The following is a 72089-nucleotide window of genomic DNA, read 5'->3' on the forward strand; positions in this document are numbered from 1 at the left end:
TATTTTTTTTTTAAAATGATTTCATCGAAAATATTTTACAACGAAAATAATTTTATGTTAAAACAAACGAAGCATTAGATAAGTTTGTCCAACGTGGAAAGATTTAAAAACTTTTCATGAGTATTTAAAGTGACACATTGTTAAAGGTTAAAGAGCTCATCACACCCCATGTGGAGTGTTAATTTTTTTTTTTTTTGGATTGTGATATCTAAATGGGTTTGTGTCTTAGATAAGTTTGTCCCACGTGGAAAGACTAGAAACCTTTACGTGAGTATTTAAAATGACACATCCTATTGAATAAAGAGAAATGATATTTTGCATTTTTCATGCATATTCAACTGACGTGTCAAGTTCAATTTATCATTGAATTATTTTTTTATCTTATTTTTAATTAAGATTGAACTAAAGGTGAATTGGACATGTCATGCCGGTTGAGTATCTTGGGAGAATGCATAATATTTCTCCTAAAGAAAATATTGAGAGAATTCGGGCATGTGACTAATGAGTAATTCTATTAGTACATTAAGTGTCTATCAAAAAATGAGGTGGCTTTTAAAATCACCATTGAGCGTGTGATTGATCAAATGACGAGTAATTCTAATAGTACTGTCCATCAAGTGTCCATAAAAAAATGAGACATCTTTTAAAATCATCATTTGATTAATTATATGCCTAATAGTGATTTTAAATACCACCTTATTTTTTTATGGACACTTGATGAACACTTAATGTACATGTAAAATTACTCACAAACGACGATTTTGATCAAATTGTGATTTTAAAAGCCACCCCATGTTTTGATGGACACTTGATGGACACTTAATGTACTAATAGAATTACTCGTAACTAATATATGAATTCAAGACACAATGATCAAATTTGCAACTTTTTCTTTGTAACTAGTGCTTATTGAAAGGATTGTTTCAAATGCATTTTTTTTTTCTAATTAAATGGGAAAAAATGATTACAGGGGATTTTTTTCATTTTTTATCCGGATGGAAGAGAGAATGGAAAATCCAATGAGAATGCTTCCAAGTTTCAAATCAGATTAATAGTTGGTTCTATCGTTATATGAAATTTGTGAATTTTTTGTATATATATTCATGTTCAAATTGACAAGATATACTTTCGTATACTCAACGAATCTTAATTAAAACCTTTTATTTTATATAATATTTGAACTTTATTTCGACCAATATTATTATAAGTCCGCCTCAAAATCAAAATTCTGACTCTACCACGAAATCAAGCCCTAATAATATCTAATAATAGCGCCCAACATCTATTTATAAGTTATACCCTAATATTTCGGATCCTTTTGGTTTCATGCTTCTTTGTTGTTTCCTCTTGAACCAATATGGGCATGTGCATCCAATATGGAAAGGGCTTTAGAGTTGTTTGGATGAACTATTTTCTTATTAGAATAGTAACATCAGCTTTCTTAAATCTCATTCTTTTTCCTAGATCTCGAGAAAAATCATAAAAAAAAACTCTTGAATTAGATTCTCTTACTGTTTCATAAACTAAAGAAACACTAAGGGTTAGGGAACAACAAGAGAATCAAAAGTTTCATCGCTTTTACAATCACTCTTTTTAAGTTTCAAAAACTCTCAATTTAGTGTATCTAACTTTAAAGAGTTTATAATATCACCCATTCGTTATGATTTTCTATTAAATATTAACAGAAGCCTTAGAAATTTCCTAAATACTCCCTTTTTTTTTAAAACAAAAAAAAAAAAAAAGTTGGGTATGGTGACTCACAGGTCACCACTACACCCCGCAGTGGTTCACCAGACCCACAAATTGTGGAAGATTTTTTTTAAGTAATTTTGTAACTTTATAAATTTTACAGGGGTATATACTATAAAAGGTTATTTTATTCATTTATTGTTTAATTTAACTCGAAACTCTAACGAAATAAGTGACGTCATAAACTTTTTAAAGTTTTGATACATTAATTTGAATTTGAATTTGAATTTTGTAAGTGTGATCGCAAAAGATCAAGAGAGATTAAAGTAAAGTTTAAAAAATAAAATAAAAAAGAAAGTTGAACTTTTCTTTGTGGGCATCCACGTGGCTAAAAAGCCACAAAAGATGCCCGGCAAGCGGCAAATGCCATCAACAATATTGGCTTGTGCTCCACTGCAAAAAGCCATATATGCCAAGATGCTAACTAAACCATGCAAAAGATAAAGGAAAGCGAAAGATGCTATTCCAATGGTGTGTATTAATTTGGGCATGTTAATTAAAGAAATGCACAAGTTTCATCTGGACGGCACCGTCATAGTACTATAAGAAATGAAGCCCCATTCAGGCGCTTCCAATTCTTGATCCCTCTGTTTAATTCTCTCCATATGAGTTTTTCTACCTTGTGCATGAAACTGCAAATATCGTACCAGTTTGGAGGAAGAAACGACAGTGATGGATGTCCGGCAACCACCTCAAAATGAGGCATATAACATCACGAGATGTGCAACCTTTGGAATGGGTGGTGTTGGGAAAACTGTTCTCTCTACGATAGAGAAGAGAGCTAGAAGTTGTTCTGCAATGACGACCTCTCTTCTCTTGTTTCTCACTAATCATCTATGACATAGATATAAGACTATATAAGTTAACAATCTTAATGTTGTAGGCTTTTACGCAAGTCTTTCTTTGTCTTTTTCTCTATAAATGAGACAGAATGTAGAATAAGCCCTCCAGGGAGATTGATTGCATTCGAAAAGTGTGTTAGAGTAAGATAATCTATCAGATGAATTAATCTTCTATTTTATTTATTTATCTATCCACTAGATCAGTTCCTTTGCTGTGATTTTTTTTTTTTTTTGGCCGCATATACATATATATGTATATATATATATACATATGTATATATATTGTGTTAATTATATTTCTTTCTGTAGGACCAAGACACCAATTGATTTTGGATTTCATAAGAAAAACTTCATAAATCATGATCTGTTAATGAAAGAGTTATCTATGCCACATTGATCATCTCTCTGTAGGACCAGGACACCAAATGATTTTGTATATGTGGCACAATTTTGCTTGTATTATGTGGAGATCAATCAGTAAATTCATTCTTTAATTTAATCTAACCCCAACTTCAAAACCTTCGTGATCATGCAGGCTGGATATCAAAAAAGAACAAAAAACAGTAAAGAAAATTAATGACTATGAAGGTTGAGTCTCACAAGTTCACAACCCTAATTGTAGCTCGCGGAGTATTACCACAAAGAAAACCCACGTTAAACGAGTCTCATTGGATAATGATGGGACTCCAAGTAGAATTAGAGTCTTACTGGCTAACAATAAAGTGCGGTAGAGTCTCAACACTAAAGAGAATTAAATGAGTCACACCTCAAAACAACATGTGTTTATTCATCAAAATCTGTCTCCAACGGAGTACAAAATCATTTATTGAATTACAAAAACAACACCCTTGAGTCGGCCTTGGCTCTTGAATTTAAACAAATCATAAAACAAAACACTAATAATTCAATTAAGGGTTAAATACCCTGTACACCACTGTGCTTTACGACCTTTATTTTTTGCCCCCTCAGTTTCACTTTTTATCAAATTTGGTACCGGTGGTATATGAAAAGACGGCAATGGTACCTCTGTCTCATTTCTCATCCAAAACTAACGTCTAGCTACGTCATTCTACAGGTGTTGGCGTACATGAGCGACATCTGTCTCCGTGCACACTTCAGCCATCCTACGTGCTTATGAAAATCCACATAATCACATTCAATTATTTAAAAAAGAAGGAAATTTAAAAACTGAACAAATTGTCTTCCTCCTCCCCCTTTTCCCCAAATGTCTGAAAACCCTGACCCCTAACCCTAACCAGCTCCGGCCCGACGAATCTCCCCAAATCAAACTTAGGAACTGAAGCAGGTAAGGCTGACGCATATTTCTGTGGTGTCCCACAGGCCCTACACGACCTTTTCTCCCGAGCAACTGCTGAACAATCGGACGAATGGCATCATCAAGTCGCCTACGAGATTCGAGGGGGAAAGAAGTTTCCTGTTCTTCAGACATGGCGTGTTCTTCACCCATTGGTTTGTGTTATGGGTACATGACGCTAGGAGGGGTAATCCTGGTATTTGGGTATTATGGTTAGTGATCTGGCAGTATAGAATTCTAGAACCTGCTCTTGGGTGTAATAGGTGTTATGCTTTCCTTTATTTACGCATTTCTGTTGCTACGTGTATGCATGAGAGAAAAGGGAATATCTTGGTTGTTAGAAGGTAAGCTGAGGTGTCCATTCTGGAAGTCTATTTAAGGAAAGTCAGTAGCTAGGTGAGGTAAGAAAAATTCTGTTGGCTATTATCATATAGGAGACAAGCTTCTCGAATGCTCTCAATTTCCCTTGTATTTCTGCATTTCGTCAAGTAATTTCAGTGAAGTTTTCATCACCCGTTCCTTATTTTCCTTTAAAAAACTCTAAAAACCCATTTCACCCACAACAATTGGTATCAGAGCCTTCTCGGTTCTAACCCTTATTCTCCCTTATATCCAAATTTTTTTTTTCTCTCTTTTCCCTCTTATTATGGCCGACGGCACCCGCCTCCACATCCTTCCTGAATCAGTCAAAGAATGCCAAGACGCAATTGCCCGTCAAACCACTCACAACACCTCTGTTCAGACTCAACTCACGGAGGTCACTGATATGCTGCGTACCCTACTCACTAACCGCCCAAACACTCCACCTTTGTTGGATGGTTTTGATGGCCGCCGCCAACCTGACTTGAATCGTAGAGATGATCGGATGCTCGGGAGGACCGTCGTGAAGTCCGGGATGAGGATAATCAAGATCTTTTTCATGATGATCGGCGTATTCAGGGCCGCACCTTGGGACTGGATTTTCCTCGCTTTGACGGTGACAATCCGTCCGGCTGGTCGTATAAGGTCAACCAATTTTTTGACTACTACCAGACTCCGTTGTATCAACGCGTCCGCATGGCCTCCTTTCACATGGAAGGCGAGGCATTGGTCTGGTTTCAAGATGCTGATGAAGCAGGCCAATTTCCTACATGGGACGCCTTCTTACAGGCCCTGCTCACTCGTTTTGGTCCGGTATATGATGACCCTATGGAATCTCTCGTAAAGCTCCGGCAAACAACTACAGTTGCTGAGTACACTACTCAGTTTGAGGCTCTCTCCAACCGTCTTCGGGGTATTTCGGACAAAAACCGCCTTAGTTGTTTTTTGAGTGGCTTAAAAGACGAAATTCGTCTTCCTTTGCACATGCTGAACCCCGTCACTCTGGCTGCGGCTTTTGGGCTGGCTAAGCTCCAGGAGGAGTACATTTTGAGTACTCGTCGATCTTTTCGTCCTACTACTGCTTCTTATATTGTCAGTAAGTACCTCTCGTGGACTTCGCCGGGTAGTTCCCCATCTATTGCTGGTCCTTCTTCTTTACCTTTGCAACGGTCTTCTCCTGCCTTTCCTATTCAAAAACTTTCTCCAGCTCAGATGAAGGAAAGACGAGACAAGGGGCTTTGTTATAACTGCGACGAAAAGTGGAACTCTACCCATAAGTGTAAATCCCCGAAGCTGTTTCTCATGCATGGCGGTGAGTCCTTTAGTGATGAAAATTTGGAAGAACTCTCTTGTGATGATTCAGTGGAGGGCTGTGATTCTCAAGCCGCTCCTATTGTCACAGAAGTCCCTGAACCAGAAATCTCTCTTCATGCTATTGCGGGCGCAATCAACCCCAACACCATGCGTTTGATTGGCTGGATTAAGCACCAACGTGTTGTCATCCTATTGGACTCCGGCAGCACTCACAATTTTTTGGATCCATCCATCCTTCGCAAGCTCTTTCTCCCTGTTGATACCACTATGAAGCTTCAGGTCCGTGTAGCAAATGGTGCTCGAGTGGCCAGTGAAGGTCGTTGTCACTCTGTTCCTCTTAAAGTTCAAGGACTTCTTTTTAAGGCCGATTTTTATGTCCTTTCTTTGGGGGGTTGCGATATGGTTTTGGGTGTTGAATGGTTGCGTACCTTGGGTCCTGTCCTATGGGATTTTCAGCTCATGACCATGGCTTTTGATCATGCTTCACATCGTGTCACCCTGCAGGGCTTACACCCTTCGGGTTTTACATTGGAAGATGGGGACCGTTTTCTTAAGCCTTCTGCATCCAGCATTAAGGGATTTTTTCTTCAAATGGGTCCCTCCCAACTTTTTGGCTCACCAGTTTCTCTTCCAACGCAGTCTTCCTAGCCCTTGGTTGATGCGCTCCAGTCTCTGTTATCAGAATTTAAGTCTGTTTTCAATGAACCTACTGGCCTTCCGCCGCCAAGGTCACAGGATCATCAGATTATACTCCATGATTCAAAGCCAGTGAATGTAAAGCCATATCGGTATCCTTATTTCCAGAAGACAGAGATTGAAAAAATTGTCAAAGATTTATTAGCTTCTGGGGTAATTCGTCCAAGTCTTAGCCCTTTCTCCTCGCCAGTTTTACTTGTCCGCAAAGCCGATGGTAGCTGGCGCCTCTGTGTCGATTACTGGGCTTTGAATCATGCCATGATCAAAGACAAATACCCCATTCCGGTAATAGATGAACTTCTTGATGAGTTGTTTGGTGCTCGGGTTTTTTCCAAACTCGATTTACGATCTGGTTATCACCAGATTCGTGTTCGGCCAGAAGACATTCCAAAGACCGCTTTTCGTACCCATGAAGGCCATTATGAGTTTCTCGTAATGCCCTTTGGCTTAACGAACGCTCCAGCAACTTTCCAGGGTCTCATGAATGAGGTTTTTAAACCATTTCTACGTCGCTTTATGCTGGTATTTTTTGACGACATTTTGGTTTACAGCACCGATTTGTCTACACACATTATGCATTTACGTCTGGTTTTGGAGGTTCTCCACTCAAATCATCTTTATGCTAAACGTTCAAAATGTTGCTTTGGCATGACTGAGATCGAATATTTAGGCCATCTCATTTCAAGTAATGGTGTGCGCGCCGATCCTTCCAAACTCGATTCTATGATCAACTGGCCAATTCCTCGCAACATCAAATCTCTTCGGGGATTCTTGGGACTTACCGGTTACTACCGGAAGTTCATTAGGGGATATGGTTCCCTGGCTGCCCCTTTAACAGAACTCCTTAAGAAAAACGCCTTCACTTGGACAGAGGCTGCCACTGCTGCTTTCAATCGGCTTAAAACTGCTGTTACTACTCCTCCGGTTTTACGCCTGCCTGATTTTACTAAATCCTTCACCATTGAATGCGACGCTAGTGGTACGGGGTTGGGGGCGGTGTTGATGCAAGATGGCCGTCCCATTGCTTTCTTTAGCCAGGCGTTAAAAGGACAATCCTTGCTACTCTCAACCTATGAGAAGGAACTGTTATCCCTTGTCTCTGCAGTCCAGAAATGGCGTCCCTATTTATTGGGACACTCTTTCAAGGTAAAAACTGATCAGCAGTCCTTGAAATATTTGTTGGAACAGCAGGCAGCCACTATTCCTCAACAACGCTGGATTTCTAAATTAATGGGGTATGATTTCTCGATCGAGTACAAACAGGGCAAGGAAAATCGAGTTGCAGATGCCTTGTCTCGACAATTTGAGGTTTCTTCTGATCCAACCGAGCTGTCCTTATCCTTGATCTCTTTTCCCACTCCCAGCTGGGTGGCTGAGCTTAAAGCTTCTTATGAAAATGACCCTGAGACTCAGTCTCTCCTGTTGGCTCTCCAACAGAACCTTCCGGTTTCCCCTGGGTTCTCCCTCCAACAAGGCTTAATTCTGAAGAAGGGTCGTATGTGGGTGGTACGTCACTCTCCTTTTCAACAACAGCTTTTGGAGTTTATCCACTCCAATCCAATTGCTGGCCATTCGGGGTTCCACAAATGCCTTCATCGTGCCAAAACTGATTTTTTTTGGAAGGGCATGCGCTCAGACATTAAAAAATTCATCCAAGAGTGTTCGGTTTGTCAGGCCAACAAGCCTGAAACTCTTCATCCTCCGGGTTTGTTGCAACCCCTGCCAGTTCCTAGCAGGGTCTGGTCAGATATTTCGATGGATTTCATCGAAGGCTTACCTGTCTCTCATGGGTTCTCTGTAATTCTTGTGGTAATTGACAGGCTCACTAAATATGGGCATTTTTTGGCCCTTTCTCACCCCTATACTGCTGCCAAGGTTGCTCAGATTTTTCTGGCTCAGGTCTTGAAACTACATGGTATGCCCAACACCATTGTTTCAGACAGGGACCCTGTTTTCACTTCTTCTTTTTGGCGAGAACTCTTTCGTCTTCAAGGGACTTCTCTGGCATTTAGCTCCGCGTATCACCCCCAGTCGGATGGCCAGACGGAAGCGCTTAACAAGTGTGTCGAGACATATCTACGGTGCTACTTTTCCACCAAGCCTCGGAAATGGTCTTCTTGGCTTCCTTTGGCTGAATGGTGGTACAACACCAACCACCATTCATCCACTGGTCTCACTCCTTTTGAAGCTCTCTATGGATATCCACCTCCAGCCCTCCTTTCTTATGTTCCTGGAACTACTGCTAATTTGGCCGTAGATAATATCCTTCAAGATCGAAATTCCACCATTAACCTCCTTAAAGAACATCTTCACAAGGCACAACACCGCATGAAGTCTCAGGCGGATAAAAAACGTACTGAAAGAGTTTTTAAAATTGGAGATTGGGTCTATTTACGTCTCCAACCGTATCGCCACAAGACTTTGGCTACTCGGAAAAATTTAAAGCTTTCTCCTCGTTTCTTTGGCCCCTTTCAGGTGCTTCAGAAAATAGGCCCTGTCGCCTATAAGCTTGATTTACCGGCTGCTGCTCGACTTCACCCCGTGTTCCATGTCTCATGTCTCAAACCCAAATTGGGCCAGCAGGTGATTCCTATTCCCACACTTCCTCCGGTGGATGCTCAAGGCGAAATCCAGCCAGAACCGAAATTGGTGGTGGAGACTCGTACGACACAACACCGGGGCCGTCCAGTCACCGAACTGCGCGTTCATTGGAAAGGTACTACTTCCGAGGAGGATACGTGGGAGAAGGCTTGGAAGCTTCGCGCTCAATTTCCATGGGCAAGGTGTTTTGAGGGGAAAGCCTTGTTATGGGTACATGACGCTAGGAGGGGTAATCCTGGTATTTGGGTATTATAGTTAGTGATCTGGCAGTATAGAATTCTAGAACCTGCTCTTGGGTGTAATAGGTGTTATGCTTTCCTTTATTTACGCATTTCTGTTGCTACGTGTATGCATGAGAGAAAAGGGAATATCTTGGTTGTTAGAAGGTAAGCTGAGGTGTCCATTCTGGAAGTCTATTTAAGGAAAGTCAGTAGCTAGGTGAGGTAAGAAAAAGTCTGTTGGCTATTATCATATAGGAGACGAGCTTCTCGAATGCTCTCAATTTCCCTTGTATTTCTGCATTTCGTCAAGTAATTTCAGTGAAGTTTTCATCACCCGTTCCTTATTTTCCTTCAAAAAACTCTAAAAACCCGTTTCACCCACAACAGTTTGTTTTTGAGTTGGGATTTATTTTATTTATTTTATTTTTTGTTTTGTTGTTTTGACATTTGAGTCAAACATAGTTATCAACTGGATCTTCCTTGGTGGGGCGTGCTGGGATGTCGTTCATATGTTATTGCGATTTACCAGCACCATTAAAGATCTCCTGGACTGAGGAAAACCCTGGGAGAAGATTTTGGGGTTGTGCCACCTACAACTCAAAGTAAGCTCATCCTCGCAATTTCATGTATGCTTTGTTGTTGTTATGACTGAAGAACTTCCACAAGATAATTTGAGTAAGTTCTTACTTCCTATACTTAAACATGCAGACAAAATCTGCATGCAAATTTTTCAAATGGCTGGACAAACCAACTTGTGCAAGGGGTGTGGAGGTCTTAAAACAGATTATGAAGAAGGTTAATGACCTGAAGGATGAAAATGAAACATTGGTGGCAAGGATTAAAGACTTGGAGAATGAAATGGAAAGTTGCATAGAAAGGGCTAAGCAGTTAGAGAAGGCAGATGATAAACACATGGAAATCATCAAGTGTCTACAAAAGGAAAATGGCATATATAGGGCAAGAGAGAAAATTTTTATGTGAGCTTTGTTGTTGTCATGGTTTACAATGTTGTTAGTTGCTTGTGTTGCACTTCTAAAGTGACTTGGTAGTTTGACATATGTATGTGAATTATGTAAGTTTTGAAAAGTCTAAGTTTGAATTGTCCTGTATCAAACTAACATTTTGAAACGAAACAATTAATCCATTTGTAAGCAAAAAATGAACAAGACACAATCAGTCATATGCAACAATTGGGAACACAATGCAATATGTGTGGCCACTTAATTGTGTTTTGCAACATATTGTAACAAAGTAGCATTTTGAAACAAAAATTCATATTGCCACATATAGTACCTGAGTTTTTTAAATGTAACATTTATGGTACCTCAGTTTCATAAATATAACATTTATGGTACCTGAATTTTTAAAATGTAACAAAATAGGTACCTAAGCTTTGTTGCTTTAGCAAAAATGGTACTGATAAGCGTTGAATGTTTACATTTAAAGCCCCTTAATTTACATATGTTAAACCCTAATTTGTGTTGGTAAATAATGTGTTATTATGTTTTAGTGTTTCATCTCTTTTATAGGTCTTAATTGAAAACAGAAAATAAATCAACAAGTTAAGCCTAATGAAGACATTTGAAGTTCAAATGCTTCTGCCTAGAAGAGGAAAATCAATCAAGTATATTCGATCGATCGAAATTTCCTTGAGTGAAAAATCTATCGATCGATTCTTTCAGTCAAATTTAAATCGATCGATCTACATTCGATCGATCGAAATCTCCAAGGCAAAATAAATCGATCGATCGAATTCAGATATTTCAGAAAGATCCTCAGATGTCGACAGCTTTTTGTGTGGCTCAAATTCATTCTCAAGTTGTGCGGTTCTAATCAGAAGTTGTCACCATCATTTTGTGTGGCTGAGAGTGATTGTTTGAGCTAGGTTTGTTGTACCAAATCCTCTACAAATAGAGGATGGACGTGAGAGATGAAGAGTAGAGAGTTTTAGTTAATATTTTCCTTTTTTAGTTTTTGTGCATTCAAGTGATGCACCATTTTCTTCATGTTTTCCAGAGAGCTTAGTTTCAAGGTATGTTGATGTTGTAACTTATTTTAAATTCGTTTTTAGTAAAGTGAAGTTGAAGTTTAGTTGATGCAAGTATTCTTTACATTTTTTCAGCACTTCTTTCTTCTTCTTTCTCTTGTTTGTGTTATTTTATGTTGAATATAACTCTGGAATCCTTAGATTCCAGAGCCCGTAGCTTGTTCTTTAATTGTTCCTCTTAGATTTTCTTTCTTTTAAAGCTTGTTTTTGAGTATTTTTAGTTGTTAAGTTAAATTCCTTTACTTAAGTTAGTTGTTTTATATCTTGTTAGTATGGGTTATAGTTTTTATATCTCTTAGAGAAATGGGTTCTTCTTCTTCTATAAGAGAATCCCATAACTCCATGAGTAGCTAATTTAGTTGTAGGGTGTTGATAAACTCTTTCTAAGTGCCATGGGTTGATTGTGTTGTTCTTGGATTTCCATACAAGTGTAATGATTACATAGCCTAAAGAGGGTTGCGTAATGGTGCTTATGACACAAATTATGTGAATTTGATAACTTATGCTAGGGAACACATATTACTCCACACTCTTTTTAGTTTAATTATTGCTTAAATGTTTTTCCATTCTAGTGTAATTTTATGCGGAGATTATGTGTTAATTAAGATGGTTTATGCTTTTTCCATAGATGTGTATGCTTATTAATAGGTCTTATAGTCCATACTAGAGAGCATGAATCATTCAACCCTAGTTATAAGTTGAATGACTTTTGTGTAAATAGATGGATTATCATTGTCTTTAACTAAAGTAAATTCATGTTGAGGTCGTCGTGTGATTTACAATCACTACGCGCTCATATTACACTTGTGAAGGAAATCCGGGAGGAATATAGTATGCCATGTGTATGAGGATTGAGTGAAATCAATTCCCTATACTTTCCTTGTTCTTAAACTCTCCATTTTTACTTGTTTAGCTTAGTGATAAAACAAAACAAATCATTTTTTTCAAAATTAAATTAGGCAACGTCTTAAGTATTTTATAACTTAAACAACCTCCCCAATCCTTGTGGTACGATACCCTCCTTAGTACTATACTACAAAGTCACGTACTATTGCGAGTGGTTAAATATATTAAAATCCACGTAGTTGTGAAAACCGATAAATTGTAAAACCAAATTCTTATTTTTAATCATCGGTTGGAACGCTACCATGTACCTACTTACACAAAATAATTTGCTTACAAAACATGTTTTGTAACAAATTTTGTAACAAAGTAGCATTTTGAAACAAACACTTGACACGAAATGGTACCTCGGGTTTTTACATGGGGTTTTCAAATGTATCATAAATAGTACCTAGGGTTTTCAAATATAGGTACTTGGGGTTTTCAAATGTATCATAAATGGTACCTACTTACACAAAATAATTTGCTTACAAAACATGTTGCATGTTTTGCAAGATGTTTTGTAACAAATTTTGTAATAAAGTAGCATTTTGAAACAAACACTTGACACGAAATAGTACATCGGGTTTTTACATGGGGTTTTCAAATGTATCATAAATTGTACCTGGGGTTTTCAAAAATGGTATCTGGGGTTTTCAAATTTATCATAAATGGTACCTCGGTTTTTTACCTTTACCCTAAATGGTACCTAATTACACAAAATAACCTGTTCAGAAACCAACTTGATGAAACAATTGAAGCTATAAACAAAAAAAAAAAAAAAAAATGAACTTGACCAAAAAACAATAATAACATGCCCACATGTTTCACAACTTGACATTCATTTACATTCAATGTCTAGATCTCAAAATGTACATACACCACTTTGAATGACCAAAACCAATAATAACCTGCCCAACTGGTTCATAACTTCACATTCATTCACATTTAATGTGTAGATTCGCAAAATTTACATTCACTACTTTGAATGACCAAAACTAATAATAATCTGTTACAATTAAATCTGTTCAAAAAAATGACCAACTTGTGCACTACTCTACATATCCATATCTTTCACAAAGGAAAAAGTCCTTCACATTCAATGGCTAGATATCAAAATTTACATACACCACTAATGGACAAAATGTCAAAGATTACAATCAGTTTTGTAATCCTGCTACGATCCTCCTTGCAGCTGATGCACTAGGTTTCAATTTTGTTCCCGAAGCTGTAAGTAATAAGTATCAAATTAATATTTTGTCTCTAAAGGAAAATCCACACAAACTTTATGAGAAGCTCACCTATCTCAACCTCCGGTATAGGTTAGAGACCCGCCTTTCTCTATTCCTAATGGGCTGAGATGTAGTCTAAGGGTTGCCTGATGGTTGACCTGTAGTTTGAGGGTTGCCTGATGATTGACTTGTAGATGGTTGACCAAAAGTGTTTCTAGGGTCACTGTTTCCAGGGGTAGATACTGTTTCCGAGGTTCGTCCCTGTGACATAGAAAACACATAACATTCAATTATAAAGCAATTTATGCTTATTTCGTATAGTTAAAAAAAAAAAAATTATATTATAACTCACAGTGGTTGGCTTCGACTTCGGTTTCCTAACCCTCTTGGGATACTTCTTCCTATTTGGATTTTCAGGTTGGCTGCAGCTTCTAGCATTATGGCCTTTTTTACCACAATTTTCACAACATACATCGTAGCCCTTTCGAGTGACCTTAACACTTTCATCTGCCTCTGTCTCATCAATGCCTCTTCTCCTAAGCATTTTTGGCCTTCCATGTTGTGGCTTTGGAATCGGTGGCTGTATAGGGTCTACATCGCGATCAATAGGCCAGTCACTGGGTCCAGGCATTGGATGAATACTAGGTGCATATGACAATCTATATGTGTCCATTAAGTACCATTTGCTGATGTGCTCTTTAGGGTATCGCCTGTTTTTGTATATTACACAAATTGCATGAGGGCAGGGAATACCGTTTAGCTACCACCGGCCACATCCACAAGTTTTTGCTTCAAGGTCAACGACCCTCCTGGGCTCATGGTTGTGGTCAACCTCAAACTGGAGGTTATTACTCCAGTGACATATGTAATCATCAGCCTCCTCCTTATTTCGTTCCAGCTTTTTCATGATCTTAGGGCACATTATATTAGTTGCATTTGCAGCTCTAGCCCTTTTCTTATCAAACCGATTCATCAGCTGCCTCCGTATTGTCTCCAAACAAGATAGAATCAGTTGGTCCTTCGCTTCCATCACCCATGCATTGAAGCTCTCCGTAATGTTGTTCAACAATATGTCACTGCAGCTGCTCGATCTGAAAGCATTGCGTGACCACATCTTAGGGTCAACCTTCTCAAGGTAGTTGTATGCACCCTGGTGCATTCCTTTGATTACCTCAAGGTAAAACTTGAATTGTATCTCGTTGGGTGCCTTGGCTACACCCCAAAGAGCATCCTTGTACTCCTTTCCCTTAAAGCCTTTCCTCTTTAGGTTGGCATGCAAGTGCTTGACACAATATCTGTGCTCCAAGCCAGACATCAGTTCCTCTAAAGCTTGAATCAACCCCTGTTTGATAATATTCAGTATAGACATGTTAAAATATTTTTTATTACATTTTGTAGGAGCACAAGACAATTACATAAATATTACCTTTTGACGGTCGGACATGAATGACCACATACGCTCACGAGGGTACCCAATATCTTCCAATAGTTCCCGCAAGAACCAGGTCCATGTTTCCCTGGTTTCAAACTCGCATACAGCATATGCTATTGGAAATATGTCATCATTTGCATCCCTTGCAACTACTGCATGCAACTGACCTCCCCACTTCCCCTTCAAGAAACAAGCATCTACACAGATCATCGGCCTACAGCCAGTGATAAGTCTTGAATTATTCGATTCAAGACCCCTTAAATTTCATTTGTTAGACCTAGTTCGTATTGTATATATAACGTTTTGTTGTAGTTTTGTTTTATGTCTTATTTTCAGGTCTTAGTTGAATAGACCTGAAAATACATCAAGAGTACTTTAGTCATTTTCCTGCAAGTTGAAGAATTGGCCAAGGCAGTTCGATCGATCGAAATAAAGTTGGATCGATCGAAAGTTAGATCGATCGAAATAAAAGTCGATCGATCGAATTCTCCGTCTTTCAGAAAATCAGATATTTCCAGATCTTTGCATTCTTTATGCAATTCAAATCATAAGTTGGATTTTGTGGACAGAAATGGACGCCGACCAACTCTGTTTGTGCAGCTAGGATTAACTCTTGATGGTCTTTTGTAAATCCAATTCTCTATATATATGAGATTAGGGATTTAGGTTAGAACATGCATCTTTTGGGGTTTATTCGGATTTGCTCAGGTGTATCACTTCAATTTCTTGTATTTTCATTTACTTAGATGCTACTCTCTGGACCGAAATCCAGAGAGTTTGTTTCCTTGTTGTTCTTCCTTTGTTCTTCATATTCTAGTTAGTTTTCTTCTTCCTTTTCTTGTATCCGAATTGTAGAAGTTTTAATTTATTGTTTTAGTTCATTTTCTTCTTGATTTCTTTACTGTTTTCATTTATTTCCATGCCTAGATTAGTTTAAATTCATGTCTAGCTAATTTAGTTCTTAGGGTTTGATCCTAATCCTATCCAAAACCATGTAGTGTTCTTGAGGTTCTTAGGATTTTCTTTAGATATTTGATGATTGTTGAGGGCTAGAGGATATCAAAACTCATGCTAAAAGGTTTTGATATCAATATTCCAATCCAATTATTTATGAAAAATAGATTAACTTGTCTATGAGTTTTTTCTTGAAGTCTTGAGTAAAACCAACATTCTTGGAAACAAGAATGATGTCTTTTGCAATGGTTCTATATGACTTGATGTATGACTACCTATTAGAGTCACTTTATAGGGTATGATAGGGAACACTGATCATTTCATACCTTTGGTAGTATAGAATGTCTTTCCATTGTAGTTTAATCTTTACATGAAATAGATTGGTGTGAAACTAGATACCTTATCATTGTGGCCTAGTTAGGGTTTTCATATATCTTGTATGCTTATTGGGATGAGTAGTAAGCTAGGGAGCATTAGTCACCCCACACCTTTGGTAGAGTAAATGTTTTTCAATTATAGTTAATCTTTACGTGGAGTAGATTAATGTAAAACTAGGTGCTTTATAACTACGTCTTAACGAAAGTATTTTCATGTTGAGGTCGTCGTAATGGTTGACGCCCATTACGCGCTCATATCAAGCATGTTAGGAAAGTCCATATAGACTTTAAGTATTGCATTGGTGGAGGATTGGATAAGATCAACACCCTAAGTTTTCTTTTAAGTTAATTTCATTTCCGCTTTCATTCTTTACTCACTTGTTGTAGCTTCAATTCTACAACCTTTACTTTTATTTTTGTTTTTAAGTTAAGTTAAATACGTTTCTTTCCATATTCCATTACGCAAAACAACCAATAATCTCTGTGGTTCGATCTCCCTTACTATAGTACAATCGATACGTACTATTGCGAGTGGTAAACTTATAAATTTAAAATCCACGTGTAGCCGGCGAGTCCCGAGCTATACTAGCCAGCCAAGAAGCCTTGCTTGCAAGCAGCCAACAAGACATACATCCGCTAGAAGAACACTCCATCCCGCTGAATGTACGCTGAGGAACCTTGATTCTAATGCAGTAATGCATTGGCGTACTCCCTGGTGTGCTTGTATTGCTCACCATCTATACCATCCAAGATCTCTAGTGCCTTTCTTTTTGCACGGTGGCAGCTCAATGGGTTCATCCCAACATGGTAATCCCTCCTGATCATCTCCCTCAGAGTTTTCGATTTCAAGTCTCTATTGTCCCGAAAACTGTCTAAGTATCTATTAGCAGCCCAAGGTATTGATGCCCGCTTGTTGTGTTAATGGCTGCCACAATTATGATTTGTGTGGAAGGTTTTGATCTGGAAGAATGATTTGCAGTTGGACCAGCTTGCGTGTATTCTCCATGGACAATTTTTCTTGCAAACTGCGGAGACCCGAGTCTTCTCATTTTGCTGGTATTTGTAGTCAAATGAATTTTGCACCGCAAACACTTGTAAGGCTTTCTTGAACTCAGTAGGGTTGCTGAACTTCAACCCAACTGATAATTGCACTTTTTCTTTAAGGTCCCACTTCGGCATCCACTCGGGATACCTTTTCACTCTTCTCGGATGATGTTCACCTTCATCATCCTCTTCGCTGCTCATACTGTCAAATGTCTCACTATTTGGGGACATGTCATCTGGGTCTTTTATTGCATCACATCCCTCCTTTGATGTAGATGGTTTATCCCATGACTGATACCATTTGCTAGTTTCTTCCCTTGCCTGCCATAAAACATTTTCTTCACTTTCAGTGAAGATGTCTTCTTCTTCTTCATCAATGACTTCAAAGTCACTCAACTCAAGGTCCTCATCATCATCCTCATCTTGAGGCTGCTGTTGTGCTGGCTGCTGTGCTGGCTGCCGAACTGACTGCCTCCGAGGTTCCCGGGTAGACTTCCGGACAGACTTCAAGGCAGGCTGCTATGCTGGCTGCCGGACTGACTGCCTCTGCGGTTTCCGAGTAGACTTCCGAACAGACTTCAGGGTAGGCTGCTGTGCATAATAGGCTACTCCTCTGGCTGTACAGTAGGCTGCTCCGTTGGCTGTGAACTGTGTTTTGGCACATCATCCTCAGAATATTGAATCTCCACCTCTGAAGGAGTTTGAGAGAGAAGCAACATTGGGGACACCACTTCAATCGGGACCGGTTCAACCACTTCATGGTCCACAAACACATGCAACCTCTTCCTGTGACCATTTATGATCCCAGTTATCATATTTTTATAATCTTTTTTTGAATTCAGACCGTGTATATCTTCGTTGCTTTGATTGTCGTACTTGTAGTACATTGTCGGTATGTCATTGTATCGGTACCCCCAAGTATCCTTCTAGTACATTTGTAATGTCCCAACTGGCAAACTTGTATGCATCCAATTGTTGAATTTTCATAATGTTCCCTCCTATATACTCCATCCTGTGTCCGGACAGAGACTCATGATGGTAAATGATTAGATCAAACATTGTATCCATTTCTGCACAAAGTACAAAAATTATGTTATGGACAATTGAAGCAGCACTAAGTTAACAAGTAATTAGCATACTTTTAATAGAATGTGTGGATGAGCATCCACTAAATTAATAGAATTTGTATTCTTGGGCACTTAACTCTAACAAACTGGACCTATTAACCAAAATATCAGTCATTCTTCACTAGTCACTTCTCATTATTTACTTCCCTTTCAGAAATATTGATAAAATTAAACAACTAAACTAAGAGTAATGAAGCATAAACTTGAAATCATTTTCACTCACAACAACAACAGTGTCTCCTCTGTTCCAAAAGAAAAAAAAAAAGCCAGATTGGGATGGGATTTGTCCTAAATAGCCTTTGTCAACCAATAATAACATGTGATATATATACTTTCTTTATTTTAATCTTAAGTGTAAAGTAATGGCAAGATTGTGATGCTAATCTAACACAGTGCATTGGGGACCATACGACATACAAATTCAAGACCTTTTATTATCTCTTATTCTAATCTAATACAGTGCACTGAGGACCACAAAACACATACGAATTCAAAACCTTTTAAGAAACATAATGTTAAACCTACCATACCAACATTGTCAGAACTAGCATCAATGAGTGGGGACCTTTTACAGTCTGAGGGTTACTGCATTCAACTTTTTGGAAGTTGGAAGACCTAAAAATTTGAAGCCCAGAACCCAATTCTTTACACATTGTTTCCAACAACATCCAGACAACAACATGACAGAAAATGCCAAAAGCTACAACCGACAAAAACACACAAAACATAGTGCATTGGGGACCCTTCATAAAGCTCGGCACTTTATGCTTTGCCCACAAAACCAAACTCATATATATATATATATAAAGTTACCTAACAACCAACCCCAACACAAAAGTTTATATATAAAGCTTCTTGGGTTTCCGCATATCACAAGCAAAGTTCACACAAAGCATCAAGAAATATCACATTCGGGTCTCAGAAATACCTTCTGTCTTTTGCTGGTACTCTGTCGCGAGTGGGTTCTGAGCAGGTTGGCCGAGTGGGTTCCGGGAGAAGGTTGGCCGAGTGGGTTCCGAGAAAGTCAAACTGCTGCCTCCGACAACAAATCCAGCCTAAATAGAACGGGGCGAGAAGGAACGAAAGAGATTTGGGGGAGAAAGACGAATTTGAGGATTTAGGGCTACAAATTATCGGAAGTTAAGAAAAATGGTACTTTCTGCATCAAAAAGAAATATCTTTACTCTGTGTTTTTTTGAAAAGTCCCAATTTTTTTGAAAATTCCCTCTTAAGTGATGTGGCAGTGGAGAGAGGCTAACGTGGATGTTTATCTCTGGCTGAGGTGTGCACAGAGACAGGTGTCGCGCATATATGCCGACACCTGTACAATGACGTGGGTGGACGTTAGTTTTGGACGGAAAATTAGACGGAGGTACCATTTCCGTCTTTTCATATACCACCGATACCAAATTTGATAAAAAGTGAAACTGAGGGGGCAAAAAATAAAGGTCGTAAAGCATAAGGGGCAAATATGTATTTAACCCTTCAATTAATAATAAAACTACATGACTCAATCAATTCTTGTTTCATCCCGCGTCACTTAGCCAAGGAGTTATATTTTAAAAGAGTCTTTTAGTGACGTTTAAAGCTTAAAAAACGTCACTAACCGTTTTATGACGTTTAGTTAGTGACGTTTGAACGCCACTAAAAGTTTTGTGTCGTTTCTATTCAAACGACACTAAAATTTAGTTTGGACAACACTATACTATAATTTCAAAAATAAAAATTTCTAAAACCTAACTCCTTAATTAAATTAAATACGCTAAATCCCTTTTAAGTTTTGATTCTGGATTGATTTTTTTTTTTTTTTTTTGGGTGATTGACCAAATAGGTAGGATTTATTAGAGAGGAAGGTTGGGTTGGTTTGTGATGAGTGCAATTGGGTAATTTGATAGTGATTAGTGGATGGAAATCTTAGAGTGAGAAAATGGGTTTAGAGAGAGAATGAAAGAAAAGATAAACAAAAAGAATATAAAGACAATAGCGGAATAATTAAATAAGAACAAAGATTTTACGTGGTTCGGTCTATAACTTACATTCACATGATAAAATAAAGCTCAAATGACTACATTATGTTTTTATTCCTTGATGTCCTTTTCTCAATATATACATTAGACTCTTATTTATAAGAGAGTTTGGGTAAATAAGTATAATAATTAAATCAATGAGATTTGATTGATTTGATTACCATCAAATCTAATTACAAACAAATTAATCAGATTTAATTGATTATATATATATAAGATAACAATAATTACAATAAATCTCTAAAATCAAATCTCCTAACATATGGAGAATATATTATTTAACAGAGAGTGAGGTTGAGAGAAAGGTGAGGTTGCAGGAGAGGGAAGGAGGCGTGGCGAAGAAGAAGATCAGGAAAAGAAAGGGGAAGAAAATAGAAAAAAGAAAGGGGCCGGGGAGATCGAGAAGAAGGGAGAAATGTAAAGGAAAAAAAAAAAATAGGGAAATTAATAAATAATTGAGGGATTTATAGTAAAGAAAGAAATTAAGGGGTATAAATTTTTAACACCTTTGCTCAATGATCCCACTTCCTTTTCGTGCCAGAAAATTAGGGGAGGGCTGTGTGCTTTGCGGTCTATTTGCATGAAGAGAGGTGTGAAGAAAAAGAAAGGAGATGAGTCCATTTTTATAAACGAGTGAGGGAGTTGGGATATGAATCTTCCCCTTTGTAATATGTATTTTTAAAAAATTAGTGTCGTTTAAACAGTAAACAACGCCATCTAGCATCATTTTGTACAAACGACACAAAAAAAAAAAAAAAAAAAAATACTAGAGACGGGTTTTGCTTTTGAAGTGTGTATTTCTTTTGCAGATGTGCCTTGGAATAAATGAAATTTGAAAGCTTAAATGTTACGTGAATGATTTTGCAAACACGCAACGTGATAGATTTTACTTTTTAGATTCTGAGAGAATTCAAAACATTTTTCAAACACATGGTTTGAAATTAATTCTGTTTTTCTTTATTAATTGATCACCCTTTAAATATGGGACTACATAAACTACATAATTCAAACTGAATCAAACTAAAAAACTTGGAGATAAACTTCTACAATAAACAATAGAAACACCATAGTACTATAAATAATTAAAAGACCGACTTAGATAGATAACTACAACTATCCTTATATAATTAAACTACTCGTACCCTAAAATAAGCTAAAACTAAAATAACTTCTTCATGAGATATTTTGTCTTGGTAAAGTCCTCTAGCATGCAAATTCTAATACCATAACATCAAATCTCAGCTTTATATACGTTACAAGCACAAACTCACTGAACTAGATGATCTAGGCGAGGGAAAGGCAGGAAGCATTTATGCAGTGGGTGGAATGTACAATTTTTTTTTTTTTTTTTTTTTGGGGGGTGGGGGAAGTATAAAGTGCGAAGAATTCATAAAAAGAGAGTAATGCTATATAATTAATACATGACTACCATATAATTTGATGTGATAGTAAAAATCAGTCATTAGATCAGCACTTGTAAAAAAAAAAATAATAATAATTAAGGGTTGATTCTTACTGTCACGTTATCCAAGTTGTATGATAATCGTATAGCAGTCTACTAAATAGTATTAGTCTGTCCAAAAACATACATATTCTAGTCTTATGGGAAAAGTACACAACTACCATTCAATTGTCAATGTGCCCTCCAAATTACCAATTGTGTCAATATTCCCCTTAAACTATCAAACAATGTCAATGTCTCCCCAATGACAAAAATAGCATTCATAAAATTATAAAAATTATTAAAATTATATAAAAACAAAACAAAAATTTATTTTTTAAAAAAATTAAAAAAATAAAAAAGTAATAAAAAAAATAAAAACCAAGGTTTTCCATTTTTTATTTTTTTAGTTTTAGATTTTGTTTTATATAATTTTCAGTTTGGGCTAGCTCCTTGGATTTTCATTTTTCTTATTCTTTTTTTTTTTTTTAGTTTTTTTTTTCGAATTCATAATGATATATTTGTCTTATTGAAACTTTTTAATGGTTATTTTTGTCTTTTTATTGACTTTAGGGGGGACATTATTGACATTTTTTTGGTAGTATAGGGAGACATTAATACAATTAGTAGTTTGTGAGGCACATTGACAATGAAGTGGTAGTTTGAGGAGGATACGTGTATTTTTCCCTATTCTTATATGGAACATGATTTAGAACATTTTGAAGGATTCCTAACCATTTTATTAATTAGCAAGTTAGCAACCAAGCAACTTTGAAAACTTTCTTGTAAAGGATATATATATATATATATATATATATATATATATATATATATATATATATGTGTGTGTGTGTGTGTGTGTGTGTGTGTGTGTGTGTGTGTGTGTGTGTGTGTGTACTGTTATATATATATATATGTGTGTGTGTGTGTGTGTGTGTGTGTGTGTACTGTTTTATTTAATCGATCAAAAATTTTCTAACTATTTCCACTTTCACATTTAATTCTGAGGTGTGTCTATGCATGAAATCTCCTCTTTTCCCATGATAATTGCTTCCAATTGCCTCCAAGGAGGCAAATCTCCTGCATGTACGTGTCTTTTGGCATCAATATGTACATCTGCTTAATAAGTTCCATTTGAGCAAGCTCTAAATTGTTTTATTCAGGACTGTTTCACTTCTTCATACAAGTTCAAAAAACAAAACAAAGAAGAGGCAAAGTCGACAATGATGATCAGGCCTTTTCAAACAAGCAACAACAAGAATAATGAAGCATCTTAAAGCAAGATGAAACCACTCTTTCAGCCACCGAATTTGATCGATCTTCTTGGGTTTGTAATCTACACATAGGGAACAGGTATCCTCTGCGTTTCAGGGCCTGCTACCATATCTTCCCAAAGCAGATTGGAGAGCTCCATTGTCAATTCCCCCACCTTCCCTGTTAGGAAATACCAAATATATATCAGAATTCCTTAGACAACATCTCATTCATCAGTAGCTAGCATTGTTGATCAAACACAACAGAACGTACAGCTAACTTTTTTTCAATTTTCTTTTTGTTTGATTCTATTCTTAATAGTTGATCATTACCCCCATTAGCTAACCTTCATAATTTCTTACCGTTTCCAATGGGTTGTTCATCCCACATGATGATTGGCAATATAGGCAGCGTGCTTCCAACAAACATCATTTCAGCAGCACCTTTGGCTTCCTCCACTGTTAAATTTGCAGTTCTCATGCCTTTTAGACGCCCTTGATCAACCAACTTGGGGACAAGTTCCATGAGCCTTTTCACAGTGCACCCAGTGAGGATCTTATCAAAGGAAGGCAAAAGAAGCTCCTTATCATGGTTTATAAAAGCAACATTCACATTTGGACCTTCAGCAATATAACCTTCCTCATCAAGCCAAATGGAAGCAGATGCTCCCTGCTCCTCAGCTTCCATCTTTGCAAGCACATTTGGAAGGTAGTTTACATTCTTCATTGTTGCAAATTCAGGCGACTTCATGGGGACAGTGGATGTTATCACTTTAACCCCTTCTTTGCACTGAGGGAAGTCGTCATCTATGACTACAGCATAGAATGCTGATGTTGGGCATGCCGTAGGTGAGAGCAAGAAATCCCCAGGGCCCGTACTTAACCAGTATCTCAGAGTTCCTTTCTTGCACTGAGATGCTGCACTCAGCTGAACAAGAATGCTTCGAAGAGCTGAGCGAGGGAATGGAGAGGAGATCTTTGCTTTTGAAGCTGATCTGAGGAAACGGTCCAAGTGAACATCCAGCTCATAAAGGTATCTGCCGGAATCAAATAAATCATCAATTACAGCCCCAACTGTACACATATCTGAATAAAAGAGATAACTAAAGTTTATTGAGAAGCTAGGAGTGTGACGTCACACATCGCCTCCGGAGTATAGAAATGAGAATGTACTTATATGTTGTTGGAAATAATTCCATTCAAACTAGTCCAAAAAATCATGAGCCTTCGGGTTAACATCAGCCCAAGAAGAAGAGACAGCATTACTCCAGATAAAGTTTCATCCCAGGTGGTAAATGTTAAGTAGCGAAGATAGCATAACTCCCGAGATAGCCCAATCCGGGGAGGTAGATACCAAGCAGCTATTCCTGAGGATAGCTAACAAGAGGTTTAGTCAGATTGGATCCTGGAAATGCAAACCTCTCGGGACTGAGGTTCAATTTAACTAGCAAAGGCTCGGGACAAGCCTGTCCCAAGAACTCAGATATTAACCGCATTCCAAGGAATCCAAATGAGAAGCCACGATATAAAGATAGATGTTACAGTTCAAAGATCTTGCCCAATCCCTGAAAATACGAGATTGAATTGAGATAAAGCCTGGATTTTCAGGAGAGGATCTCACTAGCTTGGAGGATAATGAGGAAGGATCCCGAGATTAAGGGAGAGAGGAGCCCGAGTTTGAGTCAAACTCTAGTTGCGCTCCCAATGCTCATCAGGCAGCCTATAAATAGGCCATACCCCAGATATAAAATAGAGATTGAACTTTTTAGAATTAAGCAGACTTTTTCTAATAGAAGCTAACGTAAGTATCAGAGCAAGACCCCCGGAAGGGTCTTTTAGTGTTTGTTCTTTTGCAGAGATATTGAGGGGCCTAAGGAACGTGCACTGTTCACGCCATACCGGAAACTGTATTAATATATGTATATTCGCACCCTTTTTGACACAACGCGTTTTAAAGCTGTGATGGTCATGAACCTATAAGAATTCCGTAGTTAAGGGTTCTTATGTGAGAGACAAGAGTGTTTGGTTCACAGAAGCTAATATCGAATAATATTGTGCCATATATTGAGGATGGGTTGTTACAAGAAATGCATTAGAAGTTGATGTAAATGTAGAAGATGACTATATCATGCTTACCCGTCTACTATAACAGCTGTGTCAAATACACCATGGCCCCGATGAACCATGTGATCATCTATTGGAATTACCATCATGGCAGGATCAAGAATAATTCCACCAAATATGCTGGAATACATTGCTGGGTATGGTTGCTTTTTCACTGAACTCCACTTCTCGTGCAGCTTTTCAATCAACTAATTGATGCAATAATATCAATGGAAAAGTATATTAATTTGTGACATTCAAAACAAGATGGATTAGATTGAAACTTGGCATATAAAAAGTTAGAGATACATTTCAAATCGATCAGATATATATTGGTCATTTCTAGAGTCCTCACCTCAGATGATGATGAGAAGACATGCACTTTAAATTCACTGCCATTTCCAACCTTCAAAGCATCTTCACGGGAAAATGGTATAAAAGCAACAACAAAATAGCAGCGCATTAACTCTAAGGATCATCACAATCAAAGAAATCAGAAATGACCCACAAAAAGAAAACAAGAAGAGAGTGAAACCTGATTTCAGATCAGAAGCAGAGCTACTATTTTCCATGGCTTTCAAGAGAGAGAAAAAAAAAAAAAAAATAGAGACTACAGCAGTGGTTCAGTGAGAAACAGAGGTGGTGGAGATATATATGAGAAGGGGATGAGATAACTCATGAGACGATATGGACTATGTTTGCTTGTCATTTGGGTAATAAAGTAATGACCATGAATAGAAAACTATGTAATGGAGGGGTACCACATTTGGCGTCAGCCGGCCGGTTGCAATTTGTTTTGAAGTGCTTTGTAGGCAATGGCGGACCTACATGGGGGCTAGGGGGCCCTGCCCCCCCAACCCCCAGAATTTTTCTCAAAAAAAAAAAAAAAAAAATTTCGAAAATAAATAAAATAAAATAAAATTTTGCCCTTAATTTTGTTTACTTTTTTAGGTTTGCCCCTCCAAATTTTTTTTCTTTCAATTTGGCCCTCTCATATTTGCAAGGCTGGGTCCGCCACTGTTTGTAGGCCAATACAAACTATAAACCAATAGAATTTGGTGACTTGACTTCTGTTATATATAGTTGTTGAATTTGAAAGGCTAACTGTTCGAATAGAAAATCTATAAAAATCTTTACGGGTGAGCTGTCCGAGACTTACTCGAATATTGTTAACAATTTGAGCAGAAAAAATAAAAGCTCTTATAAAACCAAGTAGGTGAGTTGCTCGATACCTGCTTGATAAATGAATCCTATAAGAGCCTTTTTTATATTTGCAGTCCAAATTACTAGCACCCGGACATCAAAATTGAATTTGAACCCTTTTTACTTAAGGTTACCCAACCCAAGTGGGAAAAAAGAGGTGAACATAGCTTTATTTCTTTTCCTTTTTAAGGGTAAAACATTCTAGGACGTTTATAGATGAAATTATTTTTAAAAATATTATTCAATTTTTGGTTGTTTTTTTACTTATTACCTTGAAAATGTTTCTATTTAAAGCATTTTTCATTGTTTGGTTTGCATGAAAAATATAAAATCATTTAGATCTAAAGTTTCAAACAAAGTTTACTTAAATAGCCTCAAAACTTTCTCATCCTGATCACCCACCTGAGCATACTTATGTACTATAAGAGTACTATAAGTTCTCTCTTGTGAAAATTGATCAAATTAAATTGAATGATTACCAAAATCTATCTTTGTGTGAATCAAATCAAGATTTTGGAGATCGGCCTTTCAAACTGAGTTAAAGTGAATCCCAAATTTTATTGCTCACCCAAATTAAATAATGTTTTCTTTTATGATTTAAGGGTGCGTTTAGTATTGCGATTTCACATACAAAAAATGTAATTTTAATCAAAATCGCAAAAAATAAATCGTTTTTAATTGCAATTTAAAAGCGCAAAAAAAAAAAAAAAATCTGTTTTTTAAATCACTAGCAAGTGATTTTTTTTTCCTTTTAATAAAAAAAATATATATATATTTTTTAAAGGCCAAACAGTTAACTAGATTTTTAAAAATCACGTTTTCAAATAGTACTTTTTAAAATTGCTACTTTGAAATAGCAAACCTAAACCGACCCTGAACGTGGTGGGTTGATCAACAAAAATACCGGAAAAACTGTCTCGTGTTTCAAACCGAGTTAGTGTGATATTTCACCCAAAACTAGAGTAAGAGTTATCTCAAAGTTAGAGTAAGAGTTATCTCTAAGTAGTTTATTTGTATTAGGAATTTCTTTTCTGATAAAGGTATGAGTTTATTTTTAATTCTATGTATTTGTAATTCTCTTATTTATATAAGTGAGTGATTAATAAAAAGTAAGCAGAATTAATCACAAGCATTGCGTTTGAAAAGGTCTAAATTTTCCAAAATTTAAGGTTTAAACTCTCTCCAAACCTAAAATCTATCCCGTTATGTGTTTGCGAAATTATTCACGAACAATTGCCCCCAAGTATGGCCAAGAGATATTAATAAATAAATAAAAGTATGGCCAAGAGATAAGACAAGTCTGGTTAGCATTTTTAGAAGCAAATGCTTTGTTCCTACTCCTTTTTGGCACTTTCTGGTTGGCATCTGTTTCCCACATTTGGGATAGATAACCATTGTCGGAACTGGTGCTCAAACTTTTTAAGTTTTATATATTTATATTTGTAATATATTTTTAATTTTTATTAAGAGTGACACGTGTCGTAATCTTATTGGCACTGACGTGGCACCTAATAGAATCTGTCAAAATTTTTAACGAAATTTGACTCCGGAGAGCGATTTGTCATTTAGGCCAACCAGATAGACCAATGGTTCAATTTTCCCAAAAGAATACGGTAGGTTCTATATTTGTATTGAAAAATTCAGGTGTCAAAATTTGGTTTTTGGATTGTATTGTTTAGGTTTGAGTTAAGGATTATTGGTCCAGGATAGGAAGAATTCAACTTTATGAATTCAGATCAACACAAATCTAGTCATAGTAAAACAACCATTCTATTGATTCCTAGATTGGATGAAGACAATTTTAATAGCGTTGAAAAGATTATTCAAATGTCTACAACTTTGTATTTCACAAAATATTTGCAATTCTAATATTTATTAGGTTAAAACGAGCTGTCCATAAAAGTCTAAAAAACTGGTACAAAATGCATCGCAAAGTGTTTTAATCCTAAACAAACTTGGCCTAAAAACCTATGTTTTCTCCATACCCATATAAGCCTAATGACCTACAACTTTCATTAGACTTGGAGACTATTTTTCATTTTTCTTGGAGACATGGACGGAATTAGTAATTTAACTTTAGGGGGATTTTTTTTTTTTTTAAAAAAAAAAAAAGGTGGCCAAAATAAGATTAAAAAAATAAGACCTAAAACGATTTTTTTTTTGAACAAATTTAAAATTAAAAAACATTTTTGAACAAATTTTTTTTGGAGGCCCCCACCAACCCCCTAGTTCCGTCTTTGCTGGGAGAGTCTCTAAAACCTCATAGCGTTAGAAATTATTTTCCTTTGGAACCCTAAACTCTTCCTGGACCCCCGACGACTTAATTTCTCGTGAAAAAACCTTAAAAATTTAAGATGGGTTATGCTCGGTCGACCAAGGATCGACTGAGTCTTCGGTGAAGTGCTCACTAGCTTGAGCTCAATGGTCGAATGAGTATCGATCGAGCCTTTGGCCGAGTGCTATCAGGTACTCCCTAACTTTCACTCGGTCGTTCAAGGGGCTGCATATTAGTCTTCTCAGTCGAAAATCACCTCAAAACCCTATTCTTCCACCTCCTTGCCCCCAAACAAACGCCTATGCTACTCAAACACAATTCAAAACAAATCAAACACAACTCCAACTTGTTTCAATTCTCACAAAACTCTAACCCTAATTTTCACTAAACACAACCTCATCACAAGCCCTAAACAAGCCCATTCTCTAAATCAACCCATATATCATTAGTCCAAAATGCCCAACACTACCAAAGGAACAAGCCATTTCAACCCTACACAGTTCAAAAGCATCAAACACCCACATGTTCCAAAACCCTAATAAGCCAACTCTATCATTTATACAACAACCCTTCCAAACACTTTACACAACCCATACTCAACCAACAATTCCACACAAATCACAACCCAATCTCCACATTACTTAGCAAATCAACCACTACAACTCAATACAATCCCAAACATGTGATTAAGCCCAATAAACCAAATTCTTGACTCCTCTTTACCAAAATCCTAGCTCTATCACTGACTCGAGAAATTTGCCCACTTGAGCATTTGACATTTCTTCTGGAACTTCTCTACTTTTTTATTTAAATATTTTACATAAAGTAAAGAGATGGAAGCAAAGAAAGACAGACACGTAAATTACATGGTTCGGCCATAGGCCTACATCCACAAGTGAAAGCATGAAAGCCTTACAGGCTACATTTTTTCTTAATAAAGTTGACTGTATATAAGGCTCTATTTATAGAGCTATACCAAAAAAAAAAAAAAAAAAAAGAATAATTTCATATGTAAACAAATCTCTTAAATTAGGGTAAACAAATCAAGCCATTTATCACAAATGATTTCGATCCTTATCCATCTTGTAGCTCCAATACCATATGGAGACATTCAACAAAGTGTTGCTGTTCATGATTAAGCACATTAATGTGCTTTAGGTTTTGGCTTAAGTAGATCTTAATTAACTAAAATGAGCAAGATTTGGCACATGATCAGTTATTAGGATTAATAATTTAGCATAATTGATCACTATTATGAAGTGTTTTACAACTTTGAGGGAGACAGTTCGCATCTGCTAAACATGGCTATTCTTACTGAAATATTTTGTCCACTATAAACACAAGTTTGTACTGTGAACGTTTGGAAGAAGATTTTGATGACAGTGGCTGACTTCAATTGTTTAGTGTCTTTATAACAGTTTTGCGTGTCTTTGATAAAAACATTTCGTCCTGCTTAAACCTTCTTCAAGAAAAGAAGGATCAACAGCAAAAGTAATACGAAGCCAATTTTTTAGCCCCACAGCAGTTCCTGCGAAAGAAATGTTACACACTCTTGTTAGTAATTACAGAGCTGCAAGTCAGCCTTCACAAACTCAAAACTACCATTCTGAGAGAAAATGTAATGAATTCCCAAGAAACTGAATGTGAGACAATGACTTTCGTTGTATTTTTAGACCCATCTAATATTCAAATTCTTAATGATGTTTTTTCTCTAGGATAAATAATAATTTTGAAAGAGAAATGCCAATTGAATGCATTCTTCTAATGCTTGAAATGCCCTGTTTCTTGCAGGACATCTTGTACCCTGACCTGCTATAAGTTCCTCAAGTGATGATCTACAACTTACATATATCATGGAAATAAAAAGAAATTAACTAACTGGAACTGGTTTTAGAAAAGCCATTTATCTGTGTATGACGGTTAGCATGCACACGTAGTTGTGTATCAATGTATGTTAAGACTTTGAGAAATGCTATATGTACTTAAACTTTATAAAGGGAGCCTAACTAACTAATGTGGAGCTTATTCATTAGAGATGATCGAAACAATTAATAAAAAGAAATGCTACGAGTACCAATGAATAAGCTCCACATCATCATAGTAAGGCTCATTTTGTAAAAGTTTAAGTACATGTAGCATTTCTCTAAGACTTTATCATTGATGATTAATGTAATCAGCACGTTAATTGCTTAATTGATTCTAAAATGAGGGTACTCAAGTCAATTCCTTTCGGAAAATAAGTAACCAATTACTTTGAGGGTTATGACATTTCCTTTGGCAACTAACTGTATGGAAAAGATAATAGATTATTTGATGCATTGAGAACTTCATATAATGTTTGAAAGAACAATAAGGGTGTTAGTAGAAAGTACTCCATAATGTTTAACTTATGGAAGATATATAGCTATTGGTGGAATTCCTTTGGTGCCAGAAGCAAGTATGAGATAGGGCAGTCTCTTTTGATAAGGTGTATTCAAAAAAATACCATTATAATATAGAATCTAAAACCACACTCATGTCCATAGCCAATTTAATCAATTTGAGAGGTATCCTTATCTGAAAATAGAAGAAAGTTTTGAAGTTTGAACGGTTCTTTAATGGGTGTATGGAACTAGCCCTAATACTTGAAAACCACAGGCAACAAAAATTTTGTAGGTTATTGAAAGTTTTAGAGTCATTTTTAAGTCTCTGTTTAGAACAGTTAATGTTTGATATCCAAAACTTATGACCGTGTATCAATTTAAGGCAACATTAATCTTAAAGGTGTTCAACGATTTTTAAAAGTATTCCTATCCTATGCTTTTAGAATCTATGAAGTATGGTTGGTTTTATCCAATAGCGTTAGGTCCATCTTGCTATTGAAATATTTGTGGCATTTAAGCCTTTTTAGATCAGATTATAGAAGAGTAGATTATCTGCTTGTCTTTTCGATATATATTATTACAACTAGAACAGTAAAATATAAAATTGGGAATGTGGAAGAGTTGAGAGATTTATAAAAATCTCATATTCTAAAGTCCATCACCCTTTGGATCAAAGAGAATGGATTTTGAGTTTAATTGAAGGGGATAGCATAAATGATTTCCTGTTGGAGAACAGGACCAATTATAGATAGTGAAGGAATGCAAGGACATGAGATCTTGTTTGACAAACGAAAATGGAATTTTGATAGAGATAACATAAAGCATGAAGTACTAAATGCATATCAAATGTTTCAATTCTCACCTGGAAGAATGACAACAGATTCCTCCTTGGCCAGCTTGAAACAGAAATCAATGTCATCACTGACATCTTCGAGTAGTGAAAGATTCAGCTTCACCTGTAACACATCAAAATAAAATAAGCACACTACCTCTAAACACCCATTAATTTAAATGCAAAGAGAACTGCGTAGTCTGCAAATTTTCTCACCATTACAGCCATAGACCCCTCTGGTTTATGTGGACAGGTAATGCAAGGGATCTCCTTTATCTTATCATAACAAACATCTGATGCCTCCTTCAGTAAATTAATAGTTTTCTTGAAGAAAACCTCTTCGGTTTGCTCAAGGATGCTAGGAACCGCTGCCTAACACGCCAAACATATCATTACAAACAAGAAATTGGAATAAGTAGATGGATAACAGATTCGAAAAGAATTGGTTCCAAAATTTGCGTTTTCAGTTCAACTTGAAAGCTTAGACCTTTTAAAGCAGAAGAAACAATTCACAATTGTCTAATCAGTGCTTGAAAAATATTTTGAATTCGAGGAAGCAAGAAGTGGCATTTCAATACGATAACACATTGTCCAACCCAAGCTCAGCAATTATCCTTGATATATTGCAAAAATTCAGTTTTCACCCTTGTAAAAATAGTGTGGTTTCAGTGGCAGAAGCTATAGGCTGCATCATCTAGTAACTTATGACAGGCATATGAAATACAAACCTGAATGAAGGTTGCAGGGCCCCCCAGAATGTCAAAATACTTCTTAATACGCTTGATAGTCTGAGAAGAAAAGGAATAGGATTGATTAGCAACAAACAGAGTTAAAGTGAATGGTTAATATGAAAATTATGACATTTTAAATCACAGTACAGTATATAATGTCAAACTATGAGAAGTCAAAAGCCCAAGGCAGGTGACTCAATATGTTTACGAAAATTAAAGCCTTTGATTGCCTCCATAAATGAAGAATGTCTGATGGAATGCAATGAAAACTTGCAATAAGAAGAGACAAAGAAATGGAAAAAGAAGTTTGTGATGGTCTCATGACAGCATTCCACATCAAAAACTGCTTAATCCACAAATCTGCAATTAGATCCACAAGATTCACGAACCATTTAATTCTTGGCTGTAAGCAGTATAGAATTATAAAATTTCCAGAAGTTTATAGGAGGGAAAGGAACATTTCATATATCAATGATGTAGTTCAGTGAAATGGTGTGGGAGGAAGGCCATTCCGATTGAGCAGACCCATTTTCTAATGCAGTGAACTCTTCCATTAAGTCTCCAATCATTTTTAGACAATTGAGTCCATTATTGTGAAATAATGATGAAGTGCACATATGAAGCCGTACTGAGAGAGAGAGAGAGAGAGAGAGAACCTTGGGTTCCCGAAACATTCCCCCGGGATCACTTGTCACAAACCAACCAAGTCGCCATCCGGGTACTATCCATCTTTTTGATAGAGACCCTAGAGTTAGAACAGGAACTTCAGATCCAAAAACTCCCATTGGCACAAATGGATTTTTCCCAAAAGCAAGGTGCCCATATACTTCGTCAGCAATTACAAGAATTCCAAGTCTTTTTGCAGTTTCTGAAATCTGGGTGCAGTATACAATCAGTTAATAACACCAATCTTTATATGATTCCTACTATTTACAGTCATTGAAAGAACGTTTCTGGCACTTGAAGCATATCCTGGACTACTAACCTTCTTTAGATGTTGGTAACTATAAACATTCCCACAAGGATTCCCAGGGTTTATAACTACCACTGCAACAGTGTTCTGATCCGCAAGAGCCTCAATGGCATTAAGATCAGCCTCCCAGCCTTTCTCAGGGAGAAGATCAAAATACCGAACTTCAAGATTTCTAAAACCAGCACAAAGTTCATAAATTGGGAAGCATGGCCTTGGAAGTAAGATGTTCGCACCAGGGCGGGCAAGCATTGCCAGTGCAACATCAATAGCTTGTGTGCAACCAGATGTGACAAACACATCATCAGATGATAACTTGTATGGAAGATCACGAGACAAATACTCAGCAATTGCTCTGTTGAATTCAAAATAAAGCAAAATTAGTGAAGAAAAACACAACTATATGATAGGATGCAGCATGTGAAATATGAAATGGGAAGAATCCTGTAAGTACTGAATGATCACTATGAATAAATCCAATCTGATACTGTGGGGCAGGTGCATCCTCTAGAAGGTCAAAGATATACAGTTGTTTGGTTGCCTCATAGGTCTGGGTTGTTTCCTTTAATTCAACAGATACCTTATTAAAAGGGAAATTACCAGAATTGTAATCCTCTGAAATGATTTGTGTTATGATGAATTGATATTTTGGATCACAAAGAAGTAAAAAAATAAAATAAATCAATTATGCAAGACATCAAGATTCACGCGGTTTGACTTGACAAGTTTATGTCTACTGACAAAGACAATTGAACAAAAAAATAGAATACAAAACAGTAGTGAAAAAACAAAAAACCACTTAAATCCAAAATCTTAATGATAGGACCCTGTCGTGGACTTAGTTTGTAAAAAGGAAAAGGATTGTTATTGAAAAATGACTCCACTTTGGATAGGAGCTCACCAGCATACAAAGTGTTTGACGAAATCACTGAATGACCCCTCTGTTGCTACACTTATAGGAACACCACCCGACCCTTGCATCAACTTACAATTCTTATCACAACCACCGATAAATAACAATCATAACAAACAATAATGGCATCAATAATTGACCTTATCACTGAGACTGAACAACTAACAACTTATATAAACATTCTTCTGATCCTTCTATTCCTATCACTTAATATTCTCAAGCTTGCACAAAAGAGAACTCTTATAATAGAGAAGTTTCTTTTCCCTTTTCTCTTGTTGCTGTGTAGAGCAAACTCACAAAAAAAAAAAGAGAGAGAATTGCTATGGCTACCTAAATCTCTTATTACACGGCTAGCAAATTGAGGCTTATGTGCCTTCAATGAATGCTTGGGGATATGTATTCATAAATGACTAGACTTCCACAAACATCAACCTTTCCACATAAAATAACGAAGGAATAGGATATTATATATGCTATGTCAGCTAAAACAAGAAAAACCAAAAGAAGTAATTCGATGGAATCTAAGCCACATATCAACAGTTTCCCAAATCCATTCCCCAGTGTTAAAATATGATTTCACTTCCCAATATAGAAAAAACAACGACAATATTTATAAGAAATAAAGAACCGTCCAATTAAATTCCAAAAATTGAAACCAAAACCATAAGAAATGAAATTATGACAGAGAAATCCTAAATCTAGGCTCTAGCAGAGAACCAGAAATAGAACTCGATAAAATCAAGGAAGTTACTGCCATGGCAAACCCATGTAAGAAGAACAAAAACATTATCATCAACAAAAATTGCGAAAGGAATATCCCAAGAGAGTTAAAATTACCTTCTTGTTTGATAAAGACCAACAGTGGGTGCATAACCATTGAACTTCTCAGATTGGAGAGCATCCACAACGGCTTGCTCGGCAACATGGGTGGTGTGAAAGCATGAATAAGCAGATGGGTCACCCATGCCCAGAGAAATCACCCTCTTGTCATTGTTTTCATCGATGCTTTCCATTAACAGGATAAGAATGCCTTTGATGGTGATGGTTGAACCCGTGTCCACCCCATGGTTCAGAGTTCCATTTTCCATGCTTTCTTGTACTTTTCTTGGTGTTCTTTGCTTGTGACGGCTTACTGGGGTTGAAGTGAGAGAAAGAGGCTCTCTGATTGTAGAGCTGTGGACTGGTGGGTGCGTGCTGTGGGAAGTACATGCACAAAAGCACAAAGACCACACGTTGAACTTCCACGCCTTTGCATGGAAACAAAATATATCTCTACTCTCTAGGCCGTTAAATGGACGCATCCAGAGAAAGTTCAGAAAGCTTTACTCCATTTTTTTTAAAAAAATAAAAAATAAAATTAATGATCCCAAACTATTATTCTAATTTTATTTTATTTTTTTTAAAAAAAAAGTACATGGTTAATTCGAGAAAGTGGTGACGTCAAAACACAAAAAATTGTATTATATATAAAAAATAATAATCAACATTTTTTTTATTTCATCAGTACCCATCATTGAATAATATAAATGACCTTACTGACGTAAATAACTATTATAGACAAAGGTCGAATACTTTTTATAAAAGAAAATAAAAAGAATTCAGTCATGCAATCATTTCGTTGATGTAGAAATCAAATATTATTGCATTTAAAAGATCTAGAGGGAGGACCTTCTTCTCGAATATATAATGCTAAGAATTATTTTTTCATTTTTTTATTTTTTTAAAATTGACGTGACTTTTAAAATTAATATTCACTTTGAAATGAACCACTATTAAATTTTGATCAATTTATAATTTTAAGAGTTACATCAACTTTGAAAGGATAAAAAATAGACAAAAAAATAGTTCCATAGCATTACTTCCTTCCTATAAAGTACTTGCTCTAAGAGAAAGAACTTTCTTGATCGACTAATCTATGAACTACTCCATTCGCCTCCCTTTTCACATGAATACCACTATACTTCTACTTACTCTTAGAGTACTTTATTTTTTTTATTAAAAAAAAATGATATTTTTTTCTCTCAGATCCATTCCATTATTCCACTCACAATTAGCTGAAGTGCTAGATTGTTAGTCTTGTTAACCGAAATGTAAACTTTTGTGTCCACCATGTAGTGAATTGAGCCGCAACTAGACTTCATTCTGATTGCATTCTCATTCTATCCTCTTTTACTGTTTTATCACGATCCTTTCCTACCTGTATTGAAAAGGCTTCTTCTTCTTCTTTTTTTTAATCCCTTTAATCTTTTTATCTTTTTGATGTCCTTACTAAAAAAAAAAAAAAATTACTTCTATCATGATAAGGTTTAATAACTCCAAAACAGCACTGCACAACAAAACTACACATTTTCTTTTAGGCCATAAATGCTTCGACAACCGATCTCCTTAGTCCTTACCCATTTTTTTTAAGGAAAAAATTTCGGCCACTTAGAGCACTAGTAGCAGATACCCTATAAGTAGATCTATTCCTTAAAATAAGAAAATTTTGAAAAAAAAAAAATGTGCAAAAGCAGCTTTCTCATTTTAGATGAAGATGTTTGGAAAGCTACAGTGCTTCCCAATTCCCAACAGATTATTTTAATAAAAAAAAAAACGTTTCTCTCTCCTCTCTCCTCTCTTCTTCACGCATCATCATTCCTCATTCTAAAAAAAACAGCTCTCTCTCTCCTCTCTCATTTTGTTCTCATTCCTCAACCTCAAAGAAGATGCAGACAAGAGAGAGAGAGAAGAGTTTATGGAAGAAAGAAAAAAAATAGATAGACAAAATAGGAAGAAGATGGAGACGAGAGAGAGAGGGAGAGAAGACGAAAAAAAAAAAAAAAGAGAGAGAGACAGACGAGAGGGAGAAGAAGACGAAAAAAAAAAAAAAAAAGAAAGAAGAGAGGCAGATGAGAGGGAAAAAAAAAAAAAAAAAATCTGACGAAGAACTGGAAGAGAGAAAAAAAAAAAAGAAAAAAAAAAAGAAAAAAAAGTCTCAACAGAAAAAGAAAGAAGAAGAAGAGGAGGAGGAAAGTCTGCAATGAAAACAAAAATAAAAAAAGAAAAAAAGAAAAAAAAAAAAAAAAATATTATTTTAATTTATAGGAAAAGATAAAGGGAAGCTGTTGTGGAGTGTTTTTGTATAGAGAAAAAAAAAAGTAGTTTAGTTCCCTAAATTTTTCCTAAAATAAAAAAAAAAATGGTTAAAAACCTGCTGCTAATGCTCTTATCTTCTCATTTAATCGTTTCAAATTTTGAATTGCGTGAGTATTTCTCCAAAACTATAAATAAAGAAAAAAATGGCATATTCCTCTTTTATCTCGAGAAAATAAAAAAATGACTTAACAAATTTTTAAAAAGACAAAAATATTCTTATAATTTTTTATATTTTTCAAAAAAAAACAATTTTAAGATCCACGACAGGGCCGTACGTGGGCGTGAGTCACAAGGCCCACCATAAGCACACCGACAAAAACAATGGAGATGAACCAAAACAAGACAAAAACAGTCCAAAGTTGACCTTAATGTATTTCCAAAAATTACGCTTTGCTCGATTATGCCCAAGATTTAAGAACCAATAATTAATATAAAATTCAAAACTTTTCAACAAGAGTTGCTGGGATAGATATGAGGGCACGTAGCTATATCCATTCAGCACCTCTTTTTTTTTTTTTTTTTTTACCGAATAGGGTTATATAAAGTTAATTGAGATATAGCTGTAGACAAGATTGAAGCATGGGCAAATTGGCTATGGGCCTTATTATTACGAACTTTGTGGGGGTTGTTTTGGCCACTCGGAGTACCATGAAGAATTTCTTAGTTACACATGAGGCGGCCGTTAATAGCTCTCTATGTTGTGGAAATATATGCAGAGATGAGTTTTCGTGATGCAATCCTAGAGGGAGATGCTTTCCCGATTATCAAGGCGATAAAAGCAACCGTGAATAATTGGAGCAGCTTTGGACATATTGTGGATGGCATCAAATTGGAGTTGAGAAAGCTGCGATCGTAGAGAATTAAACATGTTAAGCGGGATGTGAATATAACCGTTCATACTATATATAGCCAAATAGGCTATTTTGTATGTTATAGATAGATCAGTTTGAGTTGAAAAATTTTCAAACTATATCTGTGGTGTTATATATATTTATGGAGCTTTTGTTCCTAGATGATTGAAGTTCATTCAATAAATATTATTTTCTTTCAAAAAAAAAAAAAATCAGTTTAGTCATTCCTTGACACGTGGCAAACAAAGCAAAACGCAAAAATTTGACTTTCAAAATTAAAAATAATAACAAAAAAAATATGCAAAAATGTGACTACATGATCCAATTTGGCCAAATAATTTATTAAAACAAACACAAAGAAGCCAATTTTACCTTTCACAAATTGGAAGAGTTGGAAAACCTCTTACTTTTCCTCAGACGGAGGCAATTTTTAGAGTAATATTAGAATCATTTTTACCTAACAGAGTCACGTTTAACTCTGGAGTAATATTTGAATTATTTAAAATTAATTTAAAGCAGCCTAATTTTAAGAAGAAAATATTAACTGATCAATGAGAAATTTCAAGCAATTAATTAATTTTTAAATCCTGTCTTGCAGAGGAAAAAAAAATACTACATCACTTAGAAACTTCAATCGATTAATTAATTTAATTTATGTGTCCTTGTCCTTGTCCATTCTTTCTTCTCCCCCAAAAGCTGGATTAGGTTAGAAAATTCTCCATCTTATCAACGTTGCCAAGTCATCGTCGAAGTCTTTGCTAGTTTCTTGGATAGCAAGTAGCCGCCACGATGTTTCAATTTGGGACCCACTTGCTCAGACAAGTGGGTTGGCAGTCTAATTTTATTTGGTCAAGTGAGTCTTATACATGGTCTCTCACAATAACCTTCTCAAATTCTCTCAAATTCAGACAAATAATTGTAAAGAATCATAATCTCAATGTCAAAGAAAACTTCAACACTCATTTATGAAACAGCGGTTATGCTTGGCAACCATTTTTCCTCATTTTTGCTTTAAAAAAAAAAATAATAAATTTAAACTATTTTCTTCACATTTTGCCAAACAGTTTTCTCCACTTTTCTCTCATAAAAATTTAAAACTCATTTCACCTTATAGCATATCAATCAATTTTTTCATTCTTTCTCCTCTCAAAACTCTTTACCAAATATACCCGACATGGAAGAACAATCATATGCAGTTGTCGTGGGGTTTTGTTTTTTAAAAAAAAATATTCGTATGCTAATCAAAGAATCCTCAAACCCAAGGAAAAATAAAAAAATAAAAAGAGTGATGGATGAAAGTGACATGAATCCTTTTATAAAAAGAGTGATGGATGAAAGTGACATGAAACTATGGATTCAATCTTATTAGGTTAATAAAATAATTAGGAGACTAAAATTAAAACTACAAATCAAATGAAAAAAAATGAATCCAAACATATCTGGTCGCTTATTTCCTTGACCAAAAACCAGAGCAAAGGGACGTAAAGATGCGGTATTCTATGCATGCGAAAAGCGGTCCACCGGAATAAAAAAAAAAAAAAAAGGGAGATGCACCAATGATTATTGTGATGAGACGGTCGATAAATATTATAATGTTTCCCGCAACCTTGGACAAAGAAATATGTTCCGTGACAATTTTAAAGAAAAGAGAGAATCATTCTCGCTTTATTGGAGAAGGAGGTGGGGGTGAGCTGTTAGATTGAAGATATGAAACTAGTCACCACTAGGAAGGGACACATGCGTGGCAGAGGTAAACGAGAGGAAGAAGAAGGATGTCTGTTTGCTAGTGATGGGGTTCAAAAGGGAGGAGGTTTCTTTTTTTTTTTTTCTTTTAGGGGCACTAATGGGTGATGTTGAAGCCATGAAAGGATGTGTGAATGGTAGTTTTTTGCTATCTACATCTACACATATGTGCGGATGACGGATGTAAACGGTTAGTATTTGATCGTATGTACATCCCAAACTCTCATGGTCCTCATGGAAATTCGATTCTTAAACTTGATGAGGATGTCACCAGGTAAGAGGTTTTTCGTCTAAATCAGCAGCAAGAGAGTAAATCTTTCACAAGCTAGCATATCTCCATACCCAGCCAAAGAATCCTTGAACCATTAATTTTGAGCAGCTCGATCTAGCTAGATCTTGTCACTCAACATCATGCACCACGTGGCATAATTGGCAGCCCTATATGCTTACAAGTTTCATGGCGTCTAAACACAAAAGTCCATGTTTAATTAATGAACTTGTTTTTTTTATGTACAAGTTTCGTGTCAAACTATTTAACACAAATAAAGGAGAGACGTGGTGCAATTAGTTACTTCTATTGAATTTTTTGTTTGCGAGTGCAAGTGATGCGAGCTTTCTTATGGAATGGATGAATGATAGAGAAATATAGAAATGGGAGGAAAATGATATTGATAATGAACTTTAATTAATGGTCCCCAAGTGAATCCAATTAAGGTTGGAATCAACCCACAAGACAAAAATATTTATTATTTTCTTCTTCTCATGATCAACAAAATGGTCTTTAAATAGAAATACAAATAGATAATACCTAAAGTGATAGTACTTAAAAGTTCAAACATTCAAATTCAAATAAGCTCTAATCCTAATATTAAATAATTTAATCCTAATAAGTTAGAATTTCTGATTGGCTTTTTTGTCCAATTTAAGGACTGCTGATAGGGACAAAGAGTTAGATACGTTTAATAGTTGAGTTGGAATAAAACCACATGTTTGATTGATTGTGATTCAAACATCTCTCTATTTTGATTGACTGGTATTTTAGAAGCCATGCTCTTGGAATTTTTGTTTTTCTTTTTTTTTAAAAAAAAAATGTTAAATTGGTTCTTTGGGTTGAGGTTGTAACAATTAATAATTTTGAGAAATATTGTGTACACATATTTTCAAGTTTATATTCTTTGACGTGGCACTAAAAATCACCATTAGATTTGAATTCAAATGTGATTTTTCTCACTAGATTATTATGAAATTATAAATTTATTCTCAAAAAAATTGCAAAAAAAAAAAAAAAACAAAAGAAGATAAACATGTTAGTGTTAGGTGGCTGACCATCCATCATGGCTCTCCATATAGCCCATATAGGTGGCTAGCCAACTCCAGATTGGCTAAAGAGGGTGGTAGAACCACCACCAAAAGCATGGGGCTTAGAGGAAGTTCAAGGCTAAGATTTGAGACCTAGCTAAAAACGACAAGTGGGTATGGTTGGGCACGTTTGAGACAGCTGAGGACACCACTTTGGCTTACAATTGAACCACCTACCGGATGTGCGACATCTACACCTTGCTTAACTTCTCACTTCGTGTAAACTCCAGTGAGCTCAATTTGGTGAGAGTCGCGTCAAAGCAGTTGTCTCCCAAGCCGTCCTTGTTAATGTCTTCAATCGAGAGCAAGTCGTCAAAGCGGCAGAAGAAGTTTGACAGCTCGACTGCTCAAGCCTTTAAGTAGTTGAACCTACAGGTGGCCGAACTAGCACTAGCCCGTTTTTTCCTTTTTCATTTTTTTCTCGTTTAAATTTTTAGGGTAAATTTGTAAATTCATAATGACCATGTCAAAAAAATATTACTATAATTTGTACGTATTGAGTCATTTCTTACACAAGCATACCATTAAAAGTTATTTGTCATTTTTAAAATCTCATTGCGTTATTTATCACAACTTCAAACCAAATGAACCAATTTAACAATTTTCCATACGTGGCTTTTGCAGGCAATTGTTAGTTTTGTGCTGTAGTGGGCCGTTATGCTGCGATGGCGAGGAAAAGGATCCCCCTACTACGCACCAACAGTGACCCCTTTGAGGGTTGCTGGGCCTCAGAGGCAATTCAAGAAAGGGAAAGGGCCCTTTGGGCCCCTCGCCAACCCAAGGGGATATATTACTCGGTGTTGGGCTTTTTTTGGCTTATGGCTTTTTTTTTTTTTTTTTTTTTTTTTTTTTTTTAATGAAAAAAAATAATAAATTATACGAGTTTTGCGGGCTACCCATTAGTTATTCAGGTTAGCTTAAAATTGACTTGTTGATTAATAGAGTATAATCAGGTCGACCGAGTTTGACTTGAATTATATTTTATCAAATTCTAATTTACTAGTTTCGTGTTGAGTTCGTATCAAATTTATGAATTATTTTAAAAATTGTCAGCCCTATTGGACAAGAAGGTATTTGGAGCTATATATCATAACATAATGCTACAAGGAAATCGCTGGGAGTTATTTTGTATATATATAAACAATAGAAGGGAAGAATAAGGCTCGGGGGGAGGAAGGAGTGTGATTTGGAAAGGAGAATTTTGTAGTATGGCTGAAACAATCAAAATAAAATAAAAAAATGAAAAACATGGACCCAATTTGATCGATTCGAACCAAATTGAGCGGGCCGGTTGATCGGGTTAACAAAGTATAAACTTGTACATCAAGTGCGGTTCAAAAAGTGCAAATAAAAAATATTAATTTTAAAATTTGTGATTTGAAAATTTAATTTTTAAAAAAGTATTTAATTGTTTAGTAAAATCACAGTTTACTTTTTACAAGATTACCGTTTTAAAAAGCAATTTGAAAACATAGTTTTCAAACAGATTTATTTATTTATTTTTATAAAAATAAATAAATAAATGTACTTCCAAAAAATATATCTTTTACAATTTGGTTTAAAATTGTTTGGGTGATTACCGTTTTAAAAAGCAATTTGAAAACATAGTTTTCAAACAGATTTATTTATTTATTTTTATAAAAATAAATAAATAAATGTACTTCCAAAAAATATATCTTTTACAATTTGGTTTAAAATTGTTCTCCCAAACGCACTATTGGTGAATATTGTTCAATTGCTAAATGTAAAAACAAATTAAAAATAAATCTAATTGAAAATAAATATTTAAATAAAATAGTAAAAATAAATAAATAAAAATAAAGAAAGAGAGTAGAAAATTTGAAAAAATGGATAATTTAAATAAGGGAAAAGTACACATATCCCTTAAACTACCATTCCATTGTTAATGTGCCCCCAAACTACATATGGTGTCAATGTCACCTTAAAGCCAACAAAAGAACAAAAATAACCCTAAAAAGTTTTAACAAGACAAATATATCCTTATAAATTCTGGAAAAAAAAAAAAAAAAACAATTTAAAAAAAGAAATGAAAATTCAAGGGGTTGGTGAAACTGAAAATTAAATAAAACAAAAATCTTTTAAAAAAATAACAAACAAACAAATTTTCAAAAAAATGAAAAATTTTGGTTTTTTTTTTTTTCCTTTTTTTTTTAAATGATTATATATATAATTTTAAGAATTTTTATAATTGCATGAAGGATATTTTTGCATTTGTGGGACACATCAAAATTGTTCGGTAGTTTAAGAAAAATATGTGTACTTTTTCTTTTAATGTTTTTTTTAAAAAAAATAATTTTTAACCAAAATAAATGAAAAATTTCTTAAGCGAATATGAATGCTCCAAGCATTTGTATTTGAAAATATATATATATATATATATATAAGGAGAAGAATGTAGACAAGAGCAGCCAGATGTGGGTCGAATCAGAGAAAGCCAAAAGCAGCAGTTGGCAAGGTGAGCACGTCGCTGAAAACCATCGAGACCCCACATGCCCACATCCCCGAAAGGTGCAACAAATGATTTAATCAAGACTGACCCTCTTTTAAATGGATTACTATTTATGGCTATTTGTAGAATTTGTCGCACACTATCATTACTCCCCGTAATCATATGCGTTGGGAAGCTATCATTTCAAAATTTACTTCCCTCCCTGCAGTCAACGTCATCCACAGTGACAACACAGCGCCCCCACATCCTCCGTACCCTTGGATTTTCAAAGGACTCTGAGCCCACAATAAGATGCCCCACACCACATTCTCCGTACCTTAATATAATATATAATATATAATATATATACATCTCACATTCACCCCTACGCCTAGAGTGGAAAATTCAAGATTACCCTCTCCTTTACGTTTCCCCTACTCCTTCCACCTATATATCTATGTATTAGGTAGGGATAAAAATATGACTTCCTGTCTATTTTTCTTTTTTAATTTCACCCATTTTCTTAGAGTTTGAAATTAAATTAGGCGGTCGATATGGCTTTTCTACTCCTAAAAAATTTATAAATTTAAATTAAATTTTTTTAAATGAAAAGTAAAATATGGAGTTAATAATTTCGACGTCTTGTGTTAGAATTTAACCAAATACACTAAATAAATAATTTTTAGGCTTTAAGAAAGCATTGGGTTAGGTGAAATTTCTTCCCCCTTTTTTTTTTTTTTAATTATTATTATTATTATTATTTGTAGGTTCTTCATTGTATTATTGAGTTGTTCGTTGTTTGTGCACATCTATGTGTGTAGTCATTTTTTTTAATAATATTTTGTTATATATATATATATATCAAGGAAGGCCATGTTCATGCAAGTTTACTATAAATTACTTATTAAAATGAAAATTAAAAGAAAAGGAATTTAATTACCTGGAAATCAATGTGTAAGAAGAAGAAGCTTGGCCTGCTCTGACAAACGCTCCTGATCAATCCTTAACAATATTGAACTCCTCGATCTCCAAGAGAATAGCTTTTGTGTTAAAATTGGGGTATCTCAATATATAACAGAGTTTAGGATAAGTTGGATGATTCATTCATGCATATACAGATAGAGGACTACTTTTGGACGTCTATCCAACTTGAATATCTTGAGAAAGAGGCAATCAGATGGACTCAAGGTCATGGGAGCTTGGGTGCAAGTCAAGTCCAAAAGATCTTAAGTGCAGCTTTAAAATAAGGTTGATAATTTTTTACACGACCTGCGAATGCAATGTAAAATTAATGGATTAAAGTTAAGAGCTCTGACTCATTTAATTAAGTGTGTCGAATTAAGATTGACCTATATAGTATTATATATATGTTTAGATATAATTCAAATCCGACACGCGGTCTTCAAAGCTGATAATTTTTACATGAATTGCAAACCCAATACGAAATTAGCGGGTTAGGGTTGATGGGTAAGGTATGATTTGTTTAATTAAATGGATCGTATTATGGTTAACCTATATAGTCTTATACACATGCTTTAACACAATTCGAACACAACATGCGAACATAAATTGCCACTCTTATTTGAAAGTAAATAATAGTATAAAAAAAGTGTCAATTTCTAACTTCATATTTAGGATGGGGACTGGGGACCGGTTCAAATTCAAAGTTCCAATATATTCCTTTACCTACATGCAGGGACGGAGCCAAAAATTACTATATGCTAGGGCCAAGGGCCTAAACAAAATTTGTTGTTAGACGTTAATAGGTTAATTATTATTTTTTTTTTTTTACTTTCTAATTTCTTTAATTACTAAAAAAAAAAAAAAAAAGATTATTTATAGGAATTGAGGGGGGCATGGCCTAATACCAGCCCCATTCCTGCTGCCCTGCCCTGCCCTCCCTGCATGCTTCTATAATTGTATCACAAAAATGTAACAGCAGAAGTAGAAAATCAATTATAAATCTACACATGAGTGCTCCGAGAAGCATACGATTCCACCCTCATCCTTATCAATGAACACGTGGGCAGGCATGCAATTATGGGCTCCTTTCCATAGCCTTTTTCGCATACAACTTTTATGGATAACGTGATTTTTGTTTTTCATATGGTCAACCACCAGGAGCCAGTCAATATATACATAGGAAACAATATTAATACACAAAAATTTCAAAAAATACTCAAAAATAACTTTTTTCTTTGTCTCTAATTACAATCAAAAAGTAAAAAAATTATTTTTTAAAAAATTATTACCAAACCAGGCTAATACTTTTGTAGAATTTTATAATAAAATGAAAAATGAGAAAGAAGCGTACGTGCACGTAAAAAAATTTGGCAATTCTGGACGGTTTCAAACCGTCCATGAATTTGGGTCGCTAATTCAGATTATGAACGGTTTGGGTCAAACCGTCCGCAATTCCAGACGGTTTGGTCCAAACCGTCCATAACTGATTCTGGACGGTTTGAGAAAAACCATCCAGAAAATTATGGACGGTTTTGCCCAAAACCGTCCACAATTTGTTTTTTGTTTTAAAAAAAAAATAATAATTTTTTTAAAAAAATTATAATCATTATTATTTTTTAATAAAATTATAATTAAAATTATTTTTGTCCATCCGGCTGAAGAACCACCGGAAGGTTGTCCATTTCAATATCTCCACCATCTCGCCGGCTAAAGGAACCACCGGAAGGTCGTCACAGTCGCACGTATGCGCATGTTCTCCATCTCCATCAGCTTCTTCTCCACAGCACCTCTCGCACTACCCATCAAACATTAACTCCAAACCAAAAACAAATACAAAATAAACAAACACAATCCAAACCCAAAAAAAAAAACCAAAGATTGTTATGAGCACGGTTAGATCCGTCCAGTGGTTTGGGAGATAGTGGTGACGAGGAGGGCCGGAGGGGGGAGAGAAAGAGAGAGGAAGGGCCGGATCTCTCTTTGTATTCCGGCCACAGATCTGGCCGAGCGTGGGTTTCGGCCGGATTTGTCAAACCCACTCATGTACACCGGCGTACGTTCAACAGATCAGGCCGGATCTGGCTGAAAACCGTCGAGAGAACCCGTCGCGCGTCCCGTTCCAGCCGACCATCCAGATCCCGTCGCGCGTTCCGTTCCTGCCGACCGTCCAAATGCCATCGACGTCCGTCTTCAATCGAAGGCCGGAGAGAGGAAGAAGAACGAAGAGGCTCTGAGAGAGAGATGGGTTTCCGACATGAAGAGGAAGAAAGAAACAACAGGAAAAGAAAGAACGATGGGTTTAAAAAAGAAAAAAAAAAAAAAAAAAAAAAAAAAAAAAAAAAAAAAAAAAAAAAAAAAAGGAAAAGAAAAGAAAAGAACAAAAAAAAGAAAACAGAAAAAGAAAAATGTTACAGACGGTTTCTTTTGAAATCGTCTGTAAACTGTTGACTTACAGACGGTTTGAGAAAAAAACAGTCTCTAAATTAATTTGAATATTAATTTCTAGACTGTTTTATTAAAACCGTCTGTAAATTTACAGACGGTTTTAATAAAACCGTCTGAAAAATAAAATATACAGACGGTTTTAATAAAACCGCCTCTAAATTTGCAGACGGTTTTAATAAAACCGTCTCTAAATTTGCAGACGGTTTTTAAAAAAACCGTCTGCAAATTAGTTTGAATATTAATTTCTAGACGGTTTTATAAAACCGTCTGTATATTTTAATTTTCAGACAGTTATATTAAAACCGTCTGTAAATTTGTAGACGGTTTTTAAAAAAACCGTCTAGAAAAAAACCGTCAAAAAAAGGTGATTTTTTTGTAGTGGTGGGAGCAAAGAGAAAAAGAGACATTGAATTTTTGAAATGAATCGGTCTTATACACCTACCTCCACCACTAAAAATAGCTATACTTGATCTTAATAACTTGATTAATGACCATATTTATCATGAAATTAGGATAAACAAAGTGATATAAGAAGGATTACCCACAAATATAATAAATACCTATGAAAAAATATATCAAGGTTAATATGAACGGTATCAAGGGCTTTGGTATAATTTAATTGTCTAATAGTATGTAAAATTTCTGATTCTGAAGGGATTGCACAAAGCTAAATATTATCCTCATCATCAGAAATGACATGGCCAAACAAATTATCTAAGTCAACATGTAAGGAGGGATTTGAAGATGTCATAAATTTTTTGAAGTAATTCATGCCTTTCTCTCATCCTTCTACTTTAGAAAATCACAAACATTAGATCTGTGGAGCCCATATAAGGGACCCACATAGACCCTACAGATTCAATGATGATTCTCAAATGTGGGAGGATGGGAGAAGGACAGGACGATGAAAGACATTATTTCTCTTCACTAGCATATCTCCAATTCCTTTTCTACTGTTCAGCCAGTTACCATCATCATTTTTAGTCCGTTGACATATCGCATGTTAAAGTGAGACCAGTTTTGTAACTATTCACTTACATTGTCCTCTCATCCACACGCTTGGACATCCTGGATTCCCGCTATTGCGATACACACCCTAACATGATAAATAATAACTCAAAAGTCTAACCTAAGTATGTAATACCTTAAACTATTATTGAAACCCTAAATTAGTGATTCTGGGCACCTTCGAGCGTTCGGCCTTTAGCATCAATTGTTCAATCCATGGGTATCAAATGTTCGTTCAGGGATTCTGGAACGTTCGAATGGTATCAGAATGCATGAGAGACTTAAATATTCTACCCTAAACGTAATAACTTTTAACTATGATTTTTAAACAGCCTAATAAAAACATGTTAACACATATCAACATGATGAATCATGAGTTTTAAGAGTAATTTTTGCAACTTCTTTGAAAACCAATTTCTTTAAAATGGACAATTTTTCCAAACTTATCATGGCCTGCTAAGAAATTGTAACAACATGATAAATCACGAGGACATGATAATAGTAACATGAAAACGAGCTTAGGACTAAGGCTTACCTCAATAAAGTAAAAAAACCTCAAAATTTCCTCCTCTCTCTAGAATCTATTTCTCTCTCTCGCTCTAGAAATGGGATGGGTAGGATGCATGGGGAAGGAATGGTGCATGAAGAACATAGGGGGGCTGTATTTATATGGGAAGGGAGCGGATAAGAATGCGTGAGTAGGATTTTATCTTTCAGACACATTCAAACCTTCGTGTCGTACATCGATTGTTTGCGAAAACGACATGATGATCGTTCGTTAAGATCATCGAACATTCTCAAAGAGGATAAGGATAAGGGTTGTGTTAGCTAGTGCAACCATCAAACGTTGGTGCTAGGGTTCCTTCGAACATTCAGAAGAAAGCTATTTGAACATTCCTGCTAGGGTTACCTTCGAACGTTTCAAGGAGGATGGCAAACGTTCAAAGTGAATTAAAAAATAATAATTAAATTTTGGAATAGAATAAATATGTAGAATTTGACTTAGAGTAATAGGGTTAATTCTCATTCATTTTTAAGTTTTGAAAATATTGGTATTAAATTTATACGGGGCACCACATAAGGTTAGAGGGGTTTTTTGGATTTTGATTTCAATGCGAAAAATAAGGTCAAGGTTTTGTTGGTTGATAAAAGCTCAAAGGGTTCGAACTGTCGAGCCTCGAGCTAGGCCATGGCAGTTCTAAGAGAGAATCCTCATGTCTGAGGGTGGGGCTTGATAAGGCCCACCTCCTTGGCCATGCTTGGATGTACTAGGAGAGAAACTATATCATTTTGGTTATACTCAATGTTGGCATTGATGTTGTAAGTTGAACTTTGAAAGATTGCTAATGGTGTATTGTATCAAAATTTTAAGTCGCAGTGGAAGTGATAAGATAAAGGTGTAACGCCTAGGGGTATGCAAAACCCACAGGACCCGCACTAACCTGTAGCCCCCACCCAGTAGAACCCTGGATTTCTTGATTTTTTTTTTTTGCAGTTACGGGTCCAATATTGGTATACCCGTGCGGGGCAGGGCAGGTTGTGGGTTGGGGTTTTTTAAAAACCCGGGGACCCACCCCACATTGTAGGAAGAAAAAAAAAATACAAAACCCTAACCCCACTTAACTCTAGCGCCGCACAAACCTTCTTCATTTTTTCATTTCTTCTAGTCTTCTAGAATTTTGGAGCTCCTCATCTTCTCTTCATTTTTGTCCTCTCTTCAAAGCCTCCCCTTACGCCGCTCAACCTCTTCGCCTCTCCATCTTCTTCAATCTTCACCAAAAGGCCCAAAGCCCGAACTGAGTCACCCCCTCCCTGCGAACCCCCAAGTAAGTCCGAATCCTTTCCCTCCTCAATCCCTTCTTTCTTCATTTTGGTAACTTCTAGGGTTTAGACTCTTCAATCTTCATTGTATTTTCTGGTGGTTTATTATTTTGTTGGTGGTTCATTCACTTCATTGTTTGGGTTTGCAAGTATTTTTAGAGAATCAGAGCATCACGAAATCACGAATCTTGTTTAGGTTTGCATTTTTAGGCATTTTGCTATTTACAAATTCTAATTATCGGTTTCAATTGAGAGTGTAATTTTTTTTTTCTTTTTTCATTCTTTGTAGAAAACATCAATATTTTGCTTGAAGGGGATTAGTGACGTGAAGACTGAAGTTGCATTCTAGCATTCTACTACTAACTTCTTCTTCTTTTCTTTTTCTTTTTCTTTTTTTTCTTTTTTTTTTTTTTTTTTTTTAAAAAAAAATTTTAGGGCTAAATACCTTATTGGTACTGTTGTGAGTTTAAAAGAGTACTCGCAAGCGCACGAGTCATTTGCAATATGGTGTGTACAAGTGCGAGATCGAATCAACAAGGAAATGGTCAAAAATCAGTGTTGTGTTTAACTAACCTCATTTTAACCTAGTTCCAAAGTGTTGAGGTTTAAACATGCAAAATAACAACTAATTTAAAGATGATGATAAACTAATTATAAAAAGAACTAAAGTTCAAGAATCTACCAAACCAAATCCAACAACACACACTCTAGTTTTCCATTCAAACACCCTAAGAACATTTGAGCTTTGCACTGTTAATCAGGTACTTAAGCACATGTGTTAGAATTGTTTAATGAATCCAACTTAGATCACAAAGAGTACCCATTTGAAATCAAATCATCCATTGTACCAATTCAAGGAACAAATCACAATGGATACCCTCTCTCAAATCGACAACTCTATGTACCCATTGGTTGTAACACATTAAAAGCCATTCCACTTAAATAAACACACATTCACTCTAAGGCATAAGCAATAAAGAGAATGAAACTTGAATAACATATCAATAAAAGTTGGAATGTACAAGTAGCATAACAAGAGTGTAAGTGTTATCAATGGTGAGGCTTCATCCTCAACCTTAGTTGAGGGTTTTAGCCTACCATGACTAAAAATACCACAAAAACATGAAGAAATAACATGAACTTAAAGAAGACTTAAAGAAAATAGCTATAAAATGTAAAGAGTTTCTGAAACTAAGCTATTACAGAAAAGAAAATGGCCTAAACCTACTACCCAATTCGTTCGTTTTCAAGGAAGGGATAGCTATGGCTTTATAGAGGAGCCCTAGCGGGTTTGAGGGTCAAGCAAAATGGCTCCCCTACCCCTCTCTAGGGCCCCTTCTCTTGCAAGAGACAAGCCAGGGCACAAGAGCTGCGTGAACCGTTGCAAAACCAAAGGGAGAAGTGCTTTTGTCATAAGGAAATCGCTGATTGGAGTTCTAGTACGATTTTAGCCAGTTCTGCAGTGTGCGCTCGAGCTCAGCAGGGCTGCGCTCGAGCTCACTCGGGCTTGGATGACTGCTCTGCGGCGCTCCTGGTGGGCTGATGGCTACGAAGAGGTGAGTGAGCTCGAGCTTACTCAGCTGAAAGGCTCTTTTGCGGCGCATCGTTCCGAGCTAATGGCATGTCGTGCGCTCGAGCCCAACAGAGCAGTGCTCAAGCCCATTTCCTTAGAATCCAAATTTTCAGTCTTTTGCCTCAAAAACTCTATTTTTTACTTAATGACCTACAAAATACTAAAGCACCAAAATTAACAAAAATATATCAGAAAATAACAAAGATAAAGGTCTAACTCATGAAAATTAAGGGGTCCAAATATACAATATTTAGCACTCATCAAGTACCTGAATTTTCAACTTTTTTTTAAATTTAGTATCCGTGTTTTCATTCGTTTTATTGGTGGTATCTAAGTTTAGGAGTAAAAACCATTTTGGTATTTCTGTTACATTTTCCATCCAAATATTAATGGTTTGCCATAGGACAACCACTAAGGTTGACACATGGCACTATATAAAAATTGTTTGATGGGTTTTGGCCCTTAGGGGTAGCCGAACCACCCCCAAGGGCCACGGGGTGGTTCGACCAATTTTATTTTTTTAAATTGTATTATTTTTATATAATTTTTAAAGATTTTTAATTTTTAATTTTTTTTTATATAGTGTCACGTGTCAACCTCAGCGGTTGACATTTGGTAAACCGTTAATATTTGGACAGAAAATGTAACAGAAGTACAAAAGTGGTTTTTACCCATAAACTCAAGTACCACCTATGAAACAAATGAAAACTCAGGTACTAAATTTAAAAAAGCTGAAAACTCAGATACCAATAAAGTATTTAACTCTTTTTTTTTTTTTTTTTTTTTATATATAACATAAGTTTTATGTGTGCTACTGGCTCGATTTGGACCGTTTGGTTGTGTTGTACTGCTGGATTTGTTTGTTTGTGTTGTACTGCTGGTTTTATGTGTGCTGCTGCTGCCTGCTGGATTTGTTTGTGTTGGCTTACTTGGCTACTTGGTTGTTGCTTGTTTGGATGGATTGCTATTGTAGGTTATGGAGATTCCTAGAATGGAGAATCTCTCTCTCTCTCTCTCTCTCTCTCTCTCTCTCTCTCTCTCTCTCTTCGTCTTCTTCTTCTTCTTTTTTTAATTTGTTTTGGTTCACTGTTATTGAAAATAATTTATTGACTTCTAATTTAAACCAAGTGTGTTTATGTGCAAACAAATATCTTAAATGCGGAATTTAAATGAGACAAGATATTTGTTACAAAGTGGAAACTCTATGAAGAGAAAAAACCACTCCGGGGCAGCCAAACCTAGGAAATCCACTATCCAAAAACAAAGCTAGTTACAAGATACTCGTACTCACATAACCCTATGCAATAGTCATACCTTTAACTCTAACATGTAACCCAACACAAATGCTTCACAACCAGATCTTCCACCTGAAAGGAGTTTTTGATGGATTCCTTTACCCTAGGGCCGACCACTAAGATAGACTTCACACGAACACTTAAGCACACACTGGCACCGGCTTGAGAGCTAGCGGATCTTCGATTCTCCCTAAATACCCTCTCAAAGCACTATGGAATTCACTGTCGAATTCTGTACAAAACACTAGCCTAGAGCCCCCTATTTATAGGCTTCAAGAGACCTTAAAAACTGCTGAGATTCGGACTCTGGCTGGCAAGTGTCCGGACTTAAGTTAGCCACGTCCGGGCAGGTTTTGTGATATCCTTTCAGAAATAGCGTAATTTTATCTTTATCGGGTTCACGTCCAAACGGCTTGACCGAGCATCCGGACGGTCTTTGCTAAAATCCCTTCCGCGTTCGAACAGAACTCTGGAATATTCTGAACTACTGGACATCGTCCGGACGTGTTGCCACATAGTCCGGACGGCTTGCAGAGACTTCCCAAACAGTGTCGACTTCTGAAAACAGACTCCTTATTAAATATTGATTGACCTATCGTCCGGACGTCTTCAATGTTTATCTTTAAGACACTGCGAGGCGTCCAAACGCATTCAAAGGTCTGTCCGGACGGTTGCACAGGAACCGGTTGTTTTTGTCTTGGATTTTGCAAGGACTCTTCATGGACATCTTTAAGCAGCTTGTGATCAGTTATTGTCTTTGATTTGATCATTGTCTGAATAACATGAAGATTCTGATTTGAAAACCAATCATCCTGTTAAAACCCAACCATTACATAAAGTGTTTTTGTTTTATCCAGAATGTAGCCAATAAAATACTAACAGTTATGTTTTTGTATGTTTGATGGCTGGAAAAAGGTTCTCTTTGATCCTTTGCAATATGGAGAATGGTCCATTACTAGAGTTTAATTATCTTATGATATTTATTGAGTTATTGTTATTGATCTGGTGAGTTCTTGTTATAATTCTTATTGAGTTATTGTTATTGATATGGTGAATGGTCTATTACTAGAGTTTATATCTTATGAATCATATGATTCTTATTCTTATTGCAATGTTGTGAATGTTTTTAAATAATTAAATCTGTTTAATTTACACTGCTGAATGTTGATGTGATAAAAAAAAAAATGCTTTAATTATTGAAATTAGGCTTTTGGTTTATTTTACACAACTAATCAGGTTTATATTTACCAAAAATAATAATAATAATTTTTTAATTAAAAAAATAGAATTTTTTTTACTTTTTATTTTTTACAAAACAATACCAAAAATTACATGAATGCCACTCAAAAAAACCCGATCCGCCCCACCAAACCCGCACTCCCCTCCCCGCACGATTTCACCCTTTACTATGTGGTTCACTGGTTGAAAATATACAACCCCAGGGTTGCGGGGCGAGCGCAAAAAGGGCGAAATATCGCCCTGCCCCTCCCCGTGCACACCTTTAGTAACGCCCCTAAAATTAATTATCTAAGGTAATTGTCTTAGACTGTTACTTGTAGTTAGGGATAACAATCTAAGTTGGAGAGACGGGTTCATGTCAAACCGCTTGACCAGCAAACCCGTTAAGAGCCAACTTGAACATGACCTGTTTGTTTAAAAGATTCAAACCCTTCAACCTTTTTACACGATCTGCGAGTGACTCGACATGACCCGTTTAACAAACGTGTCACAAATAGGTCAACCCATTTGATCTACATAGACCTAAAAGCAACATGCTTCACCCGTTTGACCTAACCCAGCACAACCTATTTCGACCCAAATACGACCCATTTCACCTGTTTGACCCGTTTCAACCTCTATTTATTATATTATATATATATATATATATATATATATATATATATAATATCATAAATGAGTCAAGCAGCTTAACATGTTTATACTAAACCCTAACCCTTTAATTTCGTGTCAAGTTCACGGGTCATGTAAAAAATAGTCAATCTTACTTGTAATGCATCCATACTAATTAACTTGTAATTAGTTGGAATTACTACCTTAAACACTAATTATCAGAGTAAAATATAGCGGGGAAAAATATATATATATATATATATATATATATATATATATATATATATATATATATATATATATATATATATATATATATATATATATATATATATATATATATATATATATATTTGAGCTGAGATACAAAGTAACCACTAACCACAAAATCATCAATTTATCTTCAATTATAATCAATGAGCTTCCTCGCTATGACCACCTCCTGTAAGAGGCCTAGACTTTGTTACCCCGCAGTCAGGCTAAAGATTCAAGACCAGTATTTAGAATTCTTTGAATCACTCCAATTGACATTTTTAAATGGACAAGTTTGTCTTTCTGTGCTTAACTCATTTTATCTACAAACTACATCTTTTTGGTTTCAGGTTCCAAAATTAGAGATGTCAATACTGGAACAAGCTCCTTGATTGAGAATTTGATTTCAAAAACGTGAAACAATAAATTAAGCATTCCATATATTTTCGAATCATATCAAATCAAACAAAGTAAGCAATTGATATAAACAAAAATCATAAGGAATCAAAATAAACTTGTCCCATTAAATTACTCTCAAATAAAAAATCATCCCCAAAATTTAATCATTTATCTATGAAGAACAAACAACATGGTCTCAAGAACACATAATAAAAATACTAGGCTTCACCTCTAACCCTAACTAGAGGTTTAGCCACTCATGTTTATGAAAATAAATTCCATAATCAAAGTACTAAACATAAATTAAAAACAAAGAAAATAAAATTTCAACTTGGCGTCTCTATGCTCTTCTGTGCTCCTTCGCTCCTCTCCTCTCTTTCGGAAGAACAAAGCATGGTATTTAAAGAGCTTGCAAGGTCTTTTTGGTACTTTCTTGGTGGTCTAGCTAAGGAAAGAATCACATCTTGCATTAATTGCATAGCAGCCCAAGGATGGAAATAAATCAGATCTTGAATCTATGTGTCTTGGTAAAAATTATGGAAAGAAATCATGACATGTCAATCTGATTTGTGCTCCACACGTCCATCACCAGGAGTATATGGAAAGAAAATCAACTTGTGCATGAAAGGCATTTTCTTTGGAAAGAAAATCTGCATGATATGGTCCCCTACTGAACACATCCTTTGAAATTCCAATCCAAGTAGGAAAAAGACTCCATATCCGCATAGATTTGCGCTCTTTTATTGCGGGGCAATTTGGGCATAGTAAAATTCTGAAATAGGAAAAACATATTTCTGACTTATTTGTTTCATTTTTCATTAGCTTTCCAACGCCACTAAATTCAATGCAATTAGATTCTTGAGCCGAAAGTTATGATGAAAATAAAGTGACGTGCTCAATCTGGATTCTTTCCATAAATAAAGGATTTTGCCACTTCATTAAAATCTTGGAATTTGAAGGATTTTCTTCCAAAACCTTTTTGCCAATAACGTGTAGAGCTGCTGCCCATTATGGAGGGAGATATATGCTTGATTTGGTCCCCACAAGTCTAGAGATAAAATTGATTTAGACCTTCCTTGCATCTTTATGTCAATTCCACAAAAATAACGACATTATTTCTCAAAGACCTGCAAAACACTAAAATACCAAAACTAACAAAAAGTATTAAAAAATAACAAAATTAAGGGTTTAACAAATATAAATTAAGGGGCTCAATTATACACTATTTTGTACTCATCAAATACCCTCAAACTTACATTTTTGCTAGTCCCTTAGCAAAACAAAATAAAAAATAAAATAAAAGCATAAAACATAAATCCGTTGTCATGGGAGAGACGATTGCATTTAGCGTATGCAACAAGCATTTTAAACTCCTAGGACTCCCTAGTGGACGAGTTAAGTCTCGTGAGGGTTTGCCAGGAATGATACCCACAAACATTTTAAAACACTATGTTGTTGAAAAACAAGAATCCACACAAACACATGGTTCAGACATCATGAGTAAGTTTAACAAACTGAACAACACACTCACATCATCAAGACATCAAAAATCATTCAACTCATAGTTGGAAAATTGAGACAACTCATGCTCAAATAAGTGTAAAGTGAGATTAACATAGATTCGTGAGGTTTCAATTTTCCTCAAAGCATGTTTATCCCAAAATTCATAGGAATCATGTTAGATGAAACAACCAATGCTTAAATCAAAAAGGATTTTTTTTTTTTTTTTTTGTAGGCTGTGCAATGTCTGACTCCCTTAAGCTTTCTAGTTGACCCATGTAGCGAGTGTTGGGCCAGTGACACCCAAACCAGATGGTTTTAGGGCACTAGATGTGGAAACATCCCTAAGGGCTTAATTATTCGAGTAAAAAAGGCTACGAAGTCAAACTAGCCATACAATCAACCAAATTGAATTACTCATCTTTTGACGCGAACACTCAAAGCTTAGTGAGGCAAAAGGCCCGGTTACTCAATGAGAACTCAAACTGATGATTTTATTCTTTATTTATTTATTTATTTATTTATTTTAACTTAAGCCCAGGTTTCATCAACAAATCATCCTACAAATCTTAAGACACACATTCCTCAATTCAAAGCTCAAACCTCACAGAACCAATGCTAATCTGCTTGTGATAAATGGTTCAAACAAGTGAAGTCTCTCTAATCCAACAAATGAGTCAAAAGATTTAGATTATTAATGACATGCAGTGTTCAACATGTTAAACAAACCAATGACATATAAACCATAGTTACAATGTAATCATGCTCAAACAACAACCTAGATAGGGGTGTAAACGAGCTGAGCTACTCGTGAGCTTACTCGAGATCGGCTCGAATAAACTCGACTCGTGCTCAAATCGATTATTAAATGAGCTATTCGTGAACACGAACATCAAACTCGATTATTAAACAATGCAAACTCGTATAAACTCGGCTCGACTCGACTAAAGCTCGTGAACCCGCTCGTATAAGGATCGACTCGTTTATTAAGGCTCGACTCGTATATATATATATAGTAATAAACAATATACTATATGTAAGCATAAATTAAGTAACAAATACATATTGGTCGGTATATATTAATTGGTTATAATTTATTGGTTATATGTATATAAAATAGTAAATGTAAATAATATCAACACTTAATTGCTAGTCATATGATATAAAAACAATCCATATACTTTAATCATATTATTTATATAATATAATATGACTATATGATAATATAATAATATAACATTGTGACATATGACATGTAATCACTTTATTATATGTTATAAGTATTATTACTAGATATTTAGTAATCATTACATCATGTGATCAAAGATCTAAGATTATACGGATTGTTAGATCATGTTAATATGTTATCATATGATAGTACTTAGATTGTATGATCATATGATATTAGAATTATTAGTAGATAGTTTATGAATTATGATAATTATGATTTATGACTCATAATGATAATACTTATCATAGATTCGTAGATAGTCTAATAAATCAAGTGGTATGATATGATTCATAATTAATATATAGAATTATAATTATAAATTAATTTATAAGCATAAATTATAACTACATAATGTTATATAAATATACAAATTCATACTAGTACAATGATTAAGTAGTTAGATTATTAGATACTTAGATACACTCATACACTAATACAGTGACTAGGTATATAGATTACATACGTAAGTTAGTAGGTATGAATTCACATTAATCATATGATATAATGACACTTTTGAAACTTAATCATATTATTCATATTTAATGACAATGTCATTCATATAATCTCAAACTAAGTTATTAGGATTGGAATCGATCACTAATATGTTAATTATAATCACAAGTTAGGTATTAACCGTATTATCATTAGAATTTAGATAATATGATTTAACATTGTGCTATATAAGTATATAACCGTTAGATAAGATCTAATTACTATTATCAATAGACTTAAAAAAAAAAAAGGTCTGGTGTATTATTCCGATTGATCCTAGTGCATTAGTTTAACTGATCGTGATACGATCAAATGATTAATCAAACTTGAAACAATTAAAGGTTTGATCGAATATCTAATTCATCATAGTGCATCGGTTCGATCTACTGTGATACAAATGTCCGATCAATCAAACTTGAAACAATGAATGTTCCATCTAATGTGCAATTGATCATAATTAAGTACTAATCAGATCGATCATGACAAGATCATAGGATCAATAGAAGACCTTATCGATCCAAGTATATTACTCCAATCGATCAAACATCCAATCGAATCTATCGCATTAGTCTGATTAATCATAGTAGAGTTCGATCGATTAGACTTGAAATAATGAAGGTTCGATCGATTGTCTGATCGATCCTCGTTGAGAATCCTATTCGAGTTCATAAACTAACGGTATATGTATAATGTGGGCAAGTAGTAAGTTTAATATATTTTATATAACTAAATAGGAAAAAAAGTACACATATCCCCCTCAAACCACCACTCAATTATCAATGTACCCCATAAACTACCAATTGTGTCAATTGTCCTCCTCAAACTACTAAAAAATGTCAATGTCCCCCCCCTAATACCAACAAAAAGACAAAAAAATAACTCTAATTTTTGTTTGAATAGACAAAAATGTCCTTATAAATTAGAAAAAAAAAAAAAAAAAACTAAAACTAAAAATAAAAACTAAAAATTATTTTAAAAAAATTAAATAAAAAAAAAAGAGTTTTTTTTTTTAAAAAAACGAAAAAATAACTGAAAAATATAAAAACAATTTTTATTTTTTTTTTAAAAAACAAACAAAAAAGAAAAAGGAAAAATCAGTTTTTTATTAAATTTAAAAAACGAAAAAGAATGATTTTTTTTTTTAGAAAAAAAAAAAACAAACGAAAAAATAACTGAAACTTACAAAAATAATTTTTTTTAACAAAAAAAAAAAAAAAGGAAAAAAAAGAAGAAAACCCAGTTTTTAATTGTTTATTATTATTTTTTTGTATAAATTTTTGTTATTTTATATATTTTTTAATATTTTTTTAGTTTTAATTTATTTTAATAATTTTATGAATGATATTTTTGTCATTAGAAGGACATTGATAGTTTTTGGTAATTTAGGGGAGGACATTGACACAATTGGTAGTTTTTTTGGAGGAGAGGACATTGACATTGAGGTGGTAGTTTGAGGTGGTTATGTGTACTTTTCCCAACTAAGTAATTATAATATAAGTATAATATATATAACTTTTATTAATTAACCATGTGTGATGTGATATATATATATATATATATATATATATATGTTTATACTAATTAAGTATTAATAACTAATTAATATATTAGTTTAAAATACTATATAAATACTATTATCAACCTATTATAATTAATATATATATACAATATCTTTTATAAAAAAAAAAACTGATTAAAAAAAAAAAATCTGTCCCGGCCACGCCACAACCAAAAAATTTTCAAAATTTTCATTTTTTTTTTTCTTTCTAGAAACACCCAAGTCTCTCTCGTTAGTACTCTCTGTAAACTCTCCATCACTCTCTCATTTCAGCTTCTTTTTTTTTTTTTTTTTTTTTTTTTTTTTTTTTTTAAATATTTGAAAATCACCTTCTCTTAACTGACATGAGTGACATGCCTTTAACAAAAAAAAAAAAAAAAAACCAACATCCCATTAACTGACGCACTGCCCAATGCCCAAAAAAACACTTTCTCAAGAATTCTCATCTTCTCTAATGCGTTGATAGCTTAGCTGTCCTCCAAAATCAGTCCTAATTTCAACACACACTGCCCCACGTCTGAAACACAACTTCAAATCACCAACTCTAGCTACTCCCTGGCGTTCCCCAAAGACTAGGCACTATCAACGCTTCTTCTGGAACAACCCACTTCTTATTCTCATATCTAAACTATCCAGTTATCCATTTAATTTTCAGTTACTTGCACGACCATGTTCTCTCTATGCCTCATCAGTTTTGCTAAGAGCTGTTAAAACCGGGAGACACAACGATCCACAACTCTGAAAAAGAACTTACTCCAAAATCGTTTCTTTCCAAGCTTTCAAAATTGAGAATGACGCTTCTGGCTTCGATTCCATCAGGTTTGCATTCTATTTTCTTGTCATTTGCTTTTCTGAATTTTGTGAATAGGATTTGTTGGTTGATTATAGGGTTCTTGATCTTGTTTGTACTGGGATTTTTTTTTTTTTTTTTTCACTCGAGTCGAGCTCGAGCCGAGTACTCAAGCTCAAGATCGACCAAAATGATCGAGCTCAAGTTCGAGCTCGATCAGAAATTCTTCCTTAGCGAGCCGATCTCGCACACCAAATTTAGGCTCGTGTCGAACTCGAGCTCGAGCTCGAGCTTCACTGTTACATAAACGAGCCGATCCCGAACAGCCAATACCCGCTCAGGATCGGCTCGTTTACACCCCTAAACCTAGCAAAATATATATATGTATTTTTGGAATTTTTTTTTTTTTAAAGCGAAAAAGACAAATAAACAAACTTTTTTTTTTTTGAAATAAAAAATATATATATATATATATATAAAATAAAAAAGACAACACAAAAATAACGACAAGCATCTCCCCCCAACCTAAAACTTACATTGTCTCTAATGTAACAAAATAAAATAAAAAAGTAGAGATTAAGAAGAGTACCTTGAAGTGATGAAAACTTATTGCCTGCAAAAATTAGGAAAACAAAACACATGAAACAAAACAAGAACAACCTAAACTACGGCACATCCATTTTGATTATAATGACAAATTGAATTCATGTGTTTGGCAAATCCTGATAAACAGGATCCTCCAACTCACAAGACTCATCTATCGGTTCTAAATCTTCATAAAATGGCTTCAAATATTTTTCTTTGGAAACATTACCATTTTTTAAGCTTTCAATTATTGGTGCTTTGACACTAGATGGATGAGTTTTAATGGGTGCATGCAAGTCCTCGAAACATGAGTTCCATCCATTAGTGTCCATCACTGGTGTTGAGCCAGTTTTCGGTAGGTCACGTGTCGATCAGATATTTGTCTAGGTTGCTTCTGGTCCACCTGAAAAACAAGGCTGCGTCGGGGGGTTCCGACAACCCCGCTCCGATGCTTAAGTGAGTGTATGGTTCTGAGAATAAATGTGCTGAATAATGCCAAAAAGATTGATTAGCATGTACCTTAACATCTGAAGAGGTTCTAGTATTTATAGAGGTTGAGGAGCAGTTATTGTCCCCCTGCATCCATGGAAATCGGCAGTTACATGGAGACGTGGCTTCGATTACGCGGATATCTCGGGTTCACAGAATTAAGATCAGAGGCACGATCCTTTAGGGATGGTGTGCTAAACTGCTGGTGAGGTCACGACCCATGATCCTATTTGGGGTCGTGCGTCACATCCTTAAATCCCGGGTAGTCTTAGGATGTCTGCGGATGATGGAGTCATGGTGCACCCGGGCTGGTTCGGTTGAATCGGATCGGGCCCGAACGGCGGGACTGGGCCTCCGATGGGTTAACTTGTGGATTGTCGGGCCTTGGTCGGGTGTATGTGATGGGCCAGATTCTCGGGTTGGGCCTAGCACCCGAGAAGGTTGAAATTCTTCCCAACAGTTACCCCCCAATTCTCTTAGGTAAATTTTATACTTGAGAGAATTTAGGAATAATTAATTGATCTTTACCCTGATGTATTTTGAATTTTGGGTCGGGCGTATGATGCCGAGAGCGATCAATGGCCCTTCTTTGCATATACTTCCATTTCGAGTCGGTGGTCCATCTAGGAGGCATTGTTTTGTCGGTTGCTTTGCTTTGTCCCTACCTTGTCCACCCGAGGGCCTTCGCACGCCATCTTTTAAGGAATTCCCGTTCTTTTTCCTTTCATTTCGTAATTTCAAATTCAAATTTCAAATTTTCAAAGTTTCAAATTTCCTCAGAATCCGTGAGCCGCATGTCGAGTATGATTTGGATGTCGGTTCGTCTTTCAAGGCGTGTCTTATCTACAAGGCGTGCCACCAGGGCTCTCCGGCTGCCGATTCTAGAAGAATGAATTCGAATGAGACCGTTCATCTTCCGGTGGACTGTAACCAGTCAACCCCGTGGTCCTTTCGATTTGTCGACGTGCGTCAGCAGCACATTAAATTTGATTTGACGTCGGTTCGCCTTTTGAGGGGTGCTGTGGTTGTCAGATGTGTGACCGGTGACGGTTCGACTGCCGATTTGAAGGGATGAGATTCGTTCACGTCTCTCTGTCTCCCGGTTGTTCATGACTGGCTAATCCCGGTCGCACTCGAGTATAAATACCCTCTCCCATCCGCATTTCTCATTCTTGTCTTGAACTCGTATATCTCTCTTCTGGAAGTTTATCCAAACCTTGTCTTTCCGCACCATGTCCGACGCGAGGGAACTCCCAGCAGTTGTCGTCTCGGAGTCTGAAGAAGAGGAATTACTATCCGAGGACGAGGTGGTACCCGAGCAAGTCGAATGTCAAATGCCTCTTGTGCCTCTCAACCACCGAGGAGTTTCAAAGATCTGTACCGGGGATGAATTTCGCCTCCGGAACAATTATGATATTCCCCCAAAGGTTCTGTTACATTTTCAAAATCCTGTTACCTGGGAGATTCGTGGGGGCGATCTCGTTATTTACGAGAAAATGCTTTTAGCCGGGCTGCGATTTCCTTTTCCGGACATTGTTCGGGAACTGGTACTATTTCTTGGGGTGTCCCCGAGCCAGCTTACACCGAACGCGTGGAGATACCTCCTCGCCTCTTTCATTCTATGGCGAACAGTGTTGGGGGCTCGGATGACAATTCCAGAGTTCTTCAACATCTACCGGGCGGCATATAAAAGAGAGGGGGTTGTTGAGTTTACTGTTAGGAACAACCCCATCTTCATTTACCTTTCTCAAAGTTATTCCAACAACCGGGGTTGGAGGTCGGATTTTTTTTCGGGTCTCGGGAGATTGGGAGTCGGCAGCATCCTTACCACCCGACCAAAGGATATCAAGAGTCTGGAGACCTATCTAGGTTGATTTTTAGGAAGCTCCGGCCTTGAATGCGACCGGCAAGAGAAGGGTGGCCGCAATGTTGTTGTTCTCTCAGACTCCAGGGAACGATATGAAGATAGACTATGACAACATAGTCACCGACGAGAATATGCGGAAGGTTTTCGGGTATCAGATTCCTACCGAGAAGGTTTGGTATGATCGGAAAGGAAAACAAAAGTCGATGAAATCCGGGGGTGAAGCGGCCGGCACTCCACAACCGAAGGCGTCAAAGGTGGCTCCCGGGTCTAAGAGGGTCATCAAACCAAAGAAGACCGGTAAGGTGACCCACCCTTCGAGAACTGTAAGTAAGGCGACCCAAGTTCCGAGGACAGTGATTGTACCTCGGGATAACCTTACCCCAACCCTTTCTGCCCCGGCGACCAATCTTGGGAGTGACTTGACTAGAGCTCCCGGAAATACGATCCCGAATGCCTCTTTATCGGCCGTTATTAATCCCGTTGAAGTTAGAAATCCAGTGGAAGTGTCTGGTGGGGAGACTCTGGTTGTTCAGCCCGATGATCTTCCGATTGGGGTCGTTCATGCGTCCGATGTAAAAGAAATTAGAGACGAAACCGAGGAGTCGGAGCAAGAGGCTTCCGAGGTTCGGGGTGCGACCAAGCGCAAAGGGAAAGAAGTGGCGTCCGGGTCGCCGAAGAGGACCCGATTCGCCCCGGATCCTTTGGAATACGCGCTCACGCGGGCCACTGAAGCCGAGCTTCTCTTTGGTCGGCCGCGCTTTGTACTGCCCACCTTGCCAGTTACACGGGAGGAACCGGTTGAAGAATCCGAGACTCCGGGTCGGTCTCCGGCTGAAAAGATAGAGGCTCGCTTGGAGTCTGATGCTGGTTTGGCATCCGAGGATCACTTACCGGCGGAGCATGAAACATCCTTAAAACCCCAGGATGGACCGGGATCCGGGGATCATGTGGTGATGGAATCGGAGGGTCATCTGAAGACCGGGGTGGTAGACTCGTCCGCGCTGGCTGGAAAGGTTTCGGATCGGGTTGAGGTTGTGGAGTCCTCTGGACCCAAGACTTGCGATGACCAACCGGAGACTCGAAATCTCTCCCCGGGTTTATGGAAGCCGAAACTTCCCAACAAGGAGCGTTAATTGGTTCTTTGAGGGAAGGCCTGTTGGCCTGCCCCTTAGAGACTTTAATGGGCCTGATTCCGGAAGGGTCTTCTTCGATGTCCGGGACCGGGTTTCCCGGAGGACTTGCGGAGGCGATGCTTTATGCCCAGTTGCAAATAAGCCCTGTGACTTCAAAATTATCTTTCTATACTTTGTACGTTTTTTTCTAACTTTTTTTTTTCTTTTTTTCTTTTTTTTTTTTTTTTTTTTATAGGGCGTTATGAGGTCGGTTGCCTTGTGGCGAGACCACCGAGGTATCACTAAAAGTCGAGCTGCTCTGGAGGCTAAGGTAGCTGAGCTTCAGTCCCGGGTTCAGGAGCTGGAATTCGAGGTGTCCCGAATCGAGGACTTGGAGTCCGAGATAGAGACCTTGAAACAGGATATTCAGATCAGAGATAAGACCATCAAGGCTCGGGACATGGATCTGGCTCAGGCCCGGAAGCTGGTGGATACATCTCATGCTCAAGCACTTGAAAGTGAGAAGACCCTTGACCGAGTACTGAGCAATCTGACCAAGGCTAACGAAGCCAAAACGACATTGTTTACCCGAGTGGCAGAGATGGAGCAGGAGAAGGACTCGCTGGTGGGCGACAAGCAATCTCTGTTCGAGAAACAGAAAGAAATTCAGGCTCGGTGTAAGAAGCTTCGGAAGAAGGGTCATCACTATAAGTCCAAGTCTCGGCGTTTTAAGAAGCAACTCGCTCTGGTTCCTTGGCTCCGAGGCCTTAGTTGGGGTCGAGGATCCAACTGGGGTTTCGAGAGCTTGAGGACCATGCTTCTTCACCCGGAAGTTTTCAAGGTTGATCCCAAGACTGTGACTCCTGACCTTCTTGGGATGCCTGAGACAGCAACCAATGAACTGCAGACTCTGGGAGTGGAGTTTTTCCCGGACATGGAGGATTGGACCGAGGATGCTCCCAACCCTTATCGAGATGACTTAACTTCGGGGCCCTCTGTCTCGAAATGTACTCCCGGTAGGGAAGAAACCAACGAACCTGGGGCTGGTGATGATGGGGACTCGACAGGGAGCCTGCTTTTGTAAATATATATATATATATATATTTTTTCTTTTGAACCGGTTGTACTTTGAACTAAATACTAAACGCATGTGACCAAGTTGATATGTGAATAGAACTAGTTTTTATACTTTGGTATTTTGATGTGTTCGCATAAACTTTTGTTTTGCTTGTGTTACCGAGTTGTATTTGATCTGGTCTGGTTTGATTTGAACCGAGACATTCCTTAATGACTTTAGACAAATTTGGTGATTTGTCCGAGTCACTATTGAGGATATGACCGGTGCGTGCTCCGGGTCGATTGGATTTCGAACCGAGGGAGCAACGCTTTGATTTGATTTGGTCTGGTTTGATTTGAACTGAGACTCCACGCTTTGAATTGAACTGAGAATAACCATAAAAATACATTGTCAGTGCAAACTTTGAAACAACAGAAAACATAGTATAAGCAATTCACATAAAATATTTCTTCAAATGCTCGGCGTTCCAGGCTCTCGGTAATTCTTTGCCGGTCGTATCAATTAAATGGTATGCCCCTTTGTCGTGGCATCGTATAACTCTGTATGGGCCTTCCCATTTTGCTCCGAGCTTTCCCTCGATTGGATCTTTGGTGATCAGGCTTACTTTTCTCAAAACCCAATCTCCGAGTTGGAACTTTCGTGCGCTTACTTTTTTGTTAAAGTAATGGGCAGCTCGGTCTTGGTATGCAGCCCATGTTACCTGCGCTTCATCTCTTCTTTCTTGTAGCAAATCCAGATTGAGCTTGATTCCTTTGTCGTTGAGTCCCGGATTGTAGTGTGATACTCGGAAGCTGGATGATCCGACTTTAGCAGGGATAATTGCCTCTGAACCATAAGTTAAAGAGAAAGGAGTAGCCCCGGTGGGAGTACGTGTCATGGTACGGTAGGCCCAAAGTACCTCGGGGACATATTCGGCCCAAGCTCCTTTCTTTCTGCCGAGCTTCTTCTTTAGTGTTTTGAGAAGAGTCTTGTTCGTAGCTTCCACTTGTCCATTCGCCGGTGGATATATTGGGGTTGAGTAATAATTTCTGATACGGAGTTTGGCACACCATTTTCGAAACGGTCCACAGTCGAACTAGTTTCCGTTGTCGATAACAAAAGTGTATGGGATACCAAATCGACATATGACTGAATTCCAGAGAAATTTTACTACGTTGGCGGTAGTGATAGTGGCGAATGCCTCGGCTTCAGCCCACTTGATGAAGTAGTCTATCGCTACAAGAAGGGATTTCCGCCCACCTTTTCCCGGTGGCATAGGCCCGACTATGTCGGACCCCCATTTTGCGAATGGCCATGGCGAAGTGATAAGGCTTAATTTTTCAGGGGGTTGCTTCATCACCCGGGCAAACCTCTGACATTTATTGCATTTTCAGACGAGTTTGACCGAATCCTTATTGATTGTTGGCCAGTAGTACCCGGCTCTCATTGCTTTGTGTGCCAACATCCGAGAGCCGGAATGGTTCCCGCAGACCCCTTCGTGTATTTCTTTTAGTACATATTCTGCCTCGGAATTTGTAAGACACTTGAGAAGTGGCTCGGTATATCCTCTTCGATAAAGTGATCCTCCGATAAGCACGTACCGAGCTGAATGCATTTTTACCTTACGAGCTCGCAGCTTCTCTTCGGGTAGGGAACCGTTGCGGAGGTACTGAATGACGTCAGTGGCCCACTCGGGTTCGTCTGATCTTTCTTCAATCTCCATCATGTCGAGTTTTGGAAGGATTGAAGGCTCGGTCTGTATCACCACCCCCCGTGTGGATGTTTTGACGACGGGCCCGGTACCGGAATCCATTTTGGAAAGAGCATCAGCACGGGCATTCTCTTCCCGAGGAACTTTTATTACGACGGTTCTGTCAAAGTTAGATTGACATTTACGCACCTTATCGAGATATTGAATCATCTTTTCGCCTTGTGCCTCGGCAAATCCCTGCACATGGCTGACTATCACCTGAGAGTCGCTTCTGATTTCTAAGTTCCTTGCTCCCATTTCCCGAGCTATTGAAAGCCCGTCCAAAAGTGCTTCATACTCTGCTTCATTATTGGTGGTCACAAAATCCAGTTTGATCGCATATTGAAAAGTTTCTCCATCCGGGCTTGCCAACGTGACACCGACTCCACTCTTCTGGTTGGCCGAGGAACCGTCTACATATGCTACCCATGTTTCCTTCTCGGGCAGTTCTTTGCTTTCGGGCGTATTGCTGAACTCTAGTAGGAAATCGGCTAACGCTTGACCCTTGATAGAAGTACGAGGGTGGAATTCTATGTCAAACTACCCCAGCTCTACAGACCAATTTACCAACCTGCCGGAAAGATCTGGTTTTTGTAATATCTTCTTCAGCGGATGCTCGGTTAACACACGTATAGCATGTGCCTGGAAATATGGTCTTAGTCTTTGTGCCGAGATTATTAAGGCGAAGGCCAATTTTTCGATCCGAGGATACCTCTCCTCGACTCCATGGAGTGCTTTGCTGGTGAAATAAACCGGTTTTTGAATGCCTGAGTCTTCTCGGACCAAAGCTGAACTGACTGCCGAGGGTGATACTGCGAGGTAGAGATACAAGATTTCTCCTTCCTCCGGGGCTGCTCAATAGCGGCGGGTTAGTTAGATACTCTTTTAACTTCTTGAAGGCTTCCTCGCACTCACTACTCCACTCGAAGGCTTTTCTCAAAATCTTGAAGAATGGGAGACATTTGTCGGTGGACCGGGAGATGAACCAGTTAAGGGCTGCTATTCTCCCGGTCAGCTGTTGCAGTTGTTTGGTGGTCCGGGGAGATTGCATATCGAGGACAGCACTTACCTTCTCGGGATTCGCCTCAATTCCTCTTTGCGAAACCATGAATCCCAAGAATTTTCCGGAGGAAATGCCAAAAGCACATTTGGCCGGGTTGAGCTTCATCTTGTGACTCCTTAGTGTCTCGAAAGTTTCCCCCAGGTCGGCTATATGGCCGGCGGCTCGTGTGCTCTTGACAAGCATGTCGTCAACATAGACTTCCACGTTTCGTCTGATCTGATTTCAGACCATTTTGTTGACGAGCCTCTGGTACGTAGCCCCGGCGTTCTTTAGACCGAACGGCATCATTTTGTAACAGTATAGACCTCTGTTGGTAATGAACGACGTTTTTTCTTGGTCATCTTCATCCATGTGAATTTGGTTGTACCCTGAGAAGGCGTCCATGAACGTTAAAAGTTCATGACCGGATGTAGAGTCTACAAGGAGATCGATCCGGGGTAATGGGAAACTATCCTTGGGACATGCTCTGTTGAGATCGGTGAAATCAACACACATTCTCCACTTCCCGGTGGCTTTCTTGACTAAAACCACGTTGGCCAACCACTCTGGGTAGTTTACTTCTCGGATAAACCCGGCCCGCAGGAGTTTGTGTACTTCCTCGGCTATGGCCTGGTTTCGTTCTGGTGCGAAAGTCCTTCTTCGTTGTTTAACCGGTCGATGGCTTGGATCAACCATTAGGTTGTGGGCTATTACGGATGGGGGTATTCCCGACATGTCCTCGTGGCTCCATGCGAACACATCTTTGTTTTTTCTGAGGAATGCCACCAGGGCTTCCTTTATTTCAGAGGGAAGCTGCCCGCCTACACGGACTTTCTTCTTCGAGTCACCGAGCTCGAAATCTTCCAATTCCTCGACTGGCTCCCCCATCGGTGATTGCTATTTTTCTTCGTCCTTTTTCTTCTCTCCGAGTCTTGTGGCTTCCAGGAGCTTCTTCAAGCTTGTATTATAACATTCTCGGGCCATCCTCTGGTCTCCTTTTTCGACACCGACTCCTTCTTCGGGGGGGAATTTCATGCTCAGGTGAGAGGTTGAGGTCACAGCTTTAAATTCATTGAGAGTTGTTCTCCCGAGGATGGCGTTGTAGGCCAATGGTCGGTCGATTATTAAGAACCGAACCATCACCGTCCTCTGCCTCGGGTACATTCCCGCTGTGACCGGAAGCTCGATGGACCCGAGTGGGAGCACTTGTTCTCCTGTGAATCCCACAAGCGAATGTCTCGCCGGGATCACCTTACTTCGATCAATCTTCATTTGCTCGAAGGCTGACCTGTAAAGGATGTCAACCGAGCTTCCTGTGTCAACCAAGATGCGGTGTATTTTGTGGTTGGCTATGGCCAGACTCAGTACCAGAGCGTCGGTATGTGGGAGAGATACCCCTGCGTAGTCGTCATCTGAGAACCCGATCACTTATGCGTCTCGTTTTTGGGACTTTGGAGGTTTCTGCACCGAGTATACCTCGAAATCCCGTAACTGTCTTGCATATGCCTTCCGTGCCGAGTTAGACTCTCCTCCTCGTCCGAATCCCCCCAAAATTGTCTGGATCTCCGGGAGGTTTTCCTGCCTTGCTGGTCTGGCTCGGGTCCTACTTCTTTCTCATGCGGCCCGAGGGTCTGGCCTGCATTCCGGTTCCCTTCCCCTTTCCTGATTTCTTCCTCGGTCATCCCGGGGATTGTTTTGATTCTGATGGAACCGATTCTAATGGGGGCGATTGCCGTGCTCCGGGTCTTGCTGAACTCTTTGATCTGCGAGGAAACGGACAAGTTTTTCGTTTTCTATGAAGCGTTCAATCATAAGTCTCAAGGATATACAGGCTTCTGTGCGATGCCCGGTAGTATCGTGAAACGCACAATACTGGTCGGCGTATTGTGAATGCGGATTTACGAGCACCGGTCTGGGTTTTCGGTACATCGGGTCTCGCTTTATCTCCAGGAGAACATCCATAATGGGTGCATTGAGGGGGGTCCAGTTGTGACCCCTTAGGGACTCCTGATCCCGCTTTGGCCTAGCCTCTTCTTCTGGAACACGCTTTCGTTCTTCCTTCCGAAGGTTCTTCTTTTTTGGATTCCCAGAAGTGGATGGGCGAGTTTGCTTGGGTCCCAATAGAGCTCGGAGTGTCTCCTCCTGGTTGATGTACTTCTCGGCTTTGCTCATAAAGCCATCTAGATTCTAAGGGGGCTTCCTGGCTATATCAGCCATTAGGGCTCCATCTTTTCGGATTCCCTGAAAGAGAGCTTCGTAGATGAAATCATTGGTTGCTGCTTCGGCTTCAAGTCTAGCCTGGTTGAACCTTATGAAGAAATCTCTGAGATATTCCTCGGGTCCCTGGTGCAATGACATCAAGGATCCGGACGGCTTTCTTCTGACCTTTCCGGCCATGAACTGCGTCAGGAACATCCTACTGAGGTCCTCGAAATGACGAATGGAATTTAGCGGGAGGCTCCTGAACCAATCACGGGCATTGCCCGAGAGGGTCAAAGGGAATGCTCGGCAGGCCACCATCTCGAGTGTTCGATGGAGGTCCATGTGGGCTCTGAAATTATCTAGGTGCTCCACAGGATCTTCAAGGCCCGTATAAAATGGGATCTCTGGGACTTTGAACTTCTCCGAAAGGCAGATATATTCCACCTCCTCCGTGAATGGAGAGGTGGTCTTCTGCAAAAGGTTTTCCACCAGGGAAGCTTTCCCCTTATCGTTCCGTTGAATAGCTGCGGTCAGAACATTGCATCTTTGTTCCAACCGGGCGATCATGCCTTGTACCTCCCTTGTCGCCTCGGTTTGAGTAGGGGGAGGGTTTCCTGGGACTTCTTCTTGGTTGTTCGGCTCCCCAGAGCCTTCGACCCGGCTGCCTTCCTCTCGGTTCCACGGGTCAGTGACAGTTCGATGAAGTTCTGGAACCCGGGCTTGGAGAATAGCATTCATAGTGGCCAAATCCTCAATGCTCTTGGCCATCTGTTCCATTCTTTCATTCAAGCGAGTGAGTTGGGGATCGTTGGAGTTTCCTTCCTCCCGGGCATTCCGGTCATCCCGAGGCACTCTGTTGGCTTCTGATCTAGTATTCACCATAACGGGATTTTTTTAGTAGAAAAACGATACAAGTCGTTCCCACAGACGGCGCCAAACTGTTGAGACAGTTTCCGGTAGGTGACA

The 72089-nt window shown here is 37.2% G+C and overlaps 4 protein-coding genes across 5 annotated transcripts; all 4 read right to left on the reverse strand.

Moving 5' to 3' along the window:
- Nucleotides 1–22794: 22794 nt before the first annotated feature.
- Nucleotides 22795–25666, reverse strand: LOC133875942 (D-amino-acid transaminase, chloroplastic-like). The gene is made up of 5 exons (XM_062314223.1): nt 25553–25666; nt 25373–25434; nt 25051–25226; nt 23278–23951; nt 22795–23095 (listed from the first exon to the last, which is right to left on the reverse strand). The coding sequence occupies exons 1-5, from the start codon at nt 25587–25589 to the stop codon at nt 22998–23000; spliced, it is 1047 nt and encodes a 348-aa protein (XP_062170207.1). The 5' UTR covers nt 25590–25666; the 3' UTR covers nt 22795–22997.
- Nucleotides 25667–29711: 4045 nt separating this feature from the next.
- LOC133875561 (probable aminotransferase TAT2) lies at nt 29712–44921 on the reverse strand. 2 transcript variants are annotated; one of them, XM_062313731.1, is made up of 8 exons: nt 44782–44921; nt 35142–35498; nt 33407–33746; nt 33078–33296; nt 32419–32478; nt 31907–32062; nt 31721–31814; nt 29712–30023 (listed from the first exon to the last, which is right to left on the reverse strand). In XM_062313731.1, exons 2-8 carry the CDS (start codon nt 35390–35392, stop codon nt 29905–29907), a joined length of 1239 nt encoding a protein of 412 aa, XP_062169715.1. In that variant the 5' UTR covers nt 35393–35498; nt 44782–44921; the 3' UTR covers nt 29712–29904. The 2 variants fall into 2 exon arrangements, with proteins under 2 accessions (XP_062169715.1, XP_062169714.1); XM_062313730.1 differs by lacking the exon at nt 44782–44921 and having other exon boundaries at nt 35142–35583.
- A 22598-nt stretch (nt 44922–67519) lies between these two features.
- Nucleotides 67520–69125, reverse strand: LOC133876233 (uncharacterized). The gene is made up of 2 exons (XM_062314519.1): nt 68451–69125; nt 67520–68383 (listed from the first exon to the last, which is right to left on the reverse strand). The coding sequence occupies exons 1-2, from the start codon at nt 69123–69125 to the stop codon at nt 67520–67522; spliced, it is 1539 nt and encodes a 512-aa protein (XP_062170503.1).
- Nucleotides 69126–71108: 1983 nt separating this feature from the next.
- On the reverse strand, nt 71109–72005 carry LOC133876234 (uncharacterized). The gene has a single exon (XM_062314520.1). The coding sequence runs from the start codon at nt 72003–72005 to the stop codon at nt 71109–71111; it is 897 nt and encodes a 298-aa protein (XP_062170504.1).
- Between the last annotated feature and the right edge of the window lie 84 nt (nt 72006–72089).

This window comes from Alnus glutinosa, chromosome 8 (genome assembly GCF_958979055.1).
Source record: "Alnus glutinosa chromosome 8, dhAlnGlut1.1, whole genome shotgun sequence".
Taxonomy (NCBI): domain Eukaryota; kingdom Viridiplantae; phylum Streptophyta; class Magnoliopsida; order Fagales; family Betulaceae; genus Alnus; species Alnus glutinosa.

Bases quoted from the DNA above. Each gene is read 5' to 3' on its own strand.
- LOC133875942 (XM_062314223.1), bottom strand. From the start codon at position 25,589: ATGGAAAATAGTAGCTCTGCTTCTGATCTGAAATCAG. The intron at 25,435-25,552 runs GTTTCACTCTCT...TTTCCCGTGAAG, and splicing joins TGCTTCTGATCTGAAATCAG to ATGCTTTGAAGGTTGGAAAT. The intron at 23,096-23,277 runs GTAAGAAATTAT...ATTTCCTAACAG, and splicing joins TGAACAACCCATTGGAAACG to GGAAGGTGGGGGAATTGACA.
- LOC133875561 (XM_062313731.1), bottom strand. From the start codon at position 35,392: ATGGAAAATGGAACTCTGAACCATGGGGTGGACACGGGTTCAACCATC. The intron at 33,747-35,141 runs GTAATTTTAACT...TGAATTCAACAG, and splicing joins GGTCTTTATCAAACAAGAAG to AGCAATTGCTGAGTATTTGT. The intron at 31,815-31,906 runs GTGAGAAAATTT...GATGTGTTACAG, and splicing joins AGGGGTCTATGGCTGTAATG to GTGAAGCTGAATCTTTCACT.
- LOC133876233 (XM_062314519.1), bottom strand. From the start codon at position 69,125: ATGCTTGTCAAGAGCACACGAGCCGCCGGCCATATAGCCGACCTGGGG. The intron at 68,384-68,450 runs GTTGGTAAATTG...ACTTCTATCAAG, and splicing joins AAACCAGATCTTTCCGGCAG to GGTCAAGCGTTAGCCGATTT.
- LOC133876234 (XM_062314520.1), bottom strand. From the start codon at position 72,005: ATGGTGAATACTAGATCAGAAGCCAACAGAGTGCCTCGGGATGACCGG.